The sequence below is a fragment of the Pipistrellus kuhlii genome, unplaced genomic scaffold, assembly GCF_014108245.1.
Source record: "Pipistrellus kuhlii isolate mPipKuh1 unplaced genomic scaffold, mPipKuh1.p scaffold_m20_p_4, whole genome shotgun sequence".
NCBI lineage: Eukaryota > Metazoa > Chordata > Mammalia > Chiroptera > Vespertilionidae > Pipistrellus > Pipistrellus kuhlii.
In genome coordinates this window covers 70797416-70866555 of record NW_023425540.1, presented here as the reverse complement: position 1 = coordinate 70866555, position 69140 = coordinate 70797416, and the positions used below count along the sequence as shown (strand labels likewise).

Here is a 69140-nt window from a genome sequence, read left to right as displayed (position 1 = left end):
CCTTAGGTGCTTGGAAAAACACAGGCTATAGCAGTCAAATCCTTTTTCATTTTTTCCGAATTTTCTTTTTTGAACTAAAAGGAATTTAGCAACAAAGCAAAGTTCTGCCTATCTTGAGATTCCCCTTTACTGTCAGATGTTCATTTTTTTTTCCTGCCGGACATTCAGTTTGCTCAGGCTTATGCCTATTATTTCCTCCTCTTTCCGACATGCCAAACCATCTAGATTTCAAGTATAACATCTGCAATAATGCTGACGAATACATGATCCTATTTGCAACTTCCTACTCAAGGTCCCTCCTTTTATTTCTGGGTATTTCTTCAGATTCTCAGTTTCATAGTAAGCTCAAAACCTCATCTTCTAAGAGCTCAAAACCTCTCCTGCCAGGTCCTGCTACTTTTTATAAAAATCCCTCTCACTATAGTGTATGTGGTCTCTATTCTGGAAGAATCTTCTTTCTCATGAGGACACCCCCAGGAGGGAATCCAAAGTGCTGCTTTATCCACCACACCAATCTCCTTGCATTCTCTTCTCTACCTTATAGTTACTCACAACATGCTCATGACAAAAAAATCAAACAATAAGAAGTGACACCTTGGGAAAGAAAAGGTAGGGGAGAACAGAGACGTGGTTTTCCTCTTCTAAAAAACAACGTACATACAAATCATGAATGAAATGATGGGCTAAAAGCAAAAAATTAGCCAGGACCGGTTTGGCTCAATGGATAGAGCGTCGGCTTGGGGACTGAAGGGTCCCGGGTTCGATTCCGGTCAAGGGCATGTACCTTGGTTGCGGGCGCATTCCCAGTAGGGGGTGTGCAAGAGGCAGCTGATCAATGACTCTCTCTCATCAATGTTTCTAACTCTCTATCACTCTCCCTTCCTCTCTGTACAAAATCAATAAAAAATATATTTTTTTAAAAAAAGCAAAAAATTATATAGGACATATATAAAATCAGGTAAACTATAAAAACTGATCCCACACTCCCAGAAGCATAGCTCCCCTTCTAATTAGCCTACCATCTCCCCAAAAGAGGGGAAATCAAAGCTGCAAGGTTAGTGACCAAGAACAAGTTATATTCCCATGTAGCTTTATTATTTTGAAGGCAGAATTTAGCCTTAACCAAATCTGAGTGAAACAGACTAAACCCAGGTCTACTTTTTGAGAGAAGCCCCAATTCAACTCTGGAATCTAGACTACCAGATGAAGTATGTATTGGACCCATGTCTTCATATCAATCTCTTTCTTCCTCCTTACCATCTCTTCTTCTCATATTTTTCCTGGAGAAACTCCTTTACTTTCTGAGGATCCCTGGAGTCTGGTATTAAAGATGTCCGAGCATCAAAAAGACCCAGCCAAATCTTCCTGCAAACCTAAAGGAATGGAGTTAGGTGACAGAGGAGTTGGGGCAGAAAGCATGAAAGGGGAATGATACTACTTCCAGGATATTCATCAATAAATATCTACAGAGCATGGACACAGTGTGAAGACATGATCCCCTCACAGAGCTGTCATCTAATGGGGAGGTCATGCTTTAAATAAAAAAATAAACTTATAATTATATAATCTGACACATATAAAATAGAGGCCCAGTGCATGAAACTCATGCACTGGTGTGTGTGTGTGTGTGTGTGTGTGTGTATGTGTGTGTGTGTGTGTGTGTGTGTTTGTAGTCTCTCAGTCTGGGACCCCTCACTCCTTACCGCCCACCTGCAGCGGAGGTGGGAGAGGCTCCTGCCACCAATGTTGCGCTCACCAGCTGTGAGCCTGGCTACTGTTCTGGCTGAGCTGCGATCCCTCTGTGGGAGCACACCATGGGTGGGGGTGGCGCAGCTCCTGTGGAGAGCATCTACCCCCGGTGGTCAGTGTGTGTCATAGCAACTACTCTGTTTCCCCAAAAATAAGACAGTGTCTTATATTAATTTTTGCTCCCAAAGATGAGCTTGGTCTTATTTTCAGGGGATGTCTTATTTTTCCATTTAACACATTTATTGTTAAATGAAAATAAAGGAAATTTATTACCTCTATACAGTACAGTAGTACGGTAGTTGTCAACACAAACCAGATAAACTGTGAATCCTACAGTATCAAGAATTTACTCATTTATTCAATGACAATCATGTCATCATCTTCTGGAACATCATCATAACAATCCAATTTCTGAATTTCCTGGTGAATTTCTTGTGACTCCATTTCTTTCAGAATCAGTGGACCAAATCTCTCATGTTTAGCCTAGGGGGCCTTATTTTTGGGGGGATGCCTTATATTTCACTCAGAAGGAAACCTGTAAGTAGGTCTTATTTTTGGAGGATGTCTTATTTTCAGGGAAACACGGTAGTTGTTCTGCAGTTCAGTCGATTTGCATATTATGCTTTTATCATATAGGATTAGAAGGCCACGAGAATTATTGGAATTAAATTTGGATGGGATGAGGTCAGGGGCAATTTTCAGAGCTGTGGCTTCTAGAACACCCTCCAGAGGCCCTTGTTTGCACCCTCCAAGTAAGCCAATCACTTGTAAGCTAGGCAACTGCTAACACCAAGGATGGCATCTTCCTACCGGCAGATTTAGCTGAGGAAGGGGTTTAACTCATTTTCAAGTAAATGACATGGACTTAAACCTGGGTTGCTAAGGCTCAAGTCAGCTCCAGGAGATCTTAATGAGGAGGCAGGCCCAGTCACTCTAAATGCTCATCAAGGTGAAACGCTAACCATTTTCCCCCTCAAGTGCCCGGGGACAACCCTCTGCAGAGATTTTGCTCCTTTCCCTGATTCCTCCAACAAGGGGCCTACAAACCACAATTTGTATAACTGAGATCTGTAAATATACATAAGGCAAGAAAAAAGAGAAACTTGACCAGAAAGGAAACTGAAGGGTTTTCTATAAACTTAAGGCAAAGCTCTCCAGCAGACAGGGCAACTATTAATACACAGCCTGTCATACCCCACCAGCGGCCGCTCACCTCGTTTCCACGGGACTGCAGGAATACGACTTCAGGCTCGGTGAAGGTTGTCATGGAGATGGATTTGACTCGATGCGGGGGGTTCAGGCCTCTCCTGTGGGAGAGAAATATTGTAGAAAGAAAGCAAAGTGTAAAGCAGTTAGCGTTGCAGGTCTGTTTATGGGAGGGGAGGAAGGCAGAAAGGATAAAACAACAAGTAAATTAACCTCAAGTAGCACTTCCTGCCTGAGCTACTTCCTAATTCAAAGAAAGAAAGGAAGCAAGAATATTTTGGAGTTTTCTAATAAGAGACAAGGACAAGGACGGCAGCGTGAAGAACATATTGTGATCCCAGTCATTTTGGAGAGGAAGTCAGAGACTGCCCCTCCAGAGCCCTCCTCTATCTTGGCTCAGGCCCCAACAGTTCAGTGTTCAGCTGAGGGGGTACTTCTGAGAACTCAGATGTGCAACCACTTCCCATTTCCTGTTTTATCTTTGTTTGAGACCTACAGCATGTCCTCAAGGTCTCAGAGCCCATACATTTCTCAAGAACAAGGAAAGACAAAAATAAAGGCCCAGGATAACTGATGATTAATACTAATAAAGATAAGGTTTGAAGGCAAAAAACTGAGTCCCTAGGCTAGCTGCCCCTCCTTGTGTCTACACAGTTTGGCCATGGCAGTAGGAATAGAGAGGGTCCCTCTCTTTCATGAAGAAATCTCTGGGCAAAGAAATATTCTGGACTTTCTCATTTCCAGATCTTTCAATGAAGCAGGAGGAAGTCAGGTACAACACAAGCAGGTTTCTTATGCCTTAAGCTTGACTCTGCTCCAGACCTACTGCCTTCATCAGATTAAAACAAAACTGGCTAAACCCAAACAAACTAGTCCCTGGGACCAGGAATGAAAGACCACAGGCACATTCAGGAAAGGCAGTCCAAATGATGAGGCCTCTTCAAACTTGTACTCCCCTAGAAAAAGTGAGCGAATCAAGATGTGAAAATAAAAATACTGTAACTCTAGAATAGGGTCCTGGTTGATGACCTCAGGAAAGCAAAGGGAGAAAGAAGAGAGAACAAAATTTACCAAATGAAAATCTTAGAAAAAGGTGGGGAAAACACATTCGTGCTTACAGGTGCACACACAGAATGAAGATGCTCCTGTCAAGCCTGGAAGGACGGCAGTGTCTGGGTTAGTGTAAGTGACAGTGTGGGGTACCAGGAGGAAGACGATGACACAGGACAGAGGGAACAGTAAAGGGCAGGCCCCTTTGGGACAGGACACTGGAGGCTACAATGAGGCTACCACTGAGGGCACTTTGAATAATTCTGCTGCTGGACTTTTCAGAAAATACTCCTTTAAAAAACAAGCAATATCAATGAGGAAAGATAATAGCAGGGAGAACCAAAAGCCAGGCTTTGTTCCTACGTGTCAAACAATAGCTCTTAAACTTGATCCGCCCTGAAGACTCTTCTGATCACGTTTCAGAGATATTCCGGTTTTCTCTCCTGAAGCCTCTCTTTACCAATGGTTTGGCTTGGTTTCGTTTTGAAGTCCAGACAGCCTACTTCTATATTCCTTCACTTGCCCTTTCTCACCTCAACAAGTAGGCCCTTCCCTCTCAGAAAACAGACCTTTGTGAGGTCTAGCCAGAGCAGACCTCTCTGACCTGATGATGCTGATCCTAGCCTTTAACTCCCACTAACAAATATTTACTTTGTCAAAACACAGGCTCCTTGGGGGATACAAAAAATCACATAACCCAGACCTCAATCACTGGACTGCTGGCTTAAAAGAAGAAACCAAGGAGCCTGGACAAAAGTACTTCTCAACGCAGCAGGGTGTGACTTAGGCACACAGCTGGATCAGGGAGAATCAGCACCAGGATGCAGCAGTGGAGGAAGGAAGAGAAATGGTGTCAGGGGGAAAGTAAAAATACAATCTGTTTACACTTGATTCTAAGCCTATCACACAAAGGTCACTGACATTTCCAGAGAGAAGAACCAGGAACTGTTAGCAAAGTATAAACAGGGAGGTATGCTTCCTTGTAGGGGGAGGGAAAAGGATTTGACCCATGTATCAATCTAGAGGGGATGCTTAGAACAAAACTTTCTTTAAAAATTTTTTTTTAAATTGATTTCAGACAGGAAGGAAGACAGAGAGAGATAGAAACATCACTGATGAGAGAGATTCATTGATTGGCTGCCTTTTGCACACCCTCATTGGGGATTGAGCCTGTAACTCGGGCATGTTGCGATGACCCATGCCCTGACTGAGTAATTGAACTGTGACCTCCTAGTTCATAGATTGACACTCAACCACTAAGCCACGCCAGGCCAACAGAACTTTTTATGGCTAAGCTTGAACTAGAGGTGTTTTTTTTTGGGGGGGGAGTGTGTGTGTGTGTTTGAGGGGGAGGAAGGATGAGACAGGATAAAGGGAAGGCAGAGAAACTAAGTAATTTAGGTTCGTTGGGCCAAATGAATCTGATGGAATAGGATGTTTCCAAAGCATAACAACCACTGCTTTGACCTTAATGTCTGTAGATTGGCTTATGTACTATAACCAGAGCCACAGACTAGGGGCAGAGAGAGTTCTCGATAAGGCAACACCACATTCTGCAGCCCAGAAGGACTAGTTCCATGGCCTATGAGTCAGAATCTGTTTCTGAATCAGAGGCCACTGCTGGCTGAGAGAAGCAGTTTAGAAACAAGAGCCCCTCCCTCCAGGAGATGGCATTAAGTTGTCCAGGAGTATTGCTTCCCCTTGGGTACACGCAGGGTCACCCAGTGGGTTAGGTGAGTCACTGGCCTGGAAGTAAACACACCCAGCCCTCCAGCTTGTATGTAGTCTTCCCAAATTAACTCTCAGGTTCTCCCCAAAAGAAGTGAGAACTAGAAGGAGGTACCCTTCTGTTATTTCTAACTAGGAGGGGCTGGGGGAAATATAGAGATAAATTTATTTGCCCAGAATAGTGCAAGTTTTTCCAGCTGAAAGCAAGTACATTATTAGGATGCAAGCCTTTAGCCCACTCATAACGTCTTTTTCCACCTCAGTTTCCTTTCCCCCAAAATGAACCTAAACAACATTTGAAGTACTCAATCTTTAAAGTACTCTGAATTACTTGGCAAGTGAAGCAACTTACAGAGATACTAAAGTCTGCCCAATTCTCTCTCACTTAGCCTTTCTCTCCCCTCCCTCTATGAAGCACCTAGTATTTCTACAGATACCACAACTTTTGTTTCTCTGTGGTCATCACCCTCAAACTGGCCCATATTTTGCTTCTAGCCTGCTGCATAAAAACCTCAAACCTGCTCAGCGGCTCCGATGAAAAGGTTCTGCCAGGTCAACAATGGAAAAAAACAGTTCCACCCCGCACCCAAGTCCTTTCATTTGTGCCAAATCTGAACTTGGGAATTCCTTACCTCTTAATATTTGTGTTCAAATTTGTACACCCCAGTTTGTATTTCTTGGCTTAAGCAGGGGTTAGCTAACTGGTTTAGTCCTTACCTTGAACCCAAACATCATCAAGAAGAGTCCCTAATAGGAAGTATCCCTATTACTCTGCTCCAGGGTCAAATTCACTAATTTTAGGAAACTTCTTCCTAATCTGAATTCGCCTGCTTCAAGCCATTTCCTGTTGTTGTTCCTCAGTGACAATGATGAACAGCTATCCTCTCCTGTAGTCACTAAAATCCTGATATTATCAGCTGCCCTCCTCTTCAGGCTCATTGCTAATCCTTTCACAATTTTTTCCTTCCTTCTCTTTTCTTTGGTAACTTATTATTTTCTTAGGGGCTTTTACAGTTGTCCAAGGGCCTCATGTGATCAAGTGCTTTAGTCTGTAATTTAGTGAAACTGTCCACCACAGCCCTGCAGAGGAGAATATGAAAGGTGAGGTGGGAGGCGATGGAGAAATGGGATTAAAATAAGGGCAAGGTACATGTCTCTCTCTCCAACCCAGACAGATGGAAAAGTACTGAATTATTAACACACACCTTTCCCTTCGCGGAGATAGAAAGTGCTTCGATTAGGAGCCACCACTAACAAAACAGGCAGGGAAACGCAGTGACAAAGAGGGTAGGAACTTGTCACAAACAAAGAGCTATCAAGCACATCTCTTGACACCCAGCCCAGCGCTCTGCCCACCTTAATACTGACATACGGTAATGCCGTCATCAGAGTAAAATTGTGCGGAAGCAGAAGAGACAGGTACCCACTGAGGCTTGAAGGACAATGGCTTAAACGATGGACCCAGTCATGTCAGGGAAGCAGCATGTTGCATACTTTGCTGGAAAAACTGAGTTGCCCATCCCTGATGTCAATGCATTTCAGGCCTCACCATGCTTTCTTCTTACAGAAAAGGGCTTTAGCAGAAACCGGTTTGGCTCAGTGGTAGAGCGTCGGTCTGCGGACTGAAAGGTCCCAGGTTCGATTCCGGTCAAGGTGTGTGTGTGCCCACCCTTACTCTGCAGAATGCAGTAAGTATGCCCCATCTCACACATTATCTTTCAAAATACCAAGCCAATTCATGTACCTTGGTTGCGGGCACATCCCTGGTAGGGGGTGTGCAAGAGGCAGCTGATCGATGGTTCTCTCTCATCGATGTTTCTAACTCTCTATCCCTCTCTCCTCCTCTCTGTAAAAAAATCAATAAAATATATTTAAAAAAGAAAAAGAAAAGAAAAGGGCTTTATTCATTGAGGCAAGCAAGCAAACCAGAACAAGGAAGAACATCTAAGGCTCCACTTTAGAAATCATTTTTAACAGCGATTTTTACCTCAACCTATTTCAAATAGCAGATTCATCCTTTGGTAGAAGAGTCAGAAAAATAAACAAACTAGCACATGTACATGTACAGGGTGAGGCAAAAGTAGATTTAGAATTGTGAGTGCAGAAAACACAGCTTATTCTTGTATTTTTATTAATTATTGTATTATTTTCCATACAATCCTGGGCAAATTAAAAGGACCTATACCAGGGTAAGGAAATTAGGTATAGGAAGAAAACCAGTGAATAAAAACTAGGTCAAATTTGGACCTACAGTTGTGGTAGCATGTATGTAAATTTAGAAACAGCAGGAACAGCCTCTCTCTCTCTCTCAGGCCCTCACACCAAAACTGTGGGGTTTTGCTACAGCTGAGAAAGTACTTCTCATTAAAAAAGAAATAGCGAAAATGAGCTCACATGTGCAGAGATGAAGGTTTAGTCATCACCCACCCACCAATATTAAAATCTGAATTTTTCTTCAGATCTTGGGAAATTCAACTTTGGCTGGAACATTCCAGCCAATCCAGCCAGCTTGTAATTCTGGTTATTCTTCTCACTGCCCCCAGAATACTCCATCCCTCTAAGAGGTAAACATATTTGTAACACACTCAACAGAAAACTCTTTCAAAATACCAAGCCAATTCTGCTGCCTCCTTTCTCTGGAGATGGTGCTAAGTATGATACTTTAATTTCACTCTCAATATCGTCTTCATTTTTTTTTAAAATATATTTTATTGATTTTGTACAGAGAGGAAAGGAGAGAGATAGAAAGTTAGAAACATCAATGAGAGAGAGTCATCGATCAGCTGCCTCTTGCACACTCCCTACTGGGGATATGCCCGCAACCAAGGTACATGCCCTTGACCGGAATCGAACCCGGGACCCTTCAGTCCCCAAGCCGACGCTCTATCCATTGAGCCAAACCGGTTTCGGCACATCTTCATTCTTTGTTGTTAATCCTCACTGGGAGATATTTTTTCCATTGATTTTTAGAAAGAGTGGAAGGAAAGAAAGAAAAGGGAGAGAGAGAAACATCCATATGAAAGGGACACATTGATTGCTTCCCCAACTGCCCTGGGACCAGGGTGGGGATCAAAGCTGCAGCCCAGGTATGTGCCCCTGACTGGAAATCAAATCCTAGACCCTTCCTTTTGTGGACCAGGACTCTAACCACTGAGTGACCCTGGCCAGGGTTCCTCTTCATTTTAATAAAGAATATTTCTTCTCTTTTTTATCATCCTACCTCAACTTGAGTTCCCACCGCTCTCTGGCCCATGCTGAGCTTTATTTTACTCCATCAAATTTATCACTACCTGCAAATATATCTTTAAGTATTTATTTACAGCCCAGGGCCTCTACTAGGATGTAAGCTACATGAATATGGGTACTTTGTCAATTTTATTACCGAATCTCCAACACCTAAAACACTGTCTGGGGCTTGATAGACACTCAATAAGTATTTGTTGACGGACTGAATAAATGAATGTGTCGGCTATTGGCCGACCACAGTTTTCACCACCACAAAAATCCTAATCTATGGGCAATCAACCGTGTGCATTTATGTTGTAAACTTGTGTATGTGTCACTGGATGGTGTGTGTGCCCTCCCTTACTCTGCAGAATGCAGTAAGTATGCCCCATCTCACACATTCTGCCTCTGGCCACCTGCCAGCTCCCAGCCCTTCCCACATCAGAGGGCACAGGTGGTAGTTTAAGATACCTTTACAAGGTTTATATGCCTTGCTCTATTCCATGTTAATTAGAACCTCAATTAGCAAATGAGAAGTATCACTGGAACCCAGGCAGATAGTCACAGTCAAGGAAACTAAGGCTTTCTTATAGAATTCCAACTGATATTTCTTTATAACTTCAACATGCCTTTAGTTCCGTTTCATTTAGCGGCCCAGCCCCTTCTTGATCCTTCACTGTACTGTGACTTCCTGCTAACATAGGGTGGGACTGGCTTCTCGTTTCCCAATCACCAAAATATGTTCCCTAAAGTCTACCACTTCAAGAATTACTCAGAATGATTCTCATAATGCTTTATCAAAATACTAAGCAAAAATATCCTTTCTAGAATTTTTAAAAACAAAAAAAAGGAGTTACTATATTCCTACCATTTGTTCCCACTGAAACCTTAATTCCTAAAAAGCTAAGCCCTAGAGATCCCAAAATGGGGCCCGGAGAAAACAGAAGCTATCCGACATGCTCCCAGGACCAAACAGGAATGACAACCAAAATACAGAAAAAACCATCCTGAAGAATCAGCTGGAGAGGAGCTGGTGAGAACCCTGATAACCAAGGACAGAAAGTGGAGACCACATAGAGACTGACCTCAAAAACAAACAAACAAACAAACAAACAAACAAAAAGCTAGGTCCTAGTCTGAGATACATACGCCTTAGACCAGGGCAGGGGAACACTTTTTCTGCCAAGGGCCATTTGGTTCTTTATAACATCATTCCAGGGCCATACAAAATTAGCAACTTAAAAATTAGCCTGCTATATTTGGTCAAACATTTAATTAACTAGCTGTTAATGCCTTAGCAGGATCAGACCAAATTATTTCGTGGGCCTTATATGGCCTGAGGGCTGGACATTCCCCACCCCTGCCTTAGACAGAGACTAAGGGGGGTACTTTTCTCTTAATCAACCCTTATGACATACTCACCTCTACTCAGTGTCTCTCCAGATCACAGTCATTTGACTTTCCATTATGGGATCAACAATAATGACCAGTGGAGAAAGTGGTCAAGTTTCGCAAATTGCGTACTGATATTTAAAGAGTTAACTTTTCCAGCAAAAGAAACCAGGTTTTTAATGTGTCCCATTTCCTTTGCCCCTCCTTCTGTCCTGATTGAAGGATATTAATTATAAAAGGGAAAATGTGTCTGTGGATACTTTAAACCAAGATCTATAAAATTATGATAACGATGTCAGCACTTCCAGGGTTTTATCTTTCATTCCATCACAGCTAACCGTGAGCATGAGTTAACACTGTTTCTTAGGACCTAATATCATCAATTTTAACCCTCTGCTTTTCTTTATTTTTTTCCAGACTATATAAGCAGATTTTCCTTTTCATAACAAGGTCTTCAGGAATCTACTCTCTTTCTACTTTATGCTATAAATATTCCTAAATTTTGTTCCTTTCCCTCCTCAGAGTACTTGTCCTAATCTCCAGTTTCTATCATTTTGCTTCACTTGCATTTCTACCACAGCTTTTGACACATTTCTATTTGGGTTCTAAATCATTATCCCAAGAGCCACAGTGGCTTTTACTTAGACCAAAGTCAAATCCATTCTCACAACACCCAAGTGAGACTGAACAGGACATAGCAGTTTGGCAAAGGAGATAAAAACTGAATATAGAAGCTATCCTAAACTGTATCTTAGAAGACCTGGATCCTCATTTCTGATCTGCCATGATCATAACTAATATCAAACAACAAATGCTGAAAACAGCAAGCCCCATAAGGTATTGGATAAATTACTAAACCTCTCTTTGCTTGTTTTCCCATCTGTCAAGCAAGAACAATACTGCTCTCTCCTTGGCTCCTAAAAATGTAAGAAGAAACAAGAAAAGCATTCCTTGTTAAAACTAGCTCGTTTGGTTCAGTGGCTAGAGCGTCAGCCTCTGGATTGAAGGGTCCCAGGTTCAATTCCAGTCAAGGGCACAAGCTGGGTTGTGGGCTTGATCCCCTGTGCGGGGCATACAGGAGGCAGCCGATCAATGACTCTCTCTCATCATTGATGTTTCTATCTCTCTCTCCCTTTCCCTTCCTCTCTGAAATCAATATATTAAAAAATGAAACCAATGACCAAACTAACCTATTAAAACAATACTAAAAAACAGTAATAATAAACCCCTTGGTAAAAAATATAAATAGATACAGGCTTGGTATCAAATGTTAATCATTAACATTATTATCTAACCAAATAATTCCCTAAGGGGGGAAAAGAAACTTACTATATAACCAGAAATCTGGGCTAGAACTGTGGTTCTCAATTAGCTCAGGCATGGCCAAATACAGTGCCAGTGCCAAGTATATCGAATCAGATTATACAACCATTCTCCTCTCTCCCTCAATCTAGAAAGAGTTGCAAGATGCTACTACTAGGGTCAAACCATGGCAACAAGGAACTTAAAGATGTAAATCATTACACTTAAGGATGGCTTACCCAGATCTACAAACCTTTGGAAAAGTTGGAAAAGTTAAGCTCTCTAACAGGGCGCTCATCACTTAGATCTCTAAGATACCTACTAGTACGAGCACTTCTGGGTAGCATTTCAAAGACCTGCAACATGAGGATCTGCCCCTGAACACTTGAATTGGATCCTTACCTGCCACTGTCTCTGTGCTCTCAACCTGGGATAATTTGCCTGTTTTTCCTTGGTTTCTCCACCTCACACTCCAGGATGGCCAAAGCCAGAAGGAAGAAAGGTACTCACTCCATCTTGAGCCCAGTTTGCCCTACCTCTTTCCTTTCAGTCCTCCATCTACAATGAAGTTCCCTTTCAAGGTTTATGCCATTCTCTAGCCTTTGAGACCTCCAACCACCTCCCCTCAGTTCTCTTCAACCATCCCCACTTTCGGTTCTCCTGGCCTCGCGCAGGGAGTTTCTCCCTTCCTCTCCCGTGTCCTTCCTTTCCCCTGCAACGCGACTCCCACTGGGTGTCTTGCCTCCGCTGCCCCTTTCCTTTCCCCAAGACACCTCTGCACCAGAGGACTTCTCCCCACGTCCGGCGGGCCCCTGCCTCCCCGCCAGCCCCCACCGCGGCTCTGCCCCTTCGCCGCCCGCCTTCGCGCCGACCCTCCGCCACTCCGTCCCGGTCCCCCCGGCCCCCCGCGCCAGCGCACTCACAGGAGGCCGGAGCAGGTGGTGCAGACGAAGCTGCCCACGGTGATGTCCACGTAGGTGACCCCGCGCTGGGCGCACTCGAAGCAGTGGCGGTTCCCGGCCTGGCTGCAGGCGCCCAGCTCCCGCACCCGGCGGCACCACACCTCCGACGCCGCCTCCGCCTCCGTCTTCCCCCCGCCGACCCCGCCACCCGGCCCCGGGCCCTTCTTCGCCGCCATCACCATGACGGCCCGCTCCCGCGGTCTTCCTCCCAGCAAATCGGCAAGCGCCCCTTCTTCCCTTTCAACCACTGCCGCCTTCCCGCCTCCTCAGTCGCCTCCGCACGCCTGACGCCCGGGACAGGAGCTGGCGAGCCCGCGGCGTCCGCGCGAGACTCTTCAGCCCCGAGCCTCGCCTATCCTGCGCGCTGATTGGCTAGTCCCCTCCCACCTCCTCACTCTGATTGGCCCGACGTTAGCCGGCCTCTAGTTGCAGTAGCGGCCGATGCCACACCCTACTGCCTGGAGACCTCAGGCCTCTGCCATTGGCCCGCGGGGATCCTGGCCGCGAAGACCGTGCGTGCCCCCTTCTTGTTCCCTCCCCATCGCGCCACAGCCTGCAAGGCGCCCGCCTCCCGGACTAAAAGGGTGAATTCTCCGAACTTGGGCTCCAACGCCTATTCTGATTGGCTGTCAAGGTTGCAAAGGTAGCAGGCCGTGGGGTGTGTGTGTGTGTGTGTGTGTGTGTGTGTGTGTGTGTGTGTGTGTGTGTGTGTGTGTGTGTGTGTGTGTGTGTGTGTGTGTGGTGTGGTGTAGATAGTCCCGCGCATGCGCAGTTCTGATTCTCCCCGACTGATGACATTAATTCCCGCCAAATTTCAAAGTCCTAGTCTTAGCTAGACTGTACAGAGAATATGCAAAGCAGAAGAGAAGTGGCCATAAGGAGAGCAAGGGGAAAAGGAAAGATGGAGCTCTCAGAGGAAGGGAGGGAAGAGAGAGAGTGCTTTACACATGCTTAATCATTTAATCCTACCCTATTACATAGGAAATTTCATTTTAAAGTATTAGGTTATACAATTTACAGTAGGTCACACACTGGTACGTGGCCCAGCCAGAATTCAGATATGAGTCGTCTTACTACATAGATATAGATATAGATATAGATATAGATTAGATATAGATATAGATATAGATATTTTCTTTCATTTCAGAGAGAGGAAGGAAGGAGAGATAGACACATCAATGAATAGAGAGAAAGGATATTTGTGTGTTGCATGCCCCCTTCTAGGGGTCAAGACTGCAACCTGTGCATGTGCCCTGAACAGAAATCAACTGGTGACCTATTGGTTTGTGGGTCGATGCCCAACCAAGGAGCCACTCTGGCGGGGCATATCTGAGTCACTTTACTTTAGGACCCTGCTTTTTATCACCACACAATCCATGGAATAGTACAATATTTGACCATTCATTTCACAAACACTTATTGACTACCTACTAGGTTTCAGGTACTGTTCCAGACAACCAATCAAATTCCTATCTTCAAGGAGCTTACATGCTAGTAGGGGAAGGCACACAATGAATAGTTACAGAATCATCAGTTAGTGGTATGTTCTATGCAGAAAATTAAAATAAGCTATTGTAAACGAGAGTGACTTGCCCAGCCCGTGTTACTCAGTGGTTGAATGTGGACCCATGAACCAGGAGGTCATGGAATCCCCATCAGGGAATATGACCAGATTGTGGGCACTCATCAGTGATTCTCTCTCATTGTTGATGTTTTTCTCTCTCTGAAATCAATAAAAACTTTTTTTTTAAAGTGATTTGTTGGATATTTTAGACTGTTCAGTAAAACTATCTCTAATGCAGTGATATTTAAGATGAAACCCGATTAACAAAAAGGAGTCAGCCATGAGGAGACCTAAGGAGGAGCAAGCCAAGCAGAAGTAAGTATAAAGCCCTAAAGCACGAAGAAGTTATGTGTGTTGAAGCAGCAAAAAAGAAAGCCAGAGTGGGTGGAGCATGGTGAAATGAGTGAAAAGTGGGAGGGATTATACTGGAGTGGAACCAGATTATGCAGAACCTTCCAGACTTTGGTTAGGAGTTTGGACTTTCTTCTAAGTGTGATGGGAAGCTGGCTGAATTCATTAGAATTAGGTCCCACTGTGACATAAAACCCAAAATAATTGGGGCTTAACCCAGGTGAAGTTTATTTCTCTCTCATGAGATAGTCTATGTAGGCATTCCAGGGCTAGTGGGCTGCTCCACTGTGTTTAGACCTAGGCTCCTTCTACCTTGTTGCTCCATAATGCATCACCTACACTCCCAAGTTTACCTCGTGATCGATCCTAGCTTCAGCCATCATGTCTGTTACAGCAGCAGGGAGATCCTGTTCTATTTAAGGACATGCCATGAAACTGTACACATTGGTCAGAACTCAGTCACATGAACACACCTAAGTGCAAAGAGGGACTCTGGAAAATGTATTCTTTAAAAAAAAATATTAAAAAAAAAAAAAAATATATATATATATATATATATATATATATATATATATATATATATTAATTTCAGAGAGGAAGGAAGAGGGAGAGTTAGAAACATTAATGAGAGAGAATCATTGATAAGCTGCCTCCTGCACACCTCCTACTAAGGATCCAGCCTGCAACCCAGGCTTGTACCCTAACCAGGAATTGAACCTCCTAGTTCATAGGTCAATGCTCAACCACTCAGCTATGCTGGCTGAGCTGAACAATGTGTTCTTTATTTTGGGCCTCCATGTGCTGACCTAAACTTCAGAAGTTCTGTTACTGATGTTGAAAGGGAGAAAGGATATTAGGATAAAACCACAGCCTCGGCCACAGAAGCCATTGGAAAGATTGTAGCCAGGGCAAGATGTGATCTGACTTTCAGTTTTCAAAAAAATAATTCTAGCCTTAGCTGGTTTGGCTCAGTGGATAGAGCATCAGCCTGTGGACTGAAGGGTCCTGGATTCGATTCCAGTCAAGGGCACATGACCTGGTTTGTGGACTTGATCCCTAGAAGGGGGGCGTGCAGGAGGCAGCCAATCAATGATTCTCTCTCATCATTGATGTTTCTGCTGCTCTCTTTCTCTCACTTCCTCCCTGAAATAAATAAAAATATATATTTAAAATAATAACCATAACAATAATAATAATAATAATAATAATAATAATAATTCACAATGGGGGAAATGGTTATAGGTAAGTAAGATCGGAAGTAGGGCAATTGGGAAATAAGTTCAGCAGTACAGTTAAAGGTAATGGTGGCATAGACCATGGTGATAGGAGTGGGTTGGAAAGAAAGGGGTGGATTCAGAGAATGTTTTGGATATAAAATCCATAGGCCTGGTTAATGGACTACATGTGGGAGGGGAGGAAAAGAGGAATCAATGACAACCTCTTTAGGGAAGTGCCATTCAATAGAATTCTTTTTGATGGTGGAAATGTTCCATTTATGACTGTCTAACATGGTAGCTACTAGCCACACAGCTACTGAGCACTTGAAATGAGGCTAGTAAGACTGAGAACCTGAAAATTATATTTTACTTAATGTTAATAATATCAATTTTAAATTTAAATAGCCACGTGTGGTTAATGGCAACCATAATGGACAGGGAGGCTCTACATTTTGTTTTGAGCAACTGGGCAGCTTATGGTGCCATTTATTGGAAAAGGGGTACTATAGCAGGAGCAGCTAAAATTTAATAGTTTTATTTTGGACATGTTGACTTGAGACCCTTGGAATGCCTCCAAAGAGTTGATCAAATAGGCAGGTAGATATATAGTCTGGATTTGCAGGAGTTTTAAGAGTCATTGGTATAAAGCAGTTATTTAAACCCTTGGGACTGGATGAGGTTGCTTAGGCATAGTATGCAGACAGAGAAGAGAGCCCAGAACTAACAGCTCTGGGTGCCCTAATGTGTACTTTGTTCCATTTTTCCGTTATCAAAACCACAAATGCACTTTAAATTCTCAAAAGGAAGCAACACCAAGTCACATCCAGATATGCCGATGTGACATCTCAAACCACTTTAAACATTTCTTCTAAATTTCAGAATTTACAGTTACCAAGTGCTGCCCATGCCTCCTAAGGTTTCTCATTAGTCAACTGTTATTTCTTATCATCCCAAAACCTGAACAAATTCGTAGGCTTAGCTGCTATCAAACCTGATGTATATAATAGTGGGGGAGGAAAATTAGAACACTAATATGGATTATGATAGCTTTCTATTAATTTGTACCACTGTTCTTTAGAAAGAGGAAGAAAATAAAGATAAAAATTATGAACAACAAATACATAACTATCAACAAGTGAATCTAAAAACCAAGGGAATTTTAAAAATCTGATGAACAATATTAACTGGTGAATGTAATAGAATCAGAGGTATGGAAGGGGAGTGAACCTACGATTCTCGGGGGGAAAGAGGAGTTGGGGGGTGCGGGAAGAGACTGAACATAAACTGTGCACCTATGGATGAGGACAATGGGGGGTGGAGAAAGGGCAGAGGGTGGGGTGGGAACCTGGTGAAGGGGAGCAATGGGGCGGGGGGGGAATGAGGAACATTTGTAATGATATGAACAATAAAGATTTATTTTAAAAAAATTTGTACCACTGGGTATAGTGGTACAAAGAGGCACACACATCTATCCACGCCCCAGGCCCTATTAAGGAGTAATAACCCTTCATAACCAGGGGGAGCACACTAGGGCAGGAACATCCCCTTCTTCATTGCCCTAGTGGCAAGAGGAATCCCAAATGGAGAGGTAGAACTCTTATTGGGTTACCTGCTGAAAACATCTCATCCTTAGGAGATGGAAAGCAAACCTTTTTAGAGAAAAGTAATAGTGAGAGCTGCCACCCTCCATCTCCACCCAACTCTTTGTTTTTGGACATCTATATCAGCGGAGGGAGAATTGACACTACGTTTCAGTCACTGTTTGAGATCACATATCACTTTCTGCAAGAAAGCATCCTTGCCTCCTGGATACTGCTAGATCTGTTTTCAGAACGTTTCATTGTTCTATAAGGCCAGCTGCTTCTAGAGGATGGGAAATATGATAATGGCCCCCGGCTTGCCAACTGTCTTATTTCTTTCACTGGGAAGTGAGTTTCTTGGTGGGAGACATTTTGTCTGGACCACATTTGTGTTATGCAAAGTCAATAATTCCAGGGATAGTGAAATAGTCAGAGGCATGACCTGCTGGGAAAGAAAACCTAAATACAGAATAAACATTTTTTCCCCCAGTGTATAAATCACCACACCCTCTGTGAGAGAAGGAACCTGATAGTGTTGAACCTGCCACTAAATTCCTGACCGGTTCCCGAAAAGCTGGGTGCTCTAGTACAGCCTCAGGACTGTACCAGTCTCCCAGTGAGTTCACTGGCTGTTTATAACACCCTTTCCCCAGCTGATTATCTTCATTTTCCAGGTAGAAGTCACGTTATCTTCAAATAATGACAGTTTTAACTTCTTTTGATTTTTCTATGTCTAATTACTTTCTCTTGTCTAATTAAGTTGTTAAATATCTAGACATACTTAGTTAATAGTAGATATCTTTTCTTATTTTTTATTTTTAAAAAATATATATCTTATTGATTTTTTACAGAGAGGAAGGGAGAGAGATAGAGAGTAAGAAACATCGATGAGAGAGAGACATTGACCAGCTGCCTCCTGCACACCCCCTACTAGGGATGTGCCCGCAACCAAGGTACATGCTCTTGACCGGAATCGAACCCTGGACCCTTGAGTCCGCAGGCCGATGCTCTATCCACTGAGCCAAACTGGTCTCAGCTATCTTTTCTTATTTTATAAGGAAAGAAATATTATAAGAAACTCTACAAGAAAGCTGTAGTTTCCCTGATGTGACTGTCTGCCTGGGTACCTCTCATTTGCTAAAGTAGAGTTCTCATTAGCATGAGCTGGGGCAAGGCATAAAAGCTGTCAAATGAATCTTAACAAAGTAATAGCTGTGTTCTTCGAGGTGCTGTGGGAAGGGCTGGAGGCTGGCAAGAGGGCCATCAGTAGAACGTGTGAGGTGGGGGGCATGCTTACTGGGTGAGCACACAGTGAAGAGGAAGCACACACAGTCCAGCAGGCAGTGGTGAGGCCTAGCTCCAAAGTGACACACACCAGTTAACATCTTAAGTTAAAGATCCTAATATCCTATCTTTAATGAAAGTATATCTTTGTTTTCCCATTAATCTTGATGTTGACTATTGGGTTAGCAACTGTATTTTATTCTAATGGAGAAGCATCCATTTATTCCCATTTTATTGATAGTTCTACTGTTTTTGTTTGTTGTTGTTTTTTTCATAACTTAATTTCTGATTGTATCTCTGAGCTAGCCAAATTTGCCCTAGACTAAAGGATGCTTTGGTCTCCACTGACAAAACTGAAAAATAGACCTTGAAAAAAATCACAGACTCACCAAACTATTTCCAAATAGCTTAGCTGCATCCCAAAGAGATAAATATTTAAAGGAATACAAAGAAATCCAGCACCCAAATGTAAAATTCACACTGTCTGGCATGCAGTAAAACATATCAGAGATGCAAAGAAACAGGAAATCATGACCCATGGTGAGGCAAGATAATCAAATAACAGAAACAGATCCAGAGATGACACAGATGATGAAATTAGTAGACAAAGACATAAAAACAGCTATTTAAAATATATTTCATATGTTGAAGATGGTAGAGGAAAGCATGAGCATGATAAGGAGAAATAAAGAAGATATTATGCCTTGCCTGGCATGGCTCAGTTGTTATAGCATTCAATTCTGGTCAAGGGCAGGTACCTGGGTCACAGGTTCGATCTGGCCCTGGTGGGGGTGCATGGGTGAGGCAACCCATGGATGTGTCTCTCATATAATCTCCCTCTCTCTCTCTCTCTCTCTCTCTTTCTCTCTCTCTCTCTCTCTCTCTCTCTTTCTCTCATCTACCCCATCCTCTGAACATATGTTTGTCATTTTAGTTAGAAAGATATTAACAATAAAGAATTAGCAATATATATATTATCCTCACCCGAGGATATTTTTTTTCAATTGAATTTTAGAGAGCATGGAAGGGAGGGAGGGAAAAGAGAGGGAAGGGAGAAAGAGAGAGAGCGAGGGAGAGAGAGACTGGGAAGTTAGAGAGCTAGATCTCATTGTCCACAGTGGTAAGTCAATAGATAATGGATAAAATTGGAGGGGAGGGGGGAGATCAAGGATTCAAAAGATAACTATGTTATTTGGAAATATGGACCTAAATACCAAAATAATCAACTATAAGAACTGAAAGTGCTTGCTAATGAAGAGCTAGTTGGAAATGGAGAAGCACTGAAAGGGTTTTTCTATTATTTTTTTTCTTACAAGCCGTTGGAAGTATTTAACTCTTTAAATTATGTACATGTCAGATTTTATTAAAAATAAAACATAAACTTGCCGGGACCGGTTTGGCTCAATGGATAGAGCATCGGCTTGGGGACTGAAAGTCCCGGGTTCGATTCCGGTCAAGGGCATGTACCTTGGTTGTGGGCATATCCCCAGTAGGGGGTGTGCAAGAGGCAGCTGATCAATGACTCTCTCATCGATGTTTCTAACTCTCTATCTCTCTTCCTTCCTCTCTGTACAAAAATCAATAAAAAAAATAAAAATAAATAAAACATAAACTTAAAGAGAAGAAAAGGTAGTCAGATTCCCTTTCTTGGGCTTGCTAGATCCTATTCCTGGAGTTTTCTCACATGCAGAATTTCCTTGGATTTCAGTTCACACAAAGTTTGACCCCATTATTGCTTCACATCTAGGATATTTGGTTTTTCTCATTCTCTTTCCCTATTTGAGCTTCATTGAGTGAACTATTATTTTTTGCAGTGGAAAAAAAAAGAAAAAAAAGCCCTGTTAAAATAGAGGTATATGTTGCTTTCACAACTCCTGTAGATGCTCCTGAAAGGGTATAAAATGTAGCAACTTACCCTTTGTTCACACCCCACTCCTTCATTTTGAAGGAGGTAGTCTATATTATACTTTATTCCAATCACATCCTAAGAACTTCACTGAATTGGCAGGTTTAATCTCACACCCTTAATACATTCCTGTCTCAACTATCTATATATATAAAAGGCTAATATGCAAATTGTCCCTGTGGGAGTTTGACTTGGAGACCATAGTTCCATTGCTTACTATGACGTGCACTGACCACCAGGGGGCGGCATGGAACAAAGAAAGGCCATGGCCACCAGCTGGCAGCTGGGGAAGGAAGGTCCCAGTTGGCTCTGATTGCCAGCCAGGCCTAGGGACCCTACCTGTGCTTGAATTTCATGCACCAGGCCTCTAGTATATCAGTAATTTGCTACTTCCTAATGTCCAAGGCAAATCATCATGATATCATCAATGTAGAAGATTAGGGTGACATCTATGGAAGAGTAAGTAAGTTGTGATGAACCATCCTTGTTTGTTAGGGATTCGGGGTTTACTGGGGTCAGCACTCAGTCCAGATATTCACTTTGGGTAAAGTGAACTAGGTCCCTATGAAGATACGCTGCTCCACCTACCAGCTGAAGACAAATAGTTTCTAATGGTGTGGATAAAGAGAAACAGAAAGAAGTAATTTTCTTCTATGTCACGTACGCATCTAATTCATCTTGAGGTAATCCTCCATTATTTTTCGAGACCAGTCAACCTTGGGTACTAACCAGCCTGAAGAACTGAATGATGTAGCCACTTTCTCTGAGGTTCCCATCCTCTTCATCAGAGAGATCTGGCTCTGTGACTCAAGGATGGCCAGAGGACCTGTGACTATGGAGTATGTTAGCTTGAGCTACATCGTTGTCAGTTACACTAAGAAATTGTTTTGCTGTACAAATCAAGTGGAACCCAGGCCTACACATCTGTTCTGTTCCTGCCAGCACTAGAAGCAGAAGCCAAAACCTCATCTCAGTGTGTTGGGCCGTTTTTATTTTTTATTTTTTTTCCCACCAAATTATCTCACCTATTCGGCTTTTGCTTTTTTGTGGTCACAGCTAGGGATGATATTCAAAATATTTAGCAGCTGCTTGCCACATGGTCACCAGCCAATTAGAAGAGATGCTGACTTTAGCACTGTTAGATTCCAGGAGACACAACAGCTGTGCTGGTGGTTAACCCTTTAGTTACCAGATAAGAAGAAAGGCAGGCAGATGGGGCCGGGTGGGGGCATCAGTAGATACTAGGCATCACTTTACCAACTGAAAGGAAAGCATTTAGGTATTTCAACAAGCAGTATGGCTACAGGCAGAATGTCAACCTGGTCTCAGCATAAAACAGAGATTGGAAGGTCCACCAGCCTCCCTGTTTTTAACACCCACCTCCTCTTGGTTCTAACCTCAGTAGCTCCCTCCTTTCCCAGTGTTATCAGTAACTTCCTTTTGGTTAATTGCACTCCTTTCCACGTTTCTGGCTGGAACAATTCTTCTGATGACCCCTCCCCCACATGCAACTAAGAGGTTTTGCTAATTAGTCTTTAATTGGTGGTAAATTTTTCTGAAGAAGAGGAGGTGTGATGGGGGAAGCAGATGTTATCAGGTCACTGGTAACATACTGTAATTTCCTCTTCCTTTACTTTTGGTATTTATTCATCTACAGTGTGCCAAGAGCCATCAGGCTCTTCAGTGGCAGTTTAACAAAGAAGTATAATTAGCCAAACTATTCAGGAAAAGAAGGAAAATGGGAGGGGCGGATTCAGAGACAGAGAAGTAAAGGGAGGGAGGAGGCAGGAAAGTCTACACTCCTTTATTTATTACAACCTCCTGGATTTTTGAACCCATGGGATTCAAGTCACTCTTGCAAACTCCCTAAAAAATTCTTGCAATTCATTTTGCCTGCAATTCCTCTTTTCCCTGCTCAGACTGTGCACACCAGCCTTGGATTCATGGTATTTGCGGACTCCTGTGACCAGATGTTCCTCATTATGAGGCGACTCATCACATTTGCTTGGCAATCAGGAATGCGGTAGAAATTATTTGGCGGGCCTTAACATAATGCTATTCCAATTAACAGGATTTCAATCTTTGATACTCAAGACCTTAATTTTAACCGTAAGCAGAGTTGTGAACATAGTAACTCCTTTCATTTGGCAATTTGCAGTGTCCTTTTTGGACAGAAAAAAGGGCAGAAAAATATTGGGCAGAAAAAAATTTAAAAAATGTATTTTTATTGCTGAAACCAGTTTGACTTAGTGGATAGAGCATTGGCCTGCGGACTGAGGGGTCCCGGGTTCGATTCTGGTCATGGGCATGTACCTTGATTGCGGGCACATCCCCAGTAGTGGGTGTGCAAGAGGCAGCTGGTGGATGTTTCTCTCTCATCGATGTTTCTTACTTTCTATTCCTCTCCCTTCCTCTCAGAGAGAAATGGAGAGGGAGAGAGAGATAGAAACATCAATGGTGAAAGAGAATCAATGATCGGCTGCTCCTGCACACCCCCTACCAGGGATCCAGTCCACAACCTGGGCATGTGCCCTGATTGCACATCGAACCATGACCTCCCGGTTCATAGGTCGGGACTCAACCACTGAGCACACCGGCCAGTCTTGGCAGGAAATTTTTATAACGTATTTAAAAATATATAAGGAATCGCCAAAACCGGTTTGGCTCAGTGGATAGAGCGTCGGCCTGCGGACTGAAAGGTCCCAGGTTCGAGTCCGGTCAAGGGCATGTACATTGGTTGCGGGCACATCCCCAGTAGGGGGTGTGCAAGAGGCAGCTGGTCAATGTCTCTCTCTCATCGATGTTTCTAACTCTCTATCCCTCTCTCTTCCTCTCTGTAAAAAATCAATAAAATATATATTAAAAAAATGAATAAAAATAAAAACATATATAGAATAGGTATTACATATGTTAGCTATGATGCATAAAAATGAATGAACATCGGTAAGTTAAGAAGACACTCAAGAAGTAGAATATGATCAATATTTACAACATTTACCACTAACAGTGAAAGGTGTTTCTTGTTTCAGGGTCACAGAGAAGCCTTGAATATTTTATATGATTCTACCCAGATATCCTGGGATTGCAATTTGTTTCTCCTTGTGCAAATCACCTACTGCTGTAAAAATATCCATTTAGCCGTACAGTCTTTCTGTCCCCTATTCCCTTAGAATGTCTTTCAAGCAGCAATTCTCAAACTTTAATGTAATTTGAAATCAATTGCAGAGATCTAAAAAGTCCTAATGCCCTAGCCCTGCCCCAGGACCATTAAATCAGAATCTTTGGGAGGCAAACCAGGCATCTATGGCTTCAAAAGTACTTTTGGTGCTCAACCTAATGTGCTCTAAAGAAATGGCAGTGAAGTCCACCAAAGCTTTACTTTCACCGGGCATAGTATCTGAACAGAAGTCTTCATTAACTGTTTTATCAATTCATAGACTTCTACTTTCCCATTCAGGGGTGCAGAGATATTTTCTTTGTCTTCTCCCCTATGTTATTACAGAGGCTTCGTGCCTCGTTCAGTGGTTGAGTGTTGACCCAGGAACCAAGAGATGGCAGTTTTATTCCAGGTCAAGACACATGCCTGAATTGTGGGCTTGATCCCCAGAAGGGGGTGTGCAAGAGGCTGATCGATGATGTCTCTCTCCATTGATGTTTCTCACTCTCTCTCTCTCTCACTTCCTCTCTCTCTAAAAATCAATAAAAACATATTTTAAAAAAGAGAACATGTTCTTTAGAAAAAAAGAAGACGTCATAGCTCCTCTGAGATTCTGTTGTTTGCACCTCTACTCCTGGAATAAAGTTCTACGTCTTTTTAGGGTAGTTTGGTATTTTGTTTGCAAGAAACAGGGTCTCATGGAAAAGTGCATGGGGTGGGTATACTGTAAGGATATGGGTGATCTGGAACTGGAAATCTACAGAAACTGGGACTGGTTCCCGTCTTTTCTATCTCTCAGGCCCCACAAGGCCTCTCTCATAGCATCCTCTCTCTCACTGTCACCTCCCTAAGCGTTGGGGATCTCATTAAGTTGGTGATTCATTTTTAGACTCAAGTCATCCTTAAATCCAATCATCTGTGATCAGGGTCCAGTTAGGGTCACTTAAAGCCCAAGGCTGCAAGTAAAAGGATGGAAAAAGTTACCATGAAAGTAGCAATAATAAAGATGGAGAAGCCATACTAATACCAGACAAAATAGACTTTAAGACAAAATATAGAGATAAAGATGAACATTTTATAATGATAAAATGGTTAATCCATCAGGGAGTTATAACAACAACAAAATAGCCCTGGCTGGTGTGACCACGTGATTAGAGTATTGGACTGTGCACCAGAGGATCATTAATTCAATTTCTGTTCAAAGGCATGTACCTGGGTTGGGTTGCAGGTTTGGTCCCTGTCCCTGGTCGGGGCACATGTGGGAGGCAACCCATAGGTGTGTCTCTCTCACATCAATGTTTCTCTAACATTGAAGTGAGAATTGCACAACTCTTAGAATACACTAAAAACAATTGAATTGTATATTTTTAAATGGGCGAATTGTATAGTATGCTAATTATATATCAATAAAGCTGTTAAAAACACACACAAAAAAACAAAAACCAAGGCTGCTTTTCTTTAGCTGTTGGGAGCAATGTAATCAGAAGGCATCATGAAGAGAGACAGCCTGTCCTAGACAGAAGGCCAAGATGGGGAAGGCTAAGCTAAGGCAGTGGCCATGGAGGTGCTCCAACCCGTAGCGGGTGTGATGTGCTGCACATGGGCTTGGGGAAAGGGAAAGGTCCAAAAAGAAGCTCCCTCACTCTCCATGTTTAATTTGTCACCAGGTCCTTCTGACTCCTAACAGATCTCCCTGGTGCCTATCTATCCCCCTGCTATAGACTGAATTCTGTAACACCCCCTCCCCCACCAAAAAAATGAACAGATTGAAATCCTAACCCTTAGTGTGATGGTACGTGGAGGTGCGCCTCTGAGAGGTGGGCCCTTTGACCGAGCCCTAATGAATGTGATGGAGCCCTTATAGAGGACACCCCAGAGAGCTCGCTCACCTTGTCTGCCACAGGAGGACACGATGAGAAGATGGCTATCTGTGACCCAGAAAGTGGGCCCTCACTAGACACCTATCTGCCAGCACCTTGATCTTGGACTTCTCAGCCTCCAGAATTGTGAGAAACAAATTTCTGTTGTTCATAAGCCCCCATCCCCCGCATCCCCACCGCCCAGTCTATGATATTCTGTTATAGTATTGCAAACAGAGTAAAGACACCCTTCATTCAACCCATCTTGTAAACTACCCCATAGTTTCCTTCCTAAAACTCCAATCTAATTGTGTCACTTTATTTCTCAAAATCTTTCAAAGAGGCTGAACCTGGTTTATCTCTCACAGCTCTCCCACAACCACCACCCCACCCCCGGTCCCGCCCCTCACTGTGCACAGGCGCACACATGTCCTTCGTTACAGCCACGTGTCTCCTTTGCTCACCCTGTTCCATCAAGCTGGAATGTCCTTCTGCCTCCACATCTAAAAGGGTTGAAATTATCTCCATTCTTAAAGGCCTGATTATAATTCCACGACCTTCATGTAACCTTTTCTTTTTTTCCATTTTACTTCCCACTCTTGGAGCATGCAGCCTGATAGAGAAGAGAAATGCGACAATTGAGTTCTGTGCTACAACGTGATAGTGCTCTGGCTGGTGTGTGCACAGTGTCCTCGAGGACAAGGGAGGAAGGTAGAAACTGTTCAGTCAGTTGAAAGATTGAAAATTCCACACTCGACTTGACTCCTTAGAACTTGGTAAGGAGGCATTGGTTTAACCTTTGCCTGGAGGGTACCTTTTCACTGCGTGGCTATTTTCTTAAGAGCAGGTCTCTGCATTTTTTGCTGAGTATAGTTGCCCATAGGAACTATGGGTCAAGTCTGCAACCTGGGCATGCGCTCTGACTGAATCGCACTGTGACCTCCTGGTGCATAGGTCCATGCTCAACCGCTGAGCCATGCTGGCTGAGCTGAACTGAGTCTTTTATTTATTTATTTTAAAAATATATTTTATTGATTTTCTTACAGAGAGGAAGAGAGAGGGATAAAGAGATAGAAACATCGATCAGCTGCCTCCTGCACACCCCCCACTGGGGATGTGCCTGCAACTGAGGTACATGCCCTTGACCGGAATCGAACCTGGGGCCTTTCAGTCCACAGGCTGACGCTCTATCCACTGAGCCAAATCGGTTTTGGCTGAATTGAATCTTTAAAAAAAAAAGTTTTTATTGATCTTTAGAGAGAGAGAAATGAGAGGGACAGAGAGATATAAACATTGATGAGAGAGAAACATCATTGATAGGCTGTATCCTGCACGTCTCTATTGAGGATCAAGCCCCGTATTGGGGATCAAGCTCACAATCCAGGCATGTGCCCTGCTTGGGAATTGAACCTGTGATCTCTTGTTTCATGGCTTGATGTTCAACTACTGAGCCACAATGGCCTGGCTGAACTGAATCTTGAAGGGTGCATAAGAATTGTCCAGAAAGATTGGAAGGGCATTCCAGGCATAAGGAACAGTGCATGTAAAGGTAGGGAGAATTAAAATAGCATAGAGTATGGGGAATGACTACATGGATAACTAACCCCCTTTGAATTGGGTTCGAAATGAATGGATTTGATACCCAGTTCTATTTTAGAATAACTATATGTATTACATGTTTCCTATGGGCAACTATACTTAGCAAAAAATGAGTGTCTGAATTTTTTAATTTGTTGAACTGTCATAAAAATAATTTCATAAAAGTTCAAGAATCTCAGACCACATACAATTTGACATATTGATTTTTACCATTTTCTAAAAAGATCTCCAAACCGGGATGAACATCAGAATCACCTGGAAACTTTAAAAAAACAGATTCCTGGAGCCCAAGTCAGAGTTACTAAATTTTTCCTGGGTGGGGTCCAGGATTTAACCCAGTCTTCTCACTTTATGATGAGAACGAGAGACCCACCCACAGAATGGAGCTGAGACCAGATTTTTAGCTTTTTCATTTCTGTTTGTGGTCTTGCCACCTTATTCTTCTGCTGCCTACCAGATCACCTTCCTTTCTCACCATCATGGCCAATCATAGCTGTGTGTGGCTAAATACTGTGTGAGCTACAGAGGTTTAGCCTTTAAAGTATAGATATAACATCTATCTTGATCTTCACATTCTGCCTCTCTACATTCCATTATTATAAGAGAATTTGATGTACTATCGAAGTTTTATGTCACTTACTTTAAATTTTTGTTCCATTTTTCACTCCTAATTCCTAACCACATATATTTAAAAAATTGAGACATAACATAAATTCCACAAACTCACCATCTTAAAGTATACAGATGAGTGGTTTCTAGTATATTCACAAGGTTATGCAACCATCATCAATCACCAACTAAGTCCAGAATATTTTCTTCACCAAAAGAAACTCAGTACGCACAGCAGTCATTCCCCATTCCCCATCTCCTAGCAACCACTAATCTACTTGACTACATTCTGTCTCTATAGATTTGCAAATTCTGTATATTTCATATAAATTGAATAGTACAATATGTGATCTTTTCTAACTCTTAGCATAAGAGTCTTCTATCACTTAGCATAATGTTTTCAAGGCTAATCCATGTTGTATTTATCAGTACTTTATTTTATGGCCTAATAATATTTCATTGTATAAATATACTACATTTTGTTTATCCATTTATCTGCCAATAAACATTTAAATTTGGCTATTATGAACAATGCCATATATATATATATATATATATATATATATAGAGAGAGAGAGAGAGAGAGAGAGTGTAAACATCCTATATAATAAAAACCTAATATGCTAAGTGTCCAACTGTTCAACCATCCAACCATTTGCTATGACACACACTGATCACCAGGGGGCAGACTCTCCAACGGGTAAGTTAGCTTGCTGCTTGAGTCCTGCTGATGGGGACTGAGCAAGACAGCTGGACATACCCTGAAGCCAATCTCCCACAATATTTCTGCTAATTAATTTCCTTTCAATGGGTATGAATCCATGCACTGAGCCTCTAGTATGTTTATAATTCTCTTGTGCATATGCCTGGGAGTGTAATTGCTGGATGATATGGTAATGCTGTTTAACTTTTTGAGGTCCTGCCAAACTGTTTTTCATTATCACATATATTTTTACAGTGAAGAAATAGCATTTTTAAGAATTGGAAGCCATTTGGCCGCAAGGGGGGGAAATCAGAAATCATATCACTCAGAAGTAACACAATTTAGAGGTTTTAAGTATGGAGGTACACTGGCACATACTTCTCCCTCCTGAAATCACAATAAAATGATAATAAAATATTTTCTTTTAAGATGTAAACCCTCATGGACATAGAAAGAAGAAAACAATACAATTTTTTTTCAATGGGTAATAATCATGCCTCGGATAAACCTCATTGGCTATGATACTGCCACTGCGCAAAGCTGTATAACAAAATGTTTTGCTGTTAAAAAGCAGGTGGACAATGATAACTGACTTACAGCAGGCCAAAAAAAGCTAAGGCATAAGCCAGCAACAGGAAAGTCCAGTAGAAAGTTGATTGTCATCACAGAACCTCAAAAAGGCTTAGATGTTAGAGATACCAGACATCCCTAAAAGTGGGAATACAGATGGGGGTGGACAAAGAGATCAGATAAAAGTTTGTAAAAAGTTTGTACTATCATATTCATACAGCATTATTCACAATCGCCAAAAGGTGGAAGCGACCCAATTATCTGTTGATGGATAGTGGATAAACAAAATGTGGTGCATGCATACATCGAATAACCCAAAAAAGGGGAAGCATGGGACTCTGGAACAGGGGTGGGGGAGAGTGTCCCAGGACCACAGCTAAGTGGCAGCCGACAGTAAGCTTTTAGAAGACTGTAACAGAAGGATAAAGGGCTGCAGGACAGATGTCTCCAAGAAAAATAGATCAGGCTGATTGATCATCTGAGGGGATTGAATTCCTGATAGGTACCTAGAAAACTGGACAAAAACTTGAAACAATTCACTCCAGGGAAAGAAAACTCCAGGAAAGAAAGTATAATCATAGTCTCCCACATGGCTCAGCTTTAAATAATATTTATGTAATAATATTATAAATACTGAATTCTGATGTGTCCAAAAATTAGGATATGACTGTATTAGGAGAATGGGGAAGAGGAAGAGTTGTGTACCGGGGTAGAGAAATAAGAATTAAATCCTCACTTTCTGTTTTAATAAATTATATCTAAACCTGAAAAAAAAATCAAGAAGTAGCTGTACGAGCATATTATTTAGAAACTGGGAGGTACATACTTGGAAACATTAAATTTAAGCAGTGGGTCAAGAGTGTAATAAGGTGAGGTGCTTTGCTTCATAATTAGGCTTTTAGTGTTTGACTTTTAAAATAATGTACAGGTCTAACTTGATAAAACTTAAAATGAATGAATTAATTAAATAAAAGGCCAGGGGAAGGAGAAATAAAATAGAAAAGAGATTTATTGGGGGGATGGAACATTCTGTTCCTTTGCATTTTAAATTGGGGCAGGGTGCAACAAACTATTTAATATGTGCAAAATAAATAGTAAGATATATACTTAGGATTTACATGGGACTAGTTATATAGCAAAGACAGGGAGACACAGACGATACAGAAATAAAAAAAATAGCAGATGATAGAGAAATAAAAAAAGGAAGGAAGGGGAAGAAGAGAGAGAAACAAATGCCAGGACACAGAAAGACATACCCAGACACATATACAAAAAGTGAGCATTGTGGAGCAGAGGAAGAAATCCACAGGTACACTATAGTAGTATATACATACACACACGCATGTATATGCACAACCAAATAAGGACAGAGACCCAAGTTTTCATAGGTAACATTTCACAGGTTTGTTAAATAGCACAGACTAAGGTGATTGCCACTACACATTCCTCCCACCTCCACCACGAAATTAAACCTCTGCTATCAAGACTCACTTGCACACAAACCTGTTTGGCTCAGTAGATAGAGCGTCGGCCTGTGGACTCAAGGGTCCCAGGTTCGATTCCGGTCAAGGGCATGCACCTTGGTTGCGGGCACATCCCCAGTAGGGGGCGTGCAGGAGCAGCTGATGAGTGATTCTAACTCTATTTCTCTCCCTTCCTCTGTCTATATTAAAAAAATAAAAAAAAAAAAAAAGGCTCAGTTGTGCCTGACTGGGATGGCTCAGGGGGTTGAGTGTCAACCTATGAACCAAGAGGTCAGAATTTGGACACTAGTTAGTATACAATTTTACCTATATGTTCCCAAAAATTCTAGTTTAGCACTTCTTAGTTGGGAATCAGGAATCTGTATTTTAACAACTCCACCAGGTGATTCTCATCATGAGAGAAGTTTGGGAAACACGGCCCTAATGAACAAAGGGTGTGTGTGACTGAGAAAGGAACCGGGTATTCTGACAAAGAGATTTCTGCCTCCGGAGACTGGAGGTGACGCCACTGACTGAGATGGGAGTCTAAGACATGGTGGGGGCTGGGCGGAAGGCCATGAGTATAGTTGTGGACACGCCTTGAGGTGGGCCCGGGGAAAATTGCCCTGTTCTTCTGGATTCCAGGAGAGCGGTCAATGCTGGAAATACTGGTTTGGGAATCATGTGTGTGTAAATACATATTGTAACCTTGGAGAAGGTGTGCTTATCCTGGGAAGACATGTAGCTATAGACGAAATTAGCCAAATGTATCATGAAATGGTGAGAACGCCAGTAATTACGATTATTATTATTACCACTGATGAACACTTCACCTTATGTCAGGCATGTTCTGTGCTAAATACTTTGTATATCATAGTTTTTATCATCAGGATAACCCCTTTGGTGGATATTATTAATCCGATTTGCTGGAAAAAAAAACAAGGATTGATAGATGGCAGAGCTGGAATTTGAACCCTGATCTGATCGACTTTAAATTCAGCATTCATAATCATAACTCCATAAACCTAAACTTAGTTTAAAAAAAAAAAAACTTATGGCCGAGACCAGTTTGGCTCAGTGGATAGAGCGTTGGCCTGTGGACTCAAGGGTCCCGGGTTCGATTCCGGTCAAGGGCATGTACCTTGGTTGCGGGCACGTCCCTGGTGGCGGGGTGTGCAGGAGGCAGCTGGTCAATGTTTCTCTCTAGTCGATGTTTCTGACTTTCTATCCCTCTCCCTTCCTCTCTGTAAAAAAATCAATAAAATATATTTAAAAAAAACACTTATGGATGCAGGTAGACAGAGGAGTTAAAACTCTTCAAACTGTACATTTCATTGTGTGTAAAGTATACCTCTGTAAAACTGATTTGAGCCCTGGCTCGTTTGGCTCAGTGGATAGAGTGTTGGCCTGTGGACTCAAGGGTCCCAGGCTTGATTCTGGTCAAGAGCACATGCCCCCAGTTGCAGGCTCAATCCCCAGTAGGGGGCGTTCAGGAGGCAGCTGATCAATGATTCTCTCTCATCATGGATGTTTCTAACTCTCCCTCCCTCACCTTTCCTCTCCGAAATAAATAAAAATATATTAAAAAAAAAAAAAGAAAGAAACTGATTTGAAAAAATAGCAATGTGATTTTCAGAGCTTCCATTGTGCACCCATTAAAGGTCAATAAGCAGTTGTTAGCATAAGATAATACAAACTTAAAGTGCTAACAAGTGATGAAGGTTGGAACTTAAGAAAGGTTTTGTATAATTTTCTACCCCGACCCAGTCTCACTTAAAAGTTGGCACACTTGCTGAAACCGGTTTGGCTCAGTGGATAGAGCATCCGCCTGCAGACTGAAAGGTCCCAGGTTCGATTCCCGTCAAGGACGTGTACCTTGGTTGCAGGCATATCCCCAGTGGGGGGTGTGCAAGAAGCAGCTGATCGATGATTCTCTCTCATCAATGTTTCTAACTCTCTATTCCTCTCTCTTTCTCTCTGTAAAAAAATCAATAAAAAATATTTTTTTTAAAAACTTGCCACACTTGAAAACAAATACACAAAAATTTGTGGGTTGAATAAAGCTGTTAGTTTTTACAACAGGAACCTAAAGTTCTGCATGCTAAGATACTCTACCTTAGGGTTTCTCCACCTCAGCACCATGGACATCAGGTCAGGTGCTGCTTTGTTGAGGGGGGCTGTCCTATGCATTGTGGGATGTTTAGCAGCATCTCTGCCCTTTACCTGTTAGTTGCCAGGAGCAAATGCATCCTCAGTTGTGACAACCAATAATACTGCCAGATGTCCCCTTTCCCTTACCTTAGCTCCACCTAGGGGGGCAAAATCCCCTGGCTGAGAACCATGCTCTAGCTACCAGTTAGCACATCACCTGGCTAGTAGAGGCTCCTCTTACGCTGCAGTACCACCAGGGCCAGGGGCTCAGGCCCACTGACTAGATGCGGAGTATTTCTAGGTCCTTTTCTGGCCACCTTCTGGGAGGGACAGGGGTTGCTTGCCTGCTTGGCAGGGAACTTCCACTGCCACACTCCTTTCACCCTCCCCCAGGTCCCCCAGCCCGTGGTTTTATGCAGCTCCCTCATCTGCACCTCCAGCAGCAATGGCTGTCCTTTCTCTGTCCTCTCGTACCCTCCCCACCCACGTGTTCTCCCCCTCTGAGGTGTAATGAGTGGTGGGCTATTGCTGGACAGGCACAGAGCCTCTTTTCCTGCAGAGATCCTCATCTCGCTTTTATTTATTTATTTTTAAAAAAATATATTTTATTGATTTTTTACAGAGAGGAAGGGAGAGGGATAGAGAGCTAGAAACATCGACCAGCTAGCTGCCTCTTGCACACCCCCTACTGGGGATGTGCCCGCAACCAATGTATATGCCCTTGAGCAGAATTGAACCTGGGACCTTTCAGTCCGCAGGCCGACGCTCTATCCACTGAGCCAAATCAGTTTTGGCCCATCTCGCCTTTAGAAGGGCAAAAGGGAATCCTTCTTCCACCATAAGGAAGGGCGGGCTGGGGGCAGGGCTCTTTCAGAGCAATGATAGAAGATGCCAAGGTTGGGTGGTCAGCCCTCTACCTCTGTTATTGGAAAGGAGGTGGATTACTCCCACCCCACCCCAGTAGGGAATTCTAGAAGTGAACTGTCCCTCCTGCCAGGAGCTTTTCCCACCCTGAGTGAAAGGGTTTGCCTCTGTAAGAAGCTCTTACCAGGAGCTGTCTTCTTCCCCTTACCTTAGAACCACCTGGGGGAAGGGGGGAATAGAAAGAAATACAAAGGAGAGGAGGGGAAGTTTTCCTCATAGATCTTTTCACTCACTCAAAGTCAAAATAAAGGGTGGAGTGAGAGAAGTATTCTCTATTTTTATTCTCAATTTCCATATCTTTAAGTAGACCAACCATGACAGTTTTATGACCCAAATGCAAAGATACATTTTTATGTTACTCAATGAGCAAAGTGACTTCAGATCTGAATGGGCAGGAAAATAAATATTACACATAAAATTTTCCTTCTAGTTTCTAATTATTCCAAAAGGTTTCCCCTCATTAACCTGACATTTCTGGAATGTGTACATTTCTCGGTCCCACCCATCCCTGGGTTTTAAGGCAGGAATGTCAAGCACAATCAGCATAAGGTCACCACTTGGTCAGTGGAAATTTTTTAAAAAATTCTGGCCTGTAGTTTCTGGCTCCCAGCCATTTTTTGGTGGCAAAAATTGCTCTGGGGTGGTGGCAAAAGCCAGTGGGTGGCCTGGATGAGTCCTCAGCCAACATGCTCCTCACTGCACTCTAGGGACAGTTTGGAGGTTACAGAGGGACACCGGAAGCTGCACCCTCAGAATGGGCTGCCACCCTGACGGTGCATGCATTAAGCCACCTGGGTCTGAATAGCAAGTGGCTCTACTCCTTGTCAACCATTGCGGCACCTTGAGAAAGCAGCTAAGCATGTGCAGGGAGTACGGCATTCTGCAGGGTAATCGGTCCAGTCGGTTTCACCAGCTGAGTTATGGGAACAAAAGAAAAAAAGATTATGTGTCAATTTGTTTATTTATTTATTTAAAAATATATATTCTATTGATTTTTTACAGAGAGGAAGGAAGAGGGATAGAGAATAAGAAACATCGATGAGAGAAAAACATCGATCAGCTGCTTTCTGTACACCCCCAACTGGGGATGTGCCCACAGCCAAGGTACATGCCCTTGACCAGAATCAAACCTGGGAACTTTCATTCCACAGGCTGATGCTCTATCCATTGAGCTAAACCGGTTTTGGCTATATGTCAATTTAGAAGACATGAAGAAACATAACAACCAGATGCATTGTATGGTTCAGGATAAACTCAGTCTGAAATTCATATGGTGCAGCCCTAACCTCCAATATGATGGCATTTGGAAATGAGACCTGAGGAGAAGGTGATTTGGTGTAGATGAGGTCATGAGGTTAGGGCCCCCATGATGGGATTAGGGTCCTCTTAAGAAGAGGAAGAAAGGCTAGTGCTGCTCTCTCCCTGTCCCTGCCCCCTCTATATGAGGAGAAGGTGGCCATCCACAGCTAGGAACTGAATCAGCCAGCACCTTAATCTTGGGCTTCCCAGTCTCCAGAGCGATGAGAAGTAAATGGCTGTTGCTTAAGCCACCCAGTTTATGGTATCTTGTTATGGCAGCCTAAACTAAGGCACCAGGACACTTTGGGGCACAATTAAAGAAATGTATATATGACTTAGGTGTTAAATAAGATGAAAATCTATTGGCATGGGGAGTTGGAGACCATTAACAGAGAAAAACAGCTTTCAAAATATATTCGGAGAGCCCTAACTGGTTTGGCTCAGTAAATAGAGCATCAGCCTGAGGACTGAAGGGTCCTGGGTTGGATTCTGGTCAAGGCCACATGCCCGGGTTGCAGGCTTAATCCCCAATAGGGGGCATGCAGGAGGCAGCTGATTAATTATTCTCTCTCATCATTAATCATGTTTCTATTTCTGTCTCCCTCTCCCCTTTCTCTCTGAAATCACTAATATATATATATTTGGAGAAAAAGTTCTGTAATGTTATATAGTAAACTAGAGGCCTGATGCACAAAATTCATGCAAAAGTAGGCCTTCCTTCCCCTGGCTGCCGGCACCAGCTTCCCTCTTAGCACCCAGGACCAGGCTTCCCTCAAAGCCCCAACTTCATCCGGAAGGCCGTCAGTCTAATTAGCTTATTATGCGTTTATTATTATAGATTGTTAAATGGTAACCTCTGGGTGGTAGGAATATGGTGTTTTATTTTTGCTTTTCAATATTTGAAAACTTTCTACAATGCATATCCTATATAATAAAAGCCTAATGTGCTAAGTGTCCGACTGTTTGTTCGACCAGTCGATATGATGTGCACTAACCACTAAGGGACAGACCCCCTGACTAGAAGGTTAGCTTGCTGCAGGAGTCCTGCCCATGGGGACTGGGCAAAATGGGCCTGACATATCCTGGAGCCCTCCCATGGTCCCTTCCTGGCTGGCCAATCTCCCCAGGTCCCTCCCCAGCCTCTAAAATGTTTTTTCTAATTAATTTCCTTTCAATGTGCATGAATCCTTGTGCCAGGCCTCTAGTTTATATATATATCAGGTTGCGAATTTTTTGTTAAAGAAAAGGTTATTTTTAATTATGTGTGCTGGGAGGGGCTCCCAGATCATTAGCTTCACCCATTATTTTTTTCAAAGGAGGAAAATTTTTGACTCATCACACTAACTTAAATACTTTTTATTGTGGAAAATTTCAAACAGACCCAAGGGAAGACCAAACATTCATCAGCCACAACAATGATCAACTCATTCATTTGTTCCCCTCACACTTTCTCACTTTTCATTTTATTTTGAAGCAAATCCCAGACCTCATATAATCTATCCCATTAATATTTCAGTGTTCTCTCTCTTTTTAAAATATATTTTATTGATTTTGTACAGAGAGGAAGGGAGAGAGATAGCGAGTTAGAAACATCGATGAGAGAGAGTCATCGATCAGCTGCCTCTTGCACACCCCCTACTGGGGATGTGCCCGCAACCAAGGTACATGCCCTTGACCAGGATGGAACCTGGGACCTTTTAGTCCACAGGCCGATGCTCTATCCACTGAGCCAAACTGGTTTTGGCTACAGGCTTGATCATATTTTTAAGTTCAATTTTTGGGGGACTGGAACACTTCATAGATGGTGGTGCTTTCTTCTATCAGGAAGCACGCCATGTCTGGTTGTCTCTTGTTCTGTGTATATGATGATCGCTGTTACTGAAACTCAATACCTGGATCCATTACTTCATGGCGATATTCCAATTCTAAAATTCTGTCTTCACGTATAGCCGAAATATTCATGTAAACAGAAACTACCCTTCACCAGTGATTTTATAGATGCTTGATTTTTCCCCCTTTACTTAACCAATTCTTAAAATAATGAATTGATTCTCTGCCATCCTCCAAAGGAGAGAAATATTTTTGTCATTATGAACTAATGAATTTAACCATATTTGTCTTCCAACCTAGTGCAGTTCTTACCCTTAAAAATAAAAATAAAAAATCCTCACCTGCAGATACGTTTTATTGAGAGGAAGGGAGAGCCAAAACTGGTTTGGCTCAGTGGATAGAGCAAGGGCCTGCGGACTGAAAGGTTCCAGGTTTGATTCCAGTCAAGTGCATGTACCTTGGTTGCGGGCACATCCCCAGTAGGGAGTGTGCAGGAGGAGGCAGCTGATTGATGTTTCTCTCTCATGTTCTCTCTATCGATGTTTTCTAAATTCTAATCATTCAAAGCCTTCCTTGGTCTGTACAAGCGTGCGGGAAAAATATCAAATTACTTGTTTGAAAAGAGGGGTGTAGAGAGGGAGGAGAGACTGAAGGTTAAAAGATCAAAGAGAGAGAGGAAGGGAGAGAGAGAGACAGAGAAACATCTGATGTGAGAGAGAGACTTCAATCAGTTGCCTCCTGCACACACCTCGACCAGGGGCTCAAACCTGAAACCTAGGTATGTGCTCTGACCAGGAATTGAACCTGAGACTCTGTGGTGCATCGAACAATCCTCTAACCAACTGAGCCCCAGCAGCCAGGCCGGTTCTTACCCATATTGATGCTCGGATTATCCCGCCCTTTGGCCATTGAGAGCTCTTCCAAATTGCTCCCAAGTCTTTGTGACGTGCCCTTTGGCGGAAATCTCTCATCAGAGCTGAAATATTATCTCAACGGGAAAATTGGCCATGAAAAAGAAGGCAGCACATTATTTCTGAGGAACTTTTCTCCCCCCTTTCCTTTGAATGGGTTCCCTCCCAATGAAGGTCTCCCCACCCGGCTCCTGTCACCCCCTTGACTCGAATGCTCCAGGACACTCTCACCTCTGGCTGCCCTGCCCTAGACCTCCCTGCTTGGCTGGAGTTTCAGAAGGTGAAAAGTCAGAGTTGGACGTGGCGTGGTGGCCCCAGGAGGACATCCAGGTGTTTTACCAGGTGTTTGGCAGGCAGGCCGGGCCCAGGTGACTTCCCAGGGGGCACTCAGCCCTCCTCCTGTGAGACTTATAGCTCCAGCACAGTCTACGTTTTTTAAACATTTTAACTCTCTGCAGGCCTTCCGTCTTGTACATCTCACAAAGGTCTGGGTTGCCCAGGCTCACAGCATCCTTAAGCACCTGCCTTGGTCTGAGCCCTGACTGCCCTGACCCCATCCAATCCAGACTCTCCTTCCACATCTGCTGAGACTCCAGTTTTTCTCATCTCACCTCATCTCCATATCTATCCCTACCGCGCTCTTTGCAACCTCTAAGTGCCCATCTGGATTTGAACCCACATATGCTGGCTCCACAGTACCTGGCATTTGGTGCCTACCTCTGTGCCTTGTCACTGAGCACAACCCCTGCCCTCTGTCTTTATCCTCTTTGAACACATAACTACTTATTTTTATTTTATTTTATTTATTTATTTTTAATATATTTTTATTGATTTTTTTACAGAGAGGAAGGGAGATAGAGAGCTAGAAACGTCGATGAGAAACACCGACCAGCTGCCTCTTGCACACCCCCTACTGGGGATGTGCCTACAACCAACGTACAAGCCCCTGACTGGAATCGAACCTGGGACTAAGCCAAACGGGTTTCGGCCTATTTTTTTTTAATAATAAATATATAGTTTTCTGATTTCAGAATGAAGATATACACATAAAAATTTAAGTAATCTAAATTTTTTTGAAGCAAATTAAGACACCTCTCTTGTCAGGCCGAAAAATAATCGCCAAGTATTTGGTGTACTTCCTTCCAGACCTACATAAAAATTTACACGTATTTTTTCTCAAAATGTGCTTTTTCTATATTGTACTTTCCTGCACACTACTTTGTTCACTTATTATGAACCGCTTTTTGTGTCTAGAGCAGCTGTACCTTCTGCATTGTATTTAACAGCTTTAGTTTTCCATGGATCCCATAAATGGCTTAGTTCCATACGGATAACATTAGGGGTTTCCAGTTTCTAATTATTTCAAACAATGCTGCAATTAGCATTCTTGTACACTTAGCTTAGTATATCTATATAACTATTTCCATAGGATAAATTTGTGAAAATGGAATTTTTGAGTCAAAACCATGCCCTTTTTAAATTTTAATAGTTAACCTGACCTCCAAAGACTGTATTAATCTACACTTACAAGGAGTGCCTCTTTCCTGCGCATACTTGCCAGATTGATGTTATGAAGTTTCAGTTTTGCCTGATAGCTGAAAGTATTTTATTATTGTTTTATTTTGCATTATTTATTGTTAAGGTTGGACATGTTTATTGGCAACTTCTGTTTCTTTGGTGAACTGTTCATGTCCTCTTTTTCACATTTGTTTGGGTTCTTTTTCATATCAACTCAAAAATCTTTCTTTCTTGTATATTGTACCGATCATTTTTTCATGTGTTAGAAGAAAAATTTTCTCAGTTATGTTTATAGATTGACTTGGCCATATATAAGTTTAAATTGTGAATGTGGTCAAACTTAAAATTTTTCATTTGTGCCTGGCCAGTGTTGCTCAGTGGTCGAGCCTCAACCTATGAACCAAGAGAGGTCAGGGCACATGCCCAGGTTGCAGGCTTGATCCCCAGTAAGCAATATGCAGGAGGCAGCCGATCAATGATTTTCTATCACTCTCTCCCTGTTCCTTCCTCTCTGAAATCAATGAAAACATAAAGATTAGCCTTATTTAATAATAACCATGAAATAACAAGAAGTCTGATGTGCTGCTTATAATTTCTTTAATATGAATGAAAATAAACACAAGACAATTAAAGTTTTTTTTTAAATGTCCATCATACTGTTTAAAAACATCTCTTGTATTATCCATATTTTTTGAAACTCTTTTCTAGGTGATCACAAACCTTCCTTTTTTTAAAATATATTTTATTGAATTTTTAGAGAGAGGAAGAGAGAGGGATAGAGTCAGAAACATCGATCAGCTGCCTCTTGAACACCCCCTACTGGAGATGTGCCTGTACATGCCCCCAATTGGAATCGAACCTGGAACCTTTCAGTCCGCAGGCCGACGCTCTATCCACTGAGCCAAACCGGTTTCGGCCACAAACCTTTTAACTGAATATTCACTATTGCTTCAAATTCATTGATCTTCACTCAAAGTCCTTTTAACCCCACTTTTCTTGCTGTTTCAAGGTGATCATTCCCCCAATCACCTAAGCTCCAAACTGGGCTTGGAAGATGCTCTCCCTCCTCTCACCCCCATTCATTGTCTCTTGTCCTCCGTTCTCCCATTCATGGTTCTCATCCTTTCTCGATGACTCAGCACCTCCTGAGGTTTCTCTGGTTCCTTCCCCAAGACCGGCATGTTCCTGTGAAGCCCATCTTTCTCAACCAGCTCCAGCATGGCTGACTCCCTATAGCCTCTGTTATTTATTTATTTACCTATTTATCAGTCCTCACCTGCGGATATGTTTGCTTGGGGTTTTTTAAATGATTCTGGAGAGAGAGGAAGGGAGAAACATTGCTGTGGGAGAGAAACAGATCAGTTGCCTCCCATACTCCTCCAGACAGGAAATGGGACCTGCGACATGCAACAGACAGGCATGTGCCCTGACCAGGAATCGAACAAGAAACCTTTTGGTGTATGGGATGACCCTTCAGCCAACTGAGCCACCCGGCCAGGGCTGCCGTATGTATTATTTACACACGCTCCCAGGCCCGAACCCCCATCTTCTACTGTTTCACAGAAAACCACTGTGACTTTGGGACTTTCCTTCCTCTCCCCAGCTCATCCTAACCTTACCTGTCCTTATAGGCTCAATCTCCCAGAACTGATTGCAGCCCTTGCCCTCTCTTACTCCGGGAGCTGTCTAGTGTCAGCTCGGGTAGTTCATCTCCCTGGGTAGATCACAACTGCTCGAGGGCAGGTTTTAGTTTGAATATTCCTTCTGCATTGGCACATTGTCAAGCACACATCAGGTGCTCCATAAATATGTGAGTCACTGAAAACTTACCTCAGACTCCACCTGTCCCCGTTAGTACAACCACTCAACCCCTCCCTGCCCAGCCTTCAACGCCCACAAACCCAGGGTCAGAGGGGAAAGGAAACAAGTGTAAGAAAGGCAGAGCACACTGAGATTTAAGAAGCCAGTCCTAGGATCATTAGTCTTTTAATATATTATTCTGCAAGAAAGGAATTAAAAAAAAATTTCCTGACATCTCTTCTGTTTGTTTTTTTTTAATTTAAATAAATACCCTGCCCTCCCCCCACCCACAAAAATGTCCCTCCTTCCCCACCATCCCACCCATCCCTGGTGCCAGATCCTCACTCCAGAGCTAAATCAGATGCCTGCTTTAGAGCAGGCCAGCTCACTACCAAATTCTGGCCACTTGTAACTACTGTAATGAGTCTGCTGCCCTCCAGACCCATCCCTAGCTTTGGGGCAGGCCTGGATAGTGGGGCCTTCGGGCGTTGGGGAAGAGTGCAAACTTGCTTTTCTTTCATTGCTCTCCACTCCCCACTCCCTGCTTGGGGGTTGGGAGTGGGGACGGAATTGCCCTCTAGACTAAAATAAATAAAATAAATATGCCCTCCCCAATCCATCCCCGACTCCATAAGAGCTCCTCCACCTTTCTCTCTCTAGTCCCTCCTTCCATGGGCCCAATCATCCCCCGTCCTCCCTAGCCCTTCCCTCCGCCCCCATGCTGACCTCTGGCTTGGCCTTTGCCCTCTGGGAGGGGTCTACCCCGCTCATGGGAGGAGCAGCGGGAGTCTCACTCCCAGCTTCAAGCAAACCCTCCTTCTCCTCCTCCCCCAAATGTCTGTGGGTCCTGCTAGTGCCCCACGCAGCTCGTGGGCCTGGCAGCCTCCCCGCCTCCTCCGGGGTTAGGACGCAGGGCCGGGTGGCTCTCTCACCTGGTCCTTCAAGTTCCTGGGGAGCCAGCCCTGCTCCCAGCCCCGGGGCCCCGCCCTCCTCAGATGGCGGTGTCCCAGAGGACGGTGTGCTGCCGGCGGCAGGGCGGGGTGCCGGACTTGCGCGGCTCGGGCCCGCGCCGCCAGCTGGGGAGGATGGGCATGCTCTCCTGCTTGCACAGGCCGCGGTCGGGCCGGTGGCGCGCCTTGATCTCCTTGCACACGCAGCGCTTGCGCTCGATCACCTCCAGCAGCTTGCCGTCGCGCTCGCGGGCCGGCGGGGGCGGCGGGGGCAGCGGCAGCGGCAGCGCGGGGTGGGTCTGTGCGCCGCCGCCCCGACGCGGGGAGGAAGGGAGAAGATGGGTCAGGACCTCAGGAGGACGGCGCCCTTGTCCCCACTGCCTTCTCCCAGAAACAAGTGTTCTCTTCACCCCATCCTCTCCCCCCGGCTGCGGGCACCCGTGGGGACAGGGACCCAGCCCTGGCACCACCCTCTGCCCGGCTGTGCCTGCCTCCCGCTGCGGAAGGGGCACCTTTTCAAAGCTGTCTTCCCAGTAGGGTGCACTTTTCCAGTGGGCCCCCCAGAGGGGGTGCACAAAGGTGCACACACTGTACACACACTAACCCTAACCCTAACCCTAACCCTGACCCTGACCAGGGGCGGCCCTGCCTGGCTTCTCCGTCATCAGCAGCCCCGCTCCGGGATCCTCCTCCAACTCCACCCCCCAACCCGTCTACCTGGACCCTGTTAGTCCGCGCCAGGGCCCAGCCGGACTCCATGCCTTGCTTTCCACATTCTGGCCGCCTCCTCCTCACCTGGCTGGGCACGTCGCGGGGCTGGCTGCAGGGCCTGGGGGTGTGGAACACGGCCTGCCGGACTCCGGAGGTGGAGGCGGAGCGCCCCAGGCGGTAGCCTCCGGTGAAGTCTGAGGAAGAGAGGGAAGGGGCCCTCAGGTCTCCCCTCGTTCCCTGAGGACGGCCTCAGCAGAGGGCAGGGGTGGAGATGAGGCATTAGGGTGTGGGCCCCAGGACGTGAGCCCGGGGAGGTTGCCCCCCGCAGCCCACCCCATCCGGGCGCAGGTGTGGGCGGGCCGGGTGTCACCTCCGTTTCGATGGCAGGCCGGGAAGGTCTGGCAAGGTGTGGGCAGCGCTGTGCGACTCCCGCCTCGGTCTCCTCCGTGGTGGATCCTGGCCAGCAGGCCCTCGGCCCCCTGGCTCCTCACTGGGATCCCCGACGCCACAGGACCCCTGTCCTCACGCTCCACCTTGGCTGGGCCCTCGGAGCTGCCGCCGTTCCAGGCCCGGGCGTTATCCTCGGCCCCTGCTGTGATGACGAGGAGAGCTCAGTGCCTGTGTGTGTGTGTGTGTGTGTGTGTGTGTGTTTGGGGGGGGGATCCCCGCTGTTCCCCCAGCTCCACACACGGCAGCATGGGTGGGTCACAAGTCACGGCCCCTTTGCAGGTCACAGCTGGGAAGGGAGGGGCCCTCTGTCACTCTCCCCCAGCACATTCACACACAGGGGGGACCCGGGTATTGCCACCTTCCCTTGCAATCACTGGCAAGACTCCTGGCAGAGGGATCTGCCCTATCCCAGCTTTAGCTTCCAAGCCCCTACAGCCCCAGCTAGGGCTGTAATGCCTACCTACCGAGACAGAACAGGGGCCCTGTCTCCAGGAGGGGAAGAATCCTAAATCCTGAGCCAGGAAGTGTGCGTGTGTACGTTGGGGGGGAATTGTTGGAGGAAGGGCTGACTGTGAACTAAGCTCATCTCTGAGAGTAGGCCTGGCAGAGCATTGCGTTGCCAGGCAACAGTAGGGGCCTCCCTCTCCTCTCCCTCCAGTCTGGACTGGTTGCCATGGTAACAGCTGGGAGGCAGCTGTGTTCAGCTCCAAGTGTGCGCACAGTCGCACACCCCTGCAGCCCAGCGAGGGGAGGGGCAGGGACTACAGCAGGACTGGGCAGGAGGAGAGGCTGCTCTGGGGGCCAGATTCTGCCTCCCCAGCCCAGATCTGACTGTCCCTTCCGCACACCTTTGGGGACCCCATCCCTTTAGCCCTCCTGTCTCCCAGAATGCTCCCCAGTTCAGCACAATGGGCCATGGCTTCCAAATAACTCCTCCAAGGCCTTCCCTAACCCACCGCGGAGGTCCGCACCCCTCCCCCCCACCTTCCTTTCACTCACTGTCCAGCTCCTTCGCCTTCCTTCCTCCGTACAGGACCTTCCGCTGCAGAGCCCAGCCTGCCCCGAACGCCGCCGCGCCCATCCCCTCCTCTTCCTCCGGTGTCCCCGCACTGGCGATGACGTGGGCACAGGAAATGCTGGCAAAGGCACCCCCGTCCGTCCCTTGCTCCTGCAGCTGGATCTTGACTAGGGGGGCTGGGCCCCCCATCCCACAGCCCTTGTTCAGCACCCCCCCAGCCTTGAGGCTTTCGTAGGCAGGGGGTCTCTGGAGCCCAGCCGCCGAGGCCGGGCAGGCCCAGAGGGGGGTCAGGGGGCCCGCCGTTGGGTCCGGAAGGCCGTGCGGGGAGGCCAGGCAGCCTCGGTGGTGGAGGACCCCCGCTGTGCCCACGGCTCCGCCGTGGGGGCTGCACTTCCCAGGCAAGGGGGGCCTCGAGCTGGTGCACAGCATCCCGTGCAGGACCGAGATCTCCTTCTCTGTGGCCTTTGGCTCCCCAGCGCCCAAGGGAGGCCCGGCCGGCAGGACGGAGTGGGTGGTCACCTTGACGGCCGAGTACACCATGGTGTACGACACGGCCTTGTCCTTGGGGGGGCCGGGGAGCAGGGTGGCGGGGGCAGGAGGGGCTGCCGGCGCCCCTGCCGCCTTGGGGCAGATCATGCTGTGGGAGTTGGGGAGCTCCCGCTCCCCCCGGGGCTGGCCAGAGCCCTGGGGGGGCAGCGGGGTGGAGTGGCTCCGGGCCCGGCCCGAGGGTCCCAGCAGCAGCACGTTGGCGGCAGGAGGCGGCGGCAGGGGGGGCGTCTCCCGCTCTCGGGCAGGCACTTGGGGAGCTGGGGCGGAGCCCGCCGGCTCCTTGGGGTGGCAGAGGACCGGGAGCCTCGAGACCCCGTCGCCGGGGGTTCGGGAAGCAGACTTGGCTTGGGGGAAGGCCAGGAGCGGAGGGCGGTGCTGGAGGAGGTTAGGGAAGGGCGGAGGGATTTCGCAAGGAGTGGTCTTGGTGGGCGTCCCGTCCCTGTCCCTGTCCCTCCGGCCTGGGAGGGCTGAGGCCGGACGATGGTGGGCGTGGGGCTGGAGGGCGTGAGGCTGGTGTTGCGAGGAGGCGATGGTCAGCGAGGGGGGCCCATTGGCCCGGCCGTCCCCCGCCTCCTCGAGCAGCGGATATTTCATCTCCTCGTAGATGGCCTCGCTCTCTTCCGAGTCTGAGTCAGCGCCGGCTGGAGGGGTCGGACCCCCGCCCCCAAGAGGGGGCCCGGCCAGGCCCCCCCCACATCTCCCTCCTCCCCTGAAGACGTCGCCCACCATCTCAATGTACACGGGCTCCTCTTCCTGGGAGCCCACCTCAGGGTCCCCCGCGATGCAGGACCCTCTGCTGAGGCGCTGGAGGGGCAGGTTCCCCCCTCGGGGAGAGGGAGCGGAGGGGCAGGACTCGTCGAAGGAGACAGAGAGCTGCGTGTTGGGGCTTCGCCTGGGCTTCTGAGGAGGGACCTTCCGGCCACACTCTCGGCCCTCTGGGGCTGGCTTCTGTGAGCCTGAGGAGGATGGGAAAGAGAAAAATAAACGGTGCCCTTTGACCTCTTGGCCCGCCTGCAAGGACATAGCTGCCTCTTCCTTTTGCCCACATTTCTCAACGTACAGCTCCAGGGGGGTCCCATCTTACCAGGGAACCCCCAGTCCGTCCAAGGAGCTCCTCCGAATCTGAAGCTCCCGCCCTCAATTCTCTCCCGCCCTCATGTACGTCCAAGGACATGCCACCCCTTTCCCAAGATGGAACTTTTCAGGAAACTTCCCCTGTTTCTGAATAATCCACCCATCTCACACCCCTCGGAAAGGAACCCCCCCCCCCCCCCCCCGCCCCTCTGAGGAGGAAACCTTCCATTTCCTTGGTGCTTCCCGGAATGAGCCCTCCCAGCAGGCCTCCCCTGGCCTGCAATGGATCCTTCAGACTCCCCACTCCCTGCTTCCGTTTGGGGGTATCTCACCTGCCTTCTTGCTAGGGGGCGTCTCTGCCCCGGACCCTGCCATGCTGAGCTTGGTGCTGGGGTGTCTCCGGGGCTTGGCCGGGGGTCTCCGTGTGCTGCTGTCCTCAGAGAGACCCCCGCCGCCTCCCCCAGGACCGCCCCCCACGCTGTCCATGCTGCCCACGGAGTGGCAGGAGAGGGAGCGCGGGGCCATGGCACTGCGGCAGGGGTGGGGGGCGTGCTCCTGGGAGGCGGGCATGGTCATGAAGCCCATCCTGAGGGAGCGGCGCAGAGAGGCGATGTCCCGCACGCGGACCCCGGGCCCCTGGCCAGCCCCAGGCCCCACCGAGCCTGCAGGAGCCACCTCCTTACTGGAGCTGGGGAGAGAAGGCCGAGAGGGAGCGGAGGTCGGCTGCAACCCTGTGGCCTCCCCGGGAGAGAGAGGAGGGACTGGGGTGGGGCTGGGGAGGGGGGCGGCCTAAAGGCCCAGGGCACTGAAGGAGCAGCTTCAGGCGGACTCCCCGGCTTTCACAATGGGGTGGGAGAAGAGGTAGGTATGTGTGCAGGGGAGCGGCCTCGTGCTGGCCGATCCCAGCACACGGCACACATGCGGACGATCTCACACACGGGCAGAGAGATGGCAAACCCAGCAGCAGCACAACCCCATCTGGCTCACACCTGCCACCCGGTCCCCTCCTTTCCCCTCATGCTCACACCTGGCCTCTGGCCTTCCCCGTGCCCAGCCTCAGGGGCCTGTCTTACTCTCCCAGACTCGGGGCTGTACCCCCAACCACGTCACGAGAGCAGCCTCCCTGGGCGGACCTATCTCTGTCTGTCTGTCTCCCCAGCGCTGTCCGCTCTCTGTCACCCTCCCAGGCTCACCCCCATCCCCTTTCTCTGTCCCCTGGGCTTCTGGGTGAGGGAAGGGCAGGGGTGGCTGGCGGGGAAGAGGGGGAGAAGCTGTGGGGTGGGCTTTCATTAAGGCCCTGTCTCCTAACCCTTCATTAGGAAGAGATCGCTGCAGTGATAGCTCTGATTAATCTAATTAGCAAGGATTAAACTCCGGTTTGGAGAAGGGAGCAGGGAGCAGGGAGCTGGCTCTGACTCAGGCTCCAAGAGGCTGTGCAGTCAATGGGGGTGAAGGTGAGAAGGGAGCAAGCCAGAAGAGGCCAGACCCCAGGTCCCCGGGAGGGCAGGAGAGAGGGCAAGCGCTGGCTCTTCTGTGGGGCCTACGCGTCCCTCTCCACACACACACCCCTGCCTCTCGGCCCTCGCCTCCCCCAACAGAGGCTGAGAGGGGGCCAAAGGGATCGTCTCTGCTGCCCCACAAATGACCCCGTCCCTGTTCTGTGAGGGCAGCATGGCCTGCCCCTTCCAAGGTCAGATGACAGAGGAGCAGGAGCCAGCCCCATGTGGGGAGAGAAGACCACAGGCCAGAGGTGAGTGAGGAAGGCGTGACTGGGCCTCTGGAAATGGAGAGGAGCCAACAGGGTGCTGGAAGCCCCCCAAAAGGGCAGGGCAGGGTCTGGAGGCAGGCGCAGGGTGGGGACAGGGCGTGTGCCATTCCAGCAATTCTGGACAGACTCTGAGGTCAGGCTGATGGCCAGGCTGTTGGACCCAGGAAGGGCAGAAGGGATGTGACCCAGCTAGGGGGAGGCAGAGGTAGGCAGGTGAGGGGGGCATTCCAGGACACAGCCTTACCTCCTCTTGGCCTCCTCCTCCTTGTGCTGCCTCCACTCCAGCTTGGTTTTTCGGTAGAGGAGGTTCATGTCGTGAAGTGGGAGGTGGGGGCTGGGGGGCCCTGCTTAGAGCCACCAGGCCCGGAGGACGGCCCTCCCTGGGTCCCGGATCCACTTGGTGGGGGGATGGGAAGGGGAAAAAAGATGGGGGGGGGGGGACAGGGATCAGAGAGAGAGAGAGAAAGAGGGAGAGAGGAACAGAGACATGACTCGGGTCCTCAGAGAGAAAACAGAGGCACACAAACCCAACACCACCTCTAAGGACCCACAGACAGACAGACACGGATGGGCATTTGTACACGGAGTCACCCAAAGGTGTTCAGAGACACACATACATACTTGGGAGAAATCAGACCGACGGAGATTCTCATCCTGTCAATACAATCCTGATCCACCAAACAGGCCCCACGAACAAACATTCAGACACACACCACGGGGCCCTAGACCCTTATCTACAGTCAGAGGAGCAGACACAGAGATCAGCGTAGGTAAACACAACCCAGGAACAGTCAGACGCACAGACATAAACACTTGACACACCCACAGCTCACACAGACCTCCAGACAGACACACACACAAACAGGCTGCACAGAACTGGACATACCTACAGACAGGGAGTTATGGCTGGGCCTACTGGCGAGCATTGCACCCCACCGGGGAAGGGGGAGGTGGTCAGATTCCCCACCCCATCTTGGGCCCTGCGGCTGGGGGGTGTCGTGAGGGCAGGGCTGGGATGCTGGAGAAAGGGTAGGGCCACTCTGAGTTGGGTATGAACAATACCGCCACCCAAATATCTCCATCCCCTGCCTTCCCCCTTCCAGTTCTGTGCCTGGGCCCGGGCCTCCTCCGTCCACCCCTCGTCCCGCGCCCTGGCTCCTCAGCGACGGTCTCCGCTTTCCTGGCTGATAGCTCAAACCTCCTTCTTCCTCCCCCAGGATTTGGGAGGCTCCCGCTACCTTCTCCCAGTTCCCGCCCCTCAATCCCACCCCGCTATCCCCAGCCCGGCCCGCCGCTACCTCCAGAGCTGCGGCCTGCATACCTGCCCGGGTGCGCTTCCCCCAACACCCTCTCCTGCGCCTCAGCCTCACCTCTCGTGCCAGGCGCCCCTCCTCACCGCCGTCCTCCCCCCTCCTCGTCGTCGGCTCCAAACCTGGCCATCTCCATCCCCCTCTCCATCCCAGGGCCCCAGGTCCACGGGCACCCCTCCCCTTCCCCTTGTCCCGCTACCCTGGGTTTCTCCGTCGCTCAGTCCGCCGATCCTTCCTGCCCCTGATTTCCCCCCATTCCACCACCCCGCACCGAGCCCCCCCAATTTCTACAGAACCGTACCTGGCCTGCCGGACGCCGGCCCCCCCATGCCGGGCTCCGCCCGGAGCAGGAGGAGGGAGGAGGAGAGACACAGAGAGACGGGGGGAAGCCGAGCTGGGTCCTGCCGCAGAGACAGCCCCGCCTCCGGGTCCGCCCCCAGACCCGCCCCCGGCCCCAAGCCCACCCTTCCACCCTCCAAGGACGGAGGGGAGCGGGCGCCTGGCTGGGGTGGGAGATAACGGGGGCCACGGAGTCCTGGGTGGGGAGGGGAGAGGGGGGGATCGGAGAAAGGTCGTGGGGCGGCAGGGAGCCCGGCGCCAGCCAGCCCCCGCTTTGGGGGGTCGGCTCCTCGCCGCCTCTCGCCCGGTGCCCGGCCGTTCGGTGGCCCAGGACCCCGCGGAGCGGAGCCAGGCGCAGCGCGCAGCGGCGCCCCCCAACGGCAGCCCGAGGCTTGCACCTCGCTCGAGTCCCTTGTGCGACAGGGGCTCCTCGGCTGCGCACCCCGCGGCCGGCAGGGGCGAGTCTGCGGCTGCGGAACCCGGGGTGCAGTGAGGCTGCGCGGCCGGCAGGGGGGGCCGCTTTCTGGGCCAAGGGGCTCTGAGCCCGGAGCGGGACCTTCCCCATCTCTGCCCAGCAGGGGGCGTGCGCCCCTGGCCGTGCGCCCGCTTCCCGCCGGCCCCCCCCCCCCCCCCAAGTGCGGGAGGGCACCGCGGCTGGCTCGCTCGGTGCTGGTCCTCTATCCCTCCAGCCGCCCAGGCGCCTGGGCCTTCTTTCACTTTCTGGGCGCAGCCTTCCGCCAGCCCGCCCCGCGGCCCAAGGCATCCTCCCTGCAACCTTTGACTCCGCGGGCGTAGCCGCTCTGACCTGGGCGCCCTGGATAGATCTGACTGCAGCCACCTTGGCCAAGGCCGGCTGGTCGCTCAGGAACGAGACCTCGCCCCCTTCTCCCATCACCTTTCTCATCAGCTCCATGAGAAACTCCTTCTTTGAAATTATCTTTGGTGCAGGTTTAGCTGCAAGAAAAACTTCAGTTCTATCCTTAACTGGCTGGAAAATGGACCCCCAAAAAGATATCCACGCTCTGATCCCTGGAACCTGGGAGTGGTACTTTCTATGGCAGTCCTTCAAAATGTGCTGTGTGGCTTTGGGCAAATAGAGCAACCTCTCAGAGTTGCCTCAGTAATGGTGGGGCAGTAATGGATACAAGTGTAAAGGGCCCCATACATTAAAGGGCTGTTATAAATGCCCCCAAGAGAGGTAATACATGAAAAGAACAGGTGTTTTTTTTTCTTTTTTCTTTTACACCTTAGTGTGAATGAATTTTTATTGATTGGTTCAACAAACATTTCTGCAGAGACCAATACTCTCCCTGGCACTCAGAGAAGTCCAAGATGATACTAAGGATCTAAGGTAGGGGTGTCGAACTCAATCAGAGAAGGGGCCAAAATCTAAAATCCAGCCTAAATCGAGGGCCGAATGGTTTACTGAACAGTCATAAACTGTCATTGTGATGGAAACGCAGCGGAGTGCAGTGATGACAGCGCGGTGCGGGCCACATTGCAAGGCCTGGCGGGACGGATTTGGCCCGAGGGCCTTGTGTTTGACACATGTGATCTAAGGCCATGGGAAGGGGAGGGTCTAAAGGTGGGTTTTGAATAGTCTGTAACTAGTCAGAGCTGAAAGAAGAAGAATCTGGGGGCGGAGCAATAGGAATATGTTCTGAATATTGCCAGAGGGAAAGAGGTGGGGTTTTTTTGGGGGGAGGGGGCGGCCAGGAGCCAGGAGCCAGGAGCCATTCTTGGGCTTCATATTTGGGAGGCCTCAGAACCTGGCTATGGTAGCCATTGTTACCATGAAGGGAGAGAGGCAGGAGTGCAGATGCATTTTAACAAAAGATAAATGATAATATATAAGCACGGGGGCCCAAGGGGCTTTGCATCATTTAATTTTTCCTAATCCTAAATATTGGTTTTAAATTCCCATGAGCTAAAGCTGAGGAAGGAAGGATGTCAGACAGCCCGGTGCTAGTCTCCTGCTAGCTGAGGCCTTGGGTCAATAACTGAACGCCTCCGAGCCTCAGTTTCCTTAGCAGAAGCATTGGAACTCAAAACCCACCCCATCTCTTCCCAGGTCTGTTTGGGAATCTACCAGATAATTTACGTGAAATGAACAAACATGAGGGATTTTTAATATGCTCAGGAACAGTTTTGTTTGATCAAAATTAATTTGAATTCATTTCTTTCTGAACCTAGGAATGAAGACAGAGGTGGCTTTTGCTAAAATAATTCCTCTCAGAATGTTGGTTGGGATGCCAGAAAAGAGACAATGGCAGTTGGGGGTTATTCTTTCACACCAAGCATATGGTTGGCCTTGATGAGTGTGTGCGGGCTCTCCAGAGCAGGAGGAAACTGGGGAGACCCACTCGCCCCCACCGCTGAGTGGCTCCACCTGGAGCAAGGGATGGAAAAAATGGGACCTGTGAGGGGTGGGAGAGGAACCCATGCTTGGGACCAGCAGTTCATCCTCAGGTGCACCAGTGTAGGTGGTTGTGTGTACATACATGTATGATGTTTTCTTATATGGGGGGAGGGCAGACAAGGACACCCCTGAGTGTGTGAATGCCTCTGCTCTCCCACCGATACCCTTTCTGAACCTTCCGAGTCTCCATTTCCACATCAAAGAAGTGAAATATGATGTCTAGGATTTGGTTCAAATAATCCCACACGCAGAACAACAGGGGCTGTGGATGAAACACGAGTGGCGGTGAGTTTATCACTGTTAAAACTGCGTGAGGGGCCAAAACCGGTTTAGCTCAGTGGATAGGGCTTCGGCTTGCGGACTGAAGGGTCCCAGGTTCGATTCGGGTCAAGGGCATGTATGTTGGTTGCAAGCACCTCCCCAGTAGGGGGTGTGCAGGAGGCAGCTGATCAATGATTCTCTCTCTAAAAAATCAATAAAATATGTGTTTTTAAAAACTGCATGAGGGGTACTCAGGAGTCGGTTATTTCATTCTCTTTGGGCATTTTTATAAATTTTCATCATAACCCACTTTTTAAAACAGGGAGGGACAGGGGAGGATGACCATACCTGCCTCGTACAGTGACTGTGAAAGCTAGCAAAGACATGAAGACAACAACAGCTTCAGCAGCACCTTCACATTTACCGGGTGTGTGTGGGGTGGTAGGTACCCCAGAGCCCCTGATCGGTTCCTTCCCCCTCTCCGGAGCCTGCAGGCCCGAGGCAGCAAGTGCCTACAAGTAAGGGAATCCCTGGCGCTCGGCGGGCTCCTCCCTTCTCCCCGCCCTCCGCAGCCTCTCCCGGCGAGGAACGGCGGAGCTGGGGCCCAGCAGGTGTGGGGTTAAGGGAGCCGGGTCGGGGCCCCTGGAGCGGCAGCGGCGGCGGCGAGTGCTGCCGGCCCGGCGGCGGCGGTGGCAGGCCTGGCTGCGCGCCAGCTGGCCCGGGGCCCCAGGAGGGAGAGAGGGCGGAGGAAGGGGAGGAAGAGGGGAAGAAGGAGGAGGAGGAGAGGAGCAGTCAGCAGGCCCGAGGAGGCAGGACTTCCTGGTGTGGGGGTTGTCAACAGCCCAGCAAGAGGGAGACGGTGAGAGCGAGCCGAGAGGAGCGAGCGGCGCGGCGGAGAGACCCATCGCTGCCACGCGGAGGAGCCGAGGGACCCGCGCGCCGACCCCCGCCGCCGTGGCTCCACCTGCAGGACCCGGGCGCTGAGCCGCCCCGCCCGCGCCGCCCCGGCACACTTGGGGCTGCGGAGGCCGCGCCTGGGCTCCGCCGGGGAGGCGGGGGTTCCGTCTTTCCGGAGCGCAAACTTTCCACGGCGATGCCGCGCGGGGTGCGGGGCGGCCCCCGAAGAGGACCGGGCGGCCTCTGACCGCCGGCGCCGGCGCCCCCGCGCTGCTGGGCCCCGAGGCCCCGGGAACCACAGCCCGACATCTTAGGCGGCCGGACCCCGGCCCCGCTGGTGGCCGCGGCCGAGAGGTGAGGCGCTGGGCGGGGCAGGGCCTGCCCCTGGAATGGGGGCGCTGGGGTGTCTGTGGGGGGGCAGGGGGGGACTGGAGGACCTGCCAGGCCGAGGAGCTGCTTACCCCCACCCCGTTCACCAAGCCCCGGAGCCCTGTGCTCCTGGGACGCATTAGAGCCCCGGGAGCGTGAGTCCCAGCCGAGAAAAGCCCAACTTTTTGGGTCCGGCTGCCTCTTCCTGCTCCGCGCGCCCCGCTCCTCTCCGGGCTCTGTCATCTCTGCCTGTCTCTTTGTCTCTGGTGGTTTCCCCTTCCTCCCCCAGTCTGCTCCCCAGAGAGGAAGACCCGGAGGTGGCCTGCCCACCGCTTTCTCACACACACGCTCTCTCGCTCTCTTTCCAGTTTGCAAACTCAGCTCTGGAGTTCGGCCGCGACGGCAGCAGCAGGAAAAACCTGCCCCTGCTCCCCCTCCTCGCCGCCTCCCCTCCCCTGCCCGGTCCTCCCTTCCCCAGCCAGGCGCCCCCAGTTCCTGCACGGCCCTCCCACCATGTCGGACCCAGACGTCCCCAGGGGCCCTGATGTCCCCGCCGTGTGGCTCCCCTGTTCCAGGGGTGCCTGAGCCCCTTCGAAGAGCCTCCACCCGCCCCGTCCCCTGCCCGCTTTGGCCCCATCCTGAGCCCCAGGGACCATGAGTGGGGGCAAGAAGAAAAGTAGTTTCCAGATCACCAGCGTCACCACGGACTACGAGGGCCCCGGGAGCCCTGGAGGTCCAGAGTCCCCCGCCCCGCAGGCCCCTACCGGGCCCCCACCACGCTTGCCCAACGGGGAGCCCAACCCAGAGCCAGGGGGCAAGAGCACCCCCCGGAATGGCTCCCCACCGCCTGGGGCCCCGGCCTCCCGCTTCCGGGTGGTGAAGCTGCCACAGGGCCTGGGAGAGCCTTATCGCCGTGGCCGCTGGACGTGTGTGGATGTTTACGAGAGAGACCTGGAGCCCCCCAGCTTTGGCCGGCTCCTGGAGGGGATTCGAGGGGCCTCAGGGGGCGCCGGGGGCAGATCTCTGGATTCCAGGTTGGAGCTGGCCAGCTTGGGCCTGGGAGTCCCCATCCCACAGCCAGGCCTGTCTCAGGGTCCAACCTCCTGGCTTCTCCCTCCTCCCACCTCCCCTGGACCTCAGGCCCGCTCCTTCACTGGGGGGCTGGGCCAGCTGGCAGTGCCCGGCAAGGCCAGGGTGGAAACACCCCCTCTGTCAGCTTCCCCACCCCAGCAGCGCCCCCCAGAGCCTGGGGCTGGAGATAGCGTGGGCACATCCCGGGCTGCCACGCCCCTGTCCTCCCTGCGGGTGGACGTGGAGACCAGGGGCTCCGCAGCTGGAACTCCTCCACTGTCCCGCACTAAGGATGGAGCCCTGCGCCTGAGGATGGAGTTGGTTGCTCCAGAGGAGATGGGGCAGGTAAGAGCTGGGGTCCAGGGTGGGGGAGACACCTGAGGGGTGGTGCTTGGCCATCGTGGCCTTGGCCTCCACCTCCATACTGGCTTCTTCCTACTCCACCATCCTCTTCTGTCAGATCACACAGCCCCTCTGTTTTCTTCCTGTCGTCTCACTTGGAGTTCCTTTCCTACTCCTCATACAGCCTTTGTTTTCCTCTCAGGCTCCCTCTTCTCTACATTCTTTAAAACACACACACACACACACACACACACACACACACACACACACACACAAAATATATATATATATATATTGATTTTTTAAAATGTATTTTATTGATTTTTTACAGAGAGGGAAGGAGAGTTAGAAACATTGATGAGAGAGAATCTTCGATCAGCTGCCTCCTGCACACCTCCTACTGGGGATGTGCCCGAAACCCAGGTACATGCCCTTGACCTGGAATCGAACCCGGGACCTTTCAGTCCGCAGGCTGACGCTCCATCCACTGAGCCAAACTGGTTTTGGCATTGATTTCAGAAAGGAAGGGAGAGGGAGATAGATACATCAATGATGAGAGAGAATCATTGATCGGTTGCGTCCTGCACAACTCCCACTGAGGATTGAGCGCACAATCCAGGCATGTGCCCGGACCAGGAGTCGAACCGTGACCTCCTGGCTCACAGGTTGATGCTCAGCCTATGAGCCACACCAGGCGGGCTCTTCTCTACATTCTTTAGCCTTTCATGTGTCTTTGGCCCAAGCCTCCAACTCCTTATAGCCAGTCCCACCATCTCTGTCACAGAGATGTGCCCTTCTCACTTAGTCTTCGTCTCACCCCTTAGGCATTGAGGGTGGAGGCCCCATGTCTGGGCCTCTGGGAGAGGAACTGCCAGAGTTGGGGGGGAGGGACAAAAAGTAGGCATTCTGCTGTCTCTCCTTTGCAGCTCCATTCCCGGGTGGTCTTCTCAATGGCCAGCCACCTGTCCCAACCCCTCTCTAGCTTGGTCCCAAGCCAGATTCCTCTGAGAAACTGAGGACTTGGGTGGTGCTGGGGACCCATGGCAAGGACGGGGGGCTTGCTGGTTTGTTGTCTGCCTCAGTTCCCTGTGCCTGGGCCTCTCCAGGATCAGTAACTGGGGATGGCCATATGGAGTGGGAGAGAGAGGCAGGAAGCAGCAGAGAAGGAGTTAAATCCTTTGCTCCTTCTGCTTCCTGTCTCCAAAAGAGGAACAAGTCTGGGCTGGGGGGCAGGATGCCTGCCTGGGTCTCTGGGGTGAGGGGTGGGCAGCCAGGGACTGGGGGTGGGATGTGTCTGCCCTGGAGGAGAAAATAACACCTTGGGCTGCAGGAGGAAAGGCAGGGAGTGTGAGGATGGGAACTTTTCCCCTTCCTGGCCTTGGGCACAAACCACAGTATAAAAATAACCTGCGACTGGATGTCTGGGCCCTGTCAGGACCAGTCAGGACCGGCTCCCCCCACTCCCTCTTGGCCTGAGTTTACATCTCTCATGCCACCCCCACCCCCCCACCCCTACTTTTCTTGAGCCCTTTCATTCAATTTCTACCCCAGGGGAGAAGATGCTGTTTCCTTTACTGGTCCCTTCCCTGTCCCCCACACACTTCCCTCTGCCCCAGAGACTCTATCCTTAGGCCCTGCCTGGGCTTTCCTTGGGCCCGCAGACCCTGCCCCTCTCTTCTCGGTGCCCCCACCCCCTTTCGCTTCTCTTGGGTCTGGATCCCTTCCTGCGTGCATGCATCTGTGCTGCTGCTTCCCTGCCCCAAAGTTAGTCTTCCTTCACCTCCCCACGCCTCTTCTCTCTCAGCGACCTCTGAGGGGAGCCAGCAGGAGGGCCGGGCACATCACCTGGGCCCCTTCCTCCGTGCTGTCCCTCTAACCGCCCTGAACTCTCTGTTCTTGGCTTTTCTGAGAAGCTGGGGCCTCCTGGGCCTCACAGAGGCGGCTTGTTCCTGTGGCCCCCGCCCTTTTGCAGCCTCCCCCAGTGCCTGTTGGGCTGTCCACGCCCAGGCTCCGCCTCCCCCATCTCTGCCGCCGGCTCCCTCACCCCCTACCCCAGGGCCTGAGCCAGCGTAGAACTTCACCTGAGTCCTGAAAAGTTTGAGAGGAGAGGCTCGCATGGGCATAGTGGGGGTGGGAGGGTGGAGGGCCAGTTTCTGAGGATTCATTCATTCTACAAATAGCTATTGGACAAACTAAGCCGTGCCCTCTGGAGCTTACCTTTTAGCAACAGACAGGCAAAAATACTTTATCATCAGGTAGCATTAGGCATGATTTTAAAAAAAGGAACAGTTCAGTGGAATTTACCAGTCCAATGACAGGGGAACGCCTCTCTGAGGAAGTGACATTTAAGTTGCTTTAAGAAGTTGGGTGACAGAAGGCAGACACTCTCTGATTAGCCTCTGATGAGGGGTCCTGGCTCGGCTGGCGGCAGGGTGCTGGTGTGGAGATCAGAGCCCTCTCTGATACCTTGTGAACCGCTTTTTAGAAGCCACTTACCTAGTCCTCAGGATGGGCACTGTTTCCTTGCCTCTAGTACCTGCCTGATGCTTCCCCCAGACCTGGGGGGAAGGGGGTTCCAGAGCAGGATCCCTTGCCGAAACCGGTTTGGCTCAGTGGATAGAGCATCGGTCTGCGGACTGAGGGGTCCCAGGTTCGATTCCGGTCAAGGGCATGGACATTGCCTGTGGGCACATCTCTGGTGGGGGGTGTGTAGGAGGCAGCTGGTCGATGTTTCTGGCTCTCTGTCCCTCTCCCTTCCTCTCTGTAAAAAATCAATAAAATATATTAAAAAAAGAAAAAAGAAAAAAGAAAAAAAAAAAAGCAGGACCCCTGGGTCCTTGGAAGAGAGTATGGGGAGGAGGGATGGGTAGGGAGGAAGACTACTGGGCAAGTTGTAAAGTGGTTGGTTTCTTTCTCTTGCTTCATGTGACAGTTCCTACCTCTCTGCCTCCAGGTACCCCCCCTCGACTCTCGCCCCAGCTCCCCGGCCCTCTACTTCTTCCCTGACGCCAGTCTGGTTCACAAGTCTCCGGACCCCTTTGGAGCAGCGGCAGCCCAGAGCCTCAGCCTGGCCCGATCCATGCTGGCCATCAGCGGCCACCTGGACAGCGATGACGATAGGTAGGTGGGCTCCGCCGCCGAACCCCGTGCCTCACGTAGCCACGTGAGACTGCCTGGTGGGTGTCCTTCACCCACATTGAACTTGTTTTGGGGCGGGGGGGGGGGGGGGGACCTCTTAAACAGAAACCTGGCCTGGGCATAACGCACTGGGCAAAGTTGATTTGGGACCCACTCCCTCTCTGGAGAGAGCCGGGTGGCACTCTATGTTTAGGATTGTCAATCATAGTACTTTTTAATTTCATTATTATTTTAAAATATATATTATTGATTTTTCACAGAGAGGAAGAGAGAGGGATAATAGAGAGTTAGAAACATTGATGAGAGAGAAACTTTGATCAGCTGCCTCCTGCACACCCCCTACTGGGGATGTGCCTGAAACCAAGGTACATGCCCTTGATGGGAATCGAACCTGGGACCCTTCAGTCTGCAGGCCGACGCTCCATCCACTGAGCCAAACCTGCCAGGACATAATACTTTTTTAGAGTTTGAAGGGAATCATTGTCAAATTCCAGAGCTCTTGCAGATTTAGCGATCACCTGGCCAAACCCAAGAACTTACTAGCAAATGTGCTAGAGGTGAGACTAGGGAGTCAGTCTCCTCCTCGTCCCCATCTCTCTCTCCCTGCTGAGGGGAACGGAACTCCTGTCTTCAATGGTAAGAAGTCCATGTGGACCTCTTTAGGGTCCTAGGACCTCCAGTACCAAGAAAGCATGTCCCTAAGGTTCTGTTCTCGGCTGAGAAACACCCCGGGGCTGGGTGCTCCCCTTGGCCAAGCCAAAGCCATGGAGAGGATGGCTGAGGGGCGCCGGGAAGGCACCTGAGCTGCTGGGGTTTGCCCTTCAGGGGAGAATGTCCGGATTGGTTCTGTGGCATGGTGGGCAGAACTTCCTGTTTTGAGGGCCAGGTTTCAACATAGGAATGTCAGCAAGCTGAAAAGGGAGGAACAAAATTGCTAGTCAGATAGCCACGCTGCTCCCTTCTGGCAGCAGACTGATAGGAACCCAGAAGAAGGGCTAGGGAGTCGCAACTTTTATTTTGGAGGGAGGAGTGGGACTTCCTGTTTGAGGCTTTGGAGGAGGGACTTCCTGTTTGGGGAAAATAATAAGGGCTTACGGATGACTGAGTGGGTGTGGGGGGTTCGTCCTTCTTCCTTCTTCCTCATCTGTGAGACCAACCCCCACAATCAGGGATCGAGTCTCCCCAAAGAAAAATGCCCGAGGCCTTGGGGAGAGCTGGGAGCCCAAGAGGAAAGAGAAGTGGTGGCTGGGATCCGGGGGATGGGGTGAAGGCTGAGGGCCTGGGGGAAGCTGTGGAGAATGAGGGACAGGGCCCATATGGGCGGGGCCCTGTCTGGGCTCCCATCTGAGCTAGGGCTGTCAGGAATGTGTGAGGTGTGAGGTCAGCCAGGGCCTGGAGAGTCACCTGCCCCCATTGCTGCTATTCTCAGCTCTTCCCACCCTCTCCTCCTCCCATTTGGGAAGTAACCTGGCATTAGGGCTGCCTGTCCCTCCTCCACCCCTGTTGATTTCAGAGCCTAGCCTCCTGTGCTCCCTTAGAGAGTTCTGCCTCCAGAAGCCTCCTCAGCTGTCTCTTCTTGGCTTGTCCCCTCCCTCCCTCCCTCCCTCTGTCCCATCCCCTCCACACACCCCAGTCTGACCGGTCCAGCTCCTAGCTTCCACTTTACCCTGCTCTCCTGCAAGCCTCTGGGGCTCTGGCCCAGCCCAGCCCCTTGTGCCCCACCCTGCTGGGCCAGCGGGTTTGGGTTGGGCCACCCCTTTCACCCCCTGGAAAGAGGCACATAGCCCCCACCTCCGCTCTCTGCTGGAAGCTGGCAGGAGAACAGAGTTCAAGTGGCATGGGACCTCCCTTTTGAGAGGGAAATGGGTTGGGATGTTAAGTGCATGGATCCCAGATGGGGAATGGAGGATGCCTGATCAGTTCCAGAGTCTGGGGATGGGAGAGCAAAGGGTGCCTGGAGAATTCTGACTGCTCAAGTGCCCCTGAGTTGCAATAACCCTCAACAGGGCCTTAAGGTTGGAAGGTACTTGAATACTTGGATGGGTGGATGGGCTGGGTGGGTGGATGGATGAGTGGATGGCCAGCATCGGGAATCCGAGCATGATAAGGACTGAATTCCAGGAACTCGGGGAAGAAAAAGTACATGTATATCCGGTGTCTCCTTTGGGTCAGATGCTACATTTTATGTCACATAACCCTAAAAGCAACTCCATGATACCCACTTGAAGAAACTGAGACTCAGAGGAGGGTTTTAGCAACTTGCCTAAGGTCACTCACTGCGCTAGTGAGTGGCAGGACTGCAATCAGAGCCTGGGTCTGACACCCAAACCGCAGTCTCTCCCCTTTCCTACTGGGCGCCTGAGTCCCCAGAGCTGCCATCTCTAGGATGCCCTTTCTCGCCGGGACAGTGCTCTCGAGCTGGGCAAGGAGCCACCCTCCCCACGCCTGGTCTGGCCCCACCCCAAAAACACCACGGATCCGGGCGGGAGCGTAGACAGTGCTGCTGGGTGCCACTTCGCTGGCCCCGGGCCCAGCTCCTGGGGGCTCCTCAGAACTCAGCGAGGGAGCGGGCCGGCCCTTGTCCCTGGGATCAGAACCTCACCTCTCCCAGATGTCCTGCTTCTTCCTCTGATCCTCACTGTGAGGCCATTTCATTTGACCTTCAAAAAGGAAGACCAGTTCTAAGGCTATTCTATGCCCCAGGACCCAAGAGTCCTGCAGACCCAGGGTCCCCAGCTGTGCACATTGTGCCCCGCACAACTCCAGGGGGCGCCACGCACGTTTGAAGTCACTGTGGACCTTTGAAGTCATGACAGTTTTCTGGAAGATGGCGGTAAAGGTCTTGAAGAAAGGGGAATATATTATTGTAATTCGCACAAAGTCACCTTTTTGGGCTTCTGGTGAGAATTGATCTCACCAAGCCAACCCCAAGCTTTCGGCTCCCGACTTTGCCCAAGCATTCCAGCCCAATGCCTGCCCGCCGCCCCTCACTCATGGTTCTCAAAGGGAGAGCGTGGGGTGCCGGCCAGGGTCTTGGTCTCTGGAAGTGTGACTGTTAGGATGTGACAGTGGAATGTGTTGTCAGAGACTCTCCAGCAGGAGACAGACAGGAGAGAGTCCTCTATCAGCCAGCAGGTGTTTATTACTGTAGTGCCCCTTTGTTTCTGGCACGAACAAACAACGCACTTGGCATCTTTACCCGAGTGTCCGCCAAGGAAGCCAGCCTCCCCGCTCCTATGGGTCTGCCCCTCTTTGGTCCCTGTGTGTCTGTGTTTACGGGGAAGGGGAGGGAGGAAGATTCTATGGGGGCCCAGGCTCCACCCAGGTGCCTCCGATGGAAATAGTTCCAGCTGGCTGGCCTGCCCTCCGCTCTCCCCTCCTGATTCCAGGAGTTCAGGTGTCCCCACCCCACCCCACCCCACCCCGGCCACTCTCTCAGGCCTGGTCACCCCGTTGGTTACCCACCTGTCAGTGCCTTCTGCACCCAGAGCTTGGATGGGAAATGGAAAATTCCCAGCTCCCTGTGTTCTCTTCCTGGCTGCAGGGCCTCATTCAAGGGTCACCTTGAAATGAGTGTTAATCTCCCCCACCCTCACCCCCCCTCCAGGAAAGCAAGTTGGAACTGACAAGCCGGAGGGAGGGCTTGACAATTGAGCACAAGGGCACAGGATGCAGCATGTTGGGGCCACCAACTCTAAGGGGCGGGGGGAGGGCAGCTGGGGGCGGGAGGTCAGGGTGGCGATCCTGCAGCACCCAACGTCCTGGCTGAAGGGCTGAGGCAGCCGAGGCAGACACAGGAGAGGGTTGGGTCAGGAGCCAGGGGTGACGCAGGGATCTGGGGCCTGCGTGGTGGGAAGAGGGAGCCTCGGAGGTTCGGGCAGGGCTCGCAGGATGGTTCAGGCCTCAGGCCTCCAAGAGAATGATTTGATTGAGGGAGGTCTGGTTCTGGGACCCAGAACTTGGCCCCGAGGACCGGTGTGCCAGGCCTGTGTTGACCTCTGGTGGCCACTCAACAAACTGCAGCAGCCAGACCTGCTCTCCCCTTCCTGTCCCCTGCTCCCACGGGTCTTCAGAAAAGTCTCTGCTCCTGTTCCCAGGGCCCCACCTCCAGCTTCGCCCTCCCACCGCTCCTCCTGCCCTCACTCCTCCAGCACTCCAGACCCCAGACCCAGGACCAGAGGCCGTGCTGGTCTTTCAGGGCTCTGGACTCCGTTCCATTGCCATGGCAACCTTTCCCATTCCTCCTGGGCCTCACCATGGGAGGCGGGGCTACCTCTGGGCAGACACCAGGGGAGACCCCTGATGAAAGCTTTATGTTGGAAAGGGGGGCTGCTTACAGACCAAGGAAGACCACAAGCACATCAAATACCCTTCCCCCGCAACCGCCTCCCAGCCGAGAGGAGCTAAGACCTTGAGGGAGGCCAGTGCTAGACCAGGGGGGGCAGGATGGAGGCAGAGGTGGGGAGAGGCCTCCCAAGGCCAGGCGCTCCCTCAACCTTTACGCCCCGCCCTGGACCCAAGCCGCCCTGCACCAGGCCCACCAGCTGACTTCCCTCGGCCGGGCTCCCTCCCCTCTGCTCTGGGATTGCTGCCAGGTTAAGAAGGGGACACTGGCACTGACTGAGTCTGGGAATTCCCGCCCACCATGGAGCCAGTGGGAGGGGGTCCCCGTGTCCCTGAGGAGCCAATAGCAGCCAGGCTTTGCCCTGGGGGATGGTGTATATCTTCCAGACGGGCACCCCCTGGGCACTGTCTTCTCTCTGCCTGCCTGGCACCAGCCGGACCCCGCTCTGCCCGGGGGGCTCTGAGCCCCCCAGGCAGTCCCGCTACAGCCCTCTCCCTTTGCGGGAGGCCCGGGGGGATCCTTGCCCCTTGGGGATGGCCCAGCCAGGAGTCTCTGTCAAGTCCCTGGTGTCATCCTTTGAGACCCGGGTGGTAGGGATGGCTCCGGGGCCGCCCCGGAAAAGGGGCTGTGTCTCCTCTCCGTGCTCCCCCAGGGGAGCATCCCCCGTCCGAGGGGCTGCGGGGCCCCCGGCCCACCGGGGCCTCGGCGGGCCTGGGCAGAGACCCTCACCCCGCCGGGGGGTGGACAAAACCCTCCTCTCTCTCCTCCTCTACTGTCACAGGTACAGGCTGGGGTGTGGGTGGGAGGCTGCGGCAGTGGGGCATGTGGAGTCCAGAGCCTGCTCTGAGAAACATCTGGAAGGCAACTGGCTGTGGTGTCCAGACGCCTGGCTTGGCACCTGCTCCTCTTTACCTCTCGTCTCCCTGTCTCTCTCTCCAGCGGCTCCGGAAGCCTGGTTGGCATTGACAACAAGATCGAACAAGCCATGGTAAGAGAAGCCATCTTGGCCCCAGGAGGTCCCTGCTCGTGTGCTGATGCCCAGGTCCTGCCTCTCTCAGCTGGCCTGCTGCTCCGCCCCTGCTGTCCTCATTATTAGGGAGCATTGTCTCCTAGCTCCTCCACCTGCTCCCAGCTGGGTTCCCTTGGGCCCTCCACCAGCTCCGGGCTCCACCTGCACCCTTGGCTTCCCTTGGGTCTGGCCCTGCTCCTGGTCCCCATCTCTGTCTTTGAGCCCTGACCTTGCCTCTGTCCGGCCTTTTTCTCTGCGGCCCCTCCGCTCCTCCCCCTGCGTTGCTTCTTCCCCTGCGGTCCCTCATTGCCTGGAAGGAGGAGGGTTTCTCACACCCAGCCCTTCCAGTGACTGGGCAGGCAATGGGCTTGGGGTGGCCTGGGACCCCTGATGCTTTGCCTGTCCCCCAGGACCTGGTGAAGTCCCACCTCATGTTTGCGGTCCGGGAGGAGGTGGAGGTGCTGAAGGAGCAGATCCGGGACCTGGCTGAGCGGAATGCTGCACTGGAGCAAGAGAATGGACTGCTGCGCGCCCTGGCCAGCCCCGAGCAGCTGGCCCAGCTGCCGTCCTCAGGGGTCCCTCGGCTTGGGCCCCCTGCGCCCAATGGGCCCTCCATCTGAGCCTCCTTTCCCTCACAATGTGCCTTTGGGGGCTGCCACAGCTGCCAGGCCTTGTGCCAGCCGCCTGCCCCCTCTTCCTATGCAGCTTTAATTCCCCCTGGTCCCTAGGGGTGGGAGTTAAAGGCTCAGAACTGGCCTGTCCCCCGGTCCTTCCTCCGTTTCCCCATAATGCCTAGGGACTGGGCTGGGGCATCCCCAGACCTTGATGGAGGAGAGAGGGCCTCAGGACAGGGTGTTAGATGGAGCTCCCGCCTCCCTCCCTAGGGGTCAGTGTTCTGGGACCCCCAGCAGTAGATGGCTTGAGGGAGTTGGAGGCTTCCTGGCAGACACCCCATCCTCACCTTCTTCCCTGGAAGTGCCCCCTCTTCTCTGCCCAGGGGAGGGAATATGGACAGTATCTGGAAGTTCTGGGATTCAGGTTGTTATTAAAATAATAATTATAATTAAAAAATCCAAAGAAACTTGAATCTGGAAATCGGCATCTCGTTGCTTGTGTCCAGACTGGGGCCCCACACCAGCAATGCCCGCCGTGGGAGAGGGACTGAGGCCCAGGCTTCCCGGAGGTCTCGCCCAACTGGGGAGGTTTCATGTGGCTCCGAGTGGTCAGAAGAGATGCTGGAAAGGGAGCCGGTGGCCTGCCAGGTCCTGGGAAGGGGCAGGCAAGGCAAGGCGGAGGGAGGGAGGGAGGGAGGGTGGAGGGGGCTGTCAGCCCACGTGCTGGGGAGGGGTGGGGGCGGCAGGGAAACAATGAGGCCTTTTGGTGATTGTACAGGATCCACCCTCAGCTTCCCAGTGTGTCCCCTCTGCGGGCTGGATCCGGGTGGCTGCTTGGGGGTGGGGCAGGGGGCCCTGAATGGGCCCCTTGTCTCAGCCCTGGGTGTGGGCCAGGCTTCCCGGGCACACAGTGCCCTCGCCAGGCCTGGCCGGCCTCTGTGGCTTCCACCCCCAGCTGGCTGAGGGTGGGGCCCAGTGAGAGAGCAGGCCCCTCCCAGGCAGCCTCAGCCGGGCTCCCGTCCAAGGCAGAAGCAGCAGGTAGGGAGAAGGACCCCATCTAGTGGGGAAGTGGGAGAAAGCAGCGGCCTCAGCTCATGAGGGCCCTGACCCCAGCCTGGACAGGACCTGCAGAAGGCTGGATGCTGGAGGCTGACCATATGGCTCCCCCTATATGTGACCTCGGGTAGGTCCCTGGTTTCTATGTATGACCTTGGGCAGGTCTCTGGTTCCTTTGAATCCCAGCTTCCTCGTGGGTAAGACGGCACTGACAGTCACACCTACCAGAGGGCTGCTGTGAGAATGACAGGACATCACACACAGAAAACGCCCAGCAAGTCCCCGCTCCGAAAATGTCCCTTTCCCTTTCATGTCGTTGAGGAAAGAAGGGCTGAGGGTTCAGAGATTGGCTCTGGGCTCTTGGAAGGGCCTTGGGGGTTGGGGTCAAGGCCAGGCAGGCTCTCACAATGGGCTGGAACTCTCCCTCACTCTGGGTTCTCATCCACTTTGACTCCTCTCCCTGCCCCAGGGAGGGGAGGGAAGGCCTAGGATCAATTGTCGGGGAGCTTTGCCCCTAGATTCCTTATTTCTTTCTTCGCTGCTGCATTTGAAGCTCCTGAGAGACCTCTGAGGTGGCAGCCACTGGCCTGCAGCTTGCCCCCTCATACCCTCTCCTCATACCGGATGCTGGTTGTGCCCCCTACTTGGGACTGGTGAATTGGGAGAGATGACTATCAGATTCTTCCAGTGGTGTTGGCGAAAGCTTACTTCCTGGGTAAGTTTCAGAAACTGCCCTTTCTTATACCATTCTGGGGTGGGAGGTGCTGGCCAATGACTTCTAGGTCACATACACACCCCCTCTCGCTGGCCTCCCTCCCCCTGGCTTCCTGTGGCCAAACAAGACAGGGAGGGAGAAGTGAGGCAGGACAGCCCAGGAGGAGGCCAGGACACACGCTGTCCATCCCTTCTGTGCCTCCCCTCTTCGGACTGCTGTCTCCGCTCCGGCCCTCTGTCCCATCCTTCCTCTCCCTTCTTGGTTCCTAGGTGTTTTTCTGGAAACACAAAACTAAGTCAACCGTTGTGGGGCACGCTGACTCCGAGAAAACTGCGCTGAAGATGGAGACGAAGTGCAGTGTGGTTGAGACTTTCAAGTTTGTGGGGCCCCTTAAAGAGGCCAATGTCTCCAGCATGGGACTGTTCCCCAAGGCATCTGATCCCTGCACATTGGCCAAGACAACTGATGGGGCTAAAGTGGAGCTGGATTGTAGGAGCCGGTCCCTGTTACAGCTGCCCCGGTCGGCTGCCAAGTCTGTCTCCTCACTCATGCTCTCGGCCCTCCAGTCTGGCTGGCAAATGTGCAGCTGGAAGGTCAGTACCATAGCCCCCTTGTCCCCGACAACCTCCCCAACCCTCCCCTCGGGACTCCCTCCTCCCTCCATTCAGTTGTTCAACACCGATTTCCTGCAGCCCTATTTCGCGCCAGTTGCTGAGATAGGCTCGTAGGATACGTGGTGGAGATAGACAAGGTTTGTCCAGACTAAAGGGGGGCTGCAGACAAGCTCATAGGGGTCTGTGGGAATCCAGGGGAGAGGCATCTCATCCAGGCCTGGGAAGTCAAGGAAGACCTTCCGAACAGAAGAGAGGGTGAGGCTGAGACTGAAGGCTTTAGCTTAGCTTGAGGCGCGGTGGAGGTGTCCGCAGAAAGCGGAAGGAGTGGCAAGAGCGTTTATGAAGGAAGAAGCACAGATGCTTGGAGCGCTGGCCCAAGTTGTGTGGATCACAGGAAAGTGTTCCTGGAGCTGAGGGCCAGCTAGTGCAAGAGAGAGCTGGTGACCAGTTGTGTGGAGTTTGAGTTTGACCCTAAGAGCAACAGATTTTGATTTAGAAAGGTCACCTGTGCTCCTACGTTGCTGGTGGGAATGCAAAATGGTAGAGTCAGTCTGGAAAACAGTTTGGTAGCTTCTTATAAAACTAACCATGCAATTATTATACGGCCCAGCAGTTGTACTCTTGGGCATTTATCCTAATGAATGAATGAAATTTTATGTTCACACAAAAATCTGTACAGGACTGTCCATAGTAGCTTTATTTGTAATAGCCAAAACCAACCCAAATGTCCCTCCATGGGTGAATGGTTAAACTGTGATATATCCATTCCATGAGATACTTATCAGCCATAAAAAGAACAGACTATTAATACATTCCACAGCTTAGATGAATTTCAAGGGAATTATGCTAATGAAAATAACCAATCTAAAATAGGTTATATGTACTATGTGATTCCATTTATATGTTATGCCATTCTTGAAATACTGAAATTATAGACAGAGAACTGATCAGTGGTTTAATAGTTGGCAGGGGCTGCAGAGAGAGGGTGAGGGTGGAGGTGGGGGAGGTGAGGGAAGGTTTGTTATAAAAGATAACATGAGGAATCTTTATGTGATGGAAATCTCCTATATCATTATGACTGTGGTAGTTGGATACATGAGCCTGCACATATGATATAAAAATTGGATAGGATTCAACACACACACATGCATACAAGTAAAACTGGGGAAATGTGAATAAGATCAGTGGAGTGCATCAATGTCAATTTCCTGACTATAATATCTATGGTATGATATTGTGCTAGAATTTTGCAAGATTTTACTATAGGGGAGGGGAGACTACTTTTTAAAAATGTATATTTTATTGGTTTTAGGAAGGGAGAAGGAGAAAGAGAAACATCAATGATGAGAGAGAATCATTGATTGGCTTCCTTTTGCACGCCCCCTCCTGGGGATGGAGCCCACAACCCAGGCATGTGCCCTTGGCTGGAATCGAACCTGGGACCCTTCAGTCGGCAGGCTGACGCTCTATCTATTGAGCCAAACCAGCCAGGGCTAGGGGAGACTACTGATTAAAGGTATACAGGAACTCTCTTATTTCCCACAACTGCATATGAATCTACAGTTATCTCCAAGTGAAAAACTTAATTTAAAACTAGGAAATGCCTAGATCATTACCAAATCAGCTTATCTTGGCCTTGAATTAAGTATGGCAGCATTAATTTAAAGTCACATGGCTTTCCTATGGAGGGGCAGGGATCGGAAGGGAACAAGAGGAGAGGCAGGTAGACCCATTGGAGGTGTTTGTAGTCCTGGCTGAGAGAAGGATATTCTGGATTTGGGGAGAGGCATCGGGTAGAACAAGCGAATGGGTCAGAGCAATATTTAAGGGGTAGAATAGTTGCACTAAGTGTTTGGGTGGAATAGGGTGAGGGAAAAGGGAGAAATAGAAGTCAGAGCAGGCTGGAGCAAGGGTGTACTTGGGGAAGGAGATGATGAGTTTGTGCTTTGAGACAAAACAAGTTGAGATGTCCGTAAGACATTGCAGGAAGATGTCTAGGAGGCAGTGTGATATACAGGCCTGGAGGTCAGAAGGGAGCTCTGGGCCGGAAACAGAGATCCTTCTTCATTTTAACACATGAAGCACTAGTGGGAACTCAAAGGTGGGTCAGACGTGGTCCTACTCTTCCAGGAGCTTGCATTCTAGTGTTGCGACCGAAGAACAAATAGTGATGATTGACAGGGCAAACACAAGGGTAGAGACGGACACCTAATATAGCCCGAGAAGACTTCCTGGAGGAGGCAGTGCCTGAGCTGAGGCATAATGAAGGAGGTGGAATTAAAAGCCTTTGTTATTTATCTGCAGGTGGTTCCGCCAGCTGTTTCTCTTTAGACCAAGCTGTTTACATGTGCACGTCTCTCTCTTTCAGTCATCTGTGAGTTCTACCTCAGTTCCTTCCGAAATACGGACCCGGTCCCCTTTGCAGTCACCGGAAGCTGAGATGCTGCGGGAAGTGTATCTGGTGCTGTGGGCCATTCGGAAACAACTGCGACAGCTGGCCCGCAGGCAAGAGAGGCGCAGGAGGCACCATCACGCGGTCCACGCTAACCCCCAGCCTGAACCAGTTCAGGGCCTGAAAAAGGATGCCTCTAAGGGGAACCCCACATCCTCAGAAAGCCCCTACCTCACTCTTAGGTAAGGCTGATAGGAGAGGTTAGGGCAGCAGGCCAGGAGTTGTGGGTGAGGAGACATTTTCACACTGTCACCTCTCATCAGGAACCCAGGGACAGGCCTGGGGTCCCACTTCTCCCCTTCATTACTTTTATTCAATTTGTAAAAAAATTTTCAAAATGTTGGGAAATAAATGTCAGATATTTCTGAGTAGATATATATATATAGAGAGAGTGTATTTGTAGATGGGCAGAGGCAAAGAGGGTAACTTGGGTGGGACAGAGAGGGGCACTGAGTTGCTGGATTAAATATGATCGGGAGTAACCTCTGGGCCTTTTGGGAAGATGTGTGTGTGTGTGGGGGGGGGGGGGGTGCTGCAAGGGGGCAGGAAGAGGGAGATCTTCAGGTCCTGGCCTGAGCCCACGCACGTTTAGGGGCTGAACTGTCGTTGACAGCGCAGTCTGGCCAGCAAAGATAACATTAGCACCCATTTATTGAGAACACACTGCGTGCCAGGTCCTGAGCCTGTTCTCCCTCAAAATCCTGCAAGTCAGATTGTCGATTATGGGACTTGTCCAAGGCCCTCCCGACCCCTCCGGAAA

General features: G+C 49.5%; 3 protein-coding genes and 1 non-coding gene across 14 annotated transcripts in view; 1 reads left to right on the top strand and 3 right to left on the bottom strand.

Moving 5' to 3' along the window:
• The window catches only part of AGFG2 (ArfGAP with FG repeats 2), a 28336-nt gene extending 15231 nt beyond the window's left edge, over window positions 1–13105 (bottom strand). Inside the window, exons 1-3 of one of the 5 annotated variants that reach the window (XM_036411306.2) lie at window positions 12576–13105; window positions 2963–3056; window positions 1258–1373 (exon numbers count right to left, since the gene is read on the bottom strand). In XM_036411306.2, coding sequence (XP_036267199.1) covers window positions 1258–1373; window positions 2963–3056; window positions 12576–12796 — 431 coding nt within the window. In that variant the 5' untranslated portion in view covers window positions 12797–13105. The remainder of the gene's footprint in view (window positions 1–1257; window positions 1374–2962; window positions 3057–12575) is intronic. The other 4 variants (XM_036411303.2, XM_036411301.2, XM_036411305.2 and 1 more) reach the window with 4 other exon arrangements.
• A 15733-nt stretch (window positions 13106–28838) lies between these two features.
• LOC118704066 lies at window positions 28839–28985 on the bottom strand. Its single transcript, XR_004983279.1, has one exon. It is a non-coding gene; the product is annotated as a U4 spliceosomal RNA (small nuclear RNA).
• Window positions 28986–35832: 6847 nt separating this feature from the next.
• Window positions 35833–49538, bottom strand: NYAP1 (neuronal tyrosine phosphorylated phosphoinositide-3-kinase adaptor 1). Of its 4 annotated transcripts, none has more exons than XM_036411232.2 (7): window positions 49041–49532; window positions 47674–47825; window positions 45994–46349; window positions 44020–45543; window positions 42941–43162; window positions 42655–42764; window positions 41173–42158 (listed from the first exon to the last, which is right to left on the bottom strand). In XM_036411232.2, the coding sequence occupies exons 2-7, from the start codon at window positions 47739–47741 to the stop codon at window positions 41901–41903; spliced, it is 2538 nt and encodes an 845-aa protein (XP_036267125.1). In that variant the 5' UTR covers window positions 47742–47825; window positions 49041–49532; the 3' UTR covers window positions 41173–41900. The 4 variants fall into 4 exon arrangements, with proteins under 4 accessions (XP_036267129.1, XP_036267125.1, XP_036267126.1 ...); XM_036411233.2 differs by lacking the exon at window positions 49041–49532 and adding an exon at window positions 48316–48705; XM_036411235.2 differs by having other exon boundaries at window positions 41174–42158; window positions 42941–43159; window positions 49041–49531.
• Window positions 49539–52366: 2828 nt separating this feature from the next.
• On the top strand, window positions 52367–68751 carry LOC118703908 (TSC22 domain family protein 4). Of its 4 annotated transcripts, XM_045571129.1 has the most exons (6): window positions 52367–53009; window positions 53393–54440; window positions 57391–57557; window positions 62860–62908; window positions 65584–65907; window positions 68297–68751. In XM_045571129.1, exons 2-6 carry the CDS (start codon window positions 53679–53681, stop codon window positions 68564–68566), a joined length of 1572 nt encoding a protein of 523 aa, XP_045427085.1. In that variant the 5' UTR covers window positions 52367–53009; window positions 53393–53678; the 3' UTR covers window positions 68567–68751. The 4 variants fall into 4 exon arrangements, with proteins under 4 accessions (XP_045427085.1, XP_036267131.1, XP_045427086.1 ...); XM_036411238.2 differs by lacking the exons at window positions 65584–65907; window positions 68297–68751 and adding an exon at window positions 63340–64016 and having other exon boundaries at window positions 52420–53009; XM_045571130.1 differs by lacking the exons at window positions 52367–53009; window positions 53393–54440; window positions 57391–57557 and adding an exon at window positions 60960–62701.
• The last annotated feature ends 389 nt before the right edge of the window (window positions 68752–69140 follow it).

What these genes read in the sequence shown, in the direction of transcription:
- LOC118703908 (XM_045571129.1), top strand. Translation starts at nt 53,679, where the DNA reads ATGAGTGGGGGCAAGAAGAAAAGTAGTTTCCAGATCACCAGCGTCACC. An exon ending in CTCCAGAGGAGATGGGGCAG is followed by an intron (nt 54,441 to 57,390) that starts GTAAGAGCTGGG and finishes CTCTGCCTCCAG; the next exon opens with GTACCCCCCCTCGACTCTCG. An exon ending in ACAAGATCGAACAAGCCATG is followed by an intron (nt 62,909 to 65,583) that starts GTAAGAGAAGCC and finishes CTTGGTTCCTAG; the next exon opens with GTGTTTTTCTGGAAACACAA.
- NYAP1 (XM_036411232.2), bottom strand. Translation starts at nt 47,741, where the DNA reads ATGAACCTCCTCTACCGAAAAACCAAGCTGGAGTGGAGGCAGCACAAG. An exon ending in GAGGAGGAGGCCAAGAGGAG is followed by an intron (nt 46,350 to 47,673) that starts GTAAGGCTGTGT and finishes TTCTCTCCCCAG; the next exon opens with CTCCAGTAAGGAGGTGGCTC. An exon ending in GAAGGCGAAGGAGCTGGACA is followed by an intron (nt 43,163 to 44,019) that starts GTGAGTGAAAGG and finishes TCGTCATCACAG; the next exon opens with CAGGGGCCGAGGATAACGCC.